Genomic DNA, 72,089 nt, shown 5'->3' with positions numbered 1-72,089 from the left:
AAGAAGAAACAATGGGCGACTAGATCAAGATAGAAGATTCCGGAGTACCAGTACAGCAGATTTTCTAGATTTTCTCGACCAGGGCGCGACCAGGAGACCATGAGGTGCGACTAAGTCTCCTAAACACTGAAGATTTCTAAAATGCTTCGAACATAGGCGTGACAAGGAGCCTTGGGCTTGTGATTTGGTCAGTATCATCATCTAAGCACCGAAATAAGCAAGTTTGAGACCCATGTGAACCCTACACGCTTTTGTGGACCCCATAAGGATTTGGACCCTTCCCTTTGACTTTTATTTAATGTGTAATATTGCAAGAAAACTTGCTTGCATGTGTTCCTTAGTAAGTTGTGTGTGTTAGTAATTTGTATTAGTCATTAATGTGTCTAGTAAGTTACTACATTTATTTCCCTTGTCTCCCATGCTTGTATGGGAAGTGTGAGTTTTTTATTACCTTGTCTCCTTTAATTTGTGCTAAGTCTTTATATTTTCCATTGTATGAACTGAAAAAGCAGCTAAGTATTGATATTGATATTGAAGGAATTTCCTTTTGTGAATCTTGTTAAGCTTTGTCTAGTCCTTGTGATTGAGTAGTGAGAGGCTATGCATTCTCTTCGGAGATCAGGTGGTGAGAGACCACTATACTATATAGTGATTCCATCCCTATCTCACTCTCATGGCCTCCCCTCCAGCACCCACATGGTCACTATTCCCCTACTCCATTGCTGTCTTTGTCTTACTAATTCAAAGCTTGTACGAACAGCTTAAGGTGTGGACAACCTTGTGTTGAAAAGCGTCACGTCATCTATCAGATCTCTCAGTAACTCACTGTTGGTTTGACTTTGAAAATAGAATAGTGTTCCCAAGAGGGAGGGGGTGAATTGGGTTAATTAAAAATTTATGTTCTTTTTAAAACTTTTTGTATTTTAATTATAACAGAAAGCTTGATTAAGTTAACCAAATAACAATCACAACCCAAACACTCAAAAAAGTACTTGAATGATAAATAATCCAATCAATCAAAAAAATTGAAATCAATTAATCAAACACTTGATGCTTTTGGTAACAGCCCTGTGGTTATATGCAAGCCCTATTTTGATTGTTTGTAATGCACTCTTTTAACCAAGATTTCTGCAAATTAATCAATGTACTCCCTTGTGGGTTTCCGAAAAAGATTAATTAACACTTACTTTCTAGAGTTAAGAGTCTTCTCTGAATTCTTACTTAAGCTCTGCAATCTGCAATTTTCATTCACAATATATAGTGCAGAAAATAAAAGTGTAGGGTAGAGAAAAGAAACCAAGATTTTACAAGGTTCGGCTTATCCTCAGCCTATGTTCTCGCCTTTGGCAAACCACCAAAGGATTTACTATGTCAATTCCTTTACCGGGAAAAACAACACCGTTTACAAAACGCTCCTTCGATAAGGCTAGAGCCCGCCTCTCCAAACGATATACCATCATTTGGTCCAATGATTCAGCACTCAAATCATCAATCAATATACTAGAGAGATTTGAAACAAGGTGTACAAGAATTGCTCCTAAAAGAGCTTATCAGTACAGTTCAAAACTATATACTTCAATGTAATTCAAAATATGAAATTCAAATTGAAGTTCTAAAAGTATTTCACCATATGATTCTTTCAATGGATGAAAGAATTAGTATTTGTAGCACAATATCAGTGAGTGAGAATTAGCAAAAACTTAGTAAGCTTCGTGCAAGTTGAGAGCAAGAGGGAGCCTTGAGAATTTGAGAGCAATTGAGAGAGATTTGAATGCTAAATTTTAATTATTGGTAGTTAAATCAATTGAACTTGGGTGTATTTATAGAGTTGGAAGCGTATCTAGCTTATTCCCCAAGTTAAGTTGGAGTAGGGTCCAAGTTTTAAATAAGTTTGAGCCCCAAGTAATTGAATTTTTCAAAATATATTAGTTATGTATTTTAAATTCCACCGCGTGGCAGTTGATTGTGAGGTTTCTGTTAGTCGCTTGTCAATGCATTACTCATATAAAATAAATAGGAAGTAGGGTGGCAGTCACCTGTCAACATGGGGTTAGACGTCTGTCACTGAATAACTCAGTTTTTAAAGACAAATAGAAGGGTGATAGTTGACTAACAAAACTCAGTTAGTCATCTCAAAATATATTGTCAATCGCTTGTCAAATCCTAGACAGTTGACTGACATGTTTCTGTCTGTACATTTTAAAATCTTTAATATGATAATAGACTATCCATCTAAAGTTAGTCGTCTTCGAAGTAAAAAATCTGGTTTCAAACTTAGTTTTGTTCTCTCTCTTTTTGCCTACTTGTTTCTTGGAATATCAATTTGTTTTCTTTTAAAATTATGTCCCAAGATTTAAAAATAAAGTCTCTAAGTCTTGTTTTTCCTAAGAGCTTCAAAAAGAAGATTCATACTTGAAATGTACTTGAAATACTTACAAGGCTTGTCCTAATGATTTATTTGACTCTTCTTTCCTTAGAGTTCTCTTTATTGCCGAGCTTCAATGTTCCTTGATCCTTGTGAGCTTTCAAGATATGTCATTTTAAGGTCCGAGCTTCATTTGATCCTTGATTTTTGACACGAGCTTTCATGATTGTCATTTAATCATTTGTAATCCACTTTGCCTCTATTAACTAAATATCACAACTTTGAAGCATATTAGATAGCCTTACTTTGTTATCATCAAATCAAAATTTATAAGCCTAGCTAGGCCAAAAATCTCCCCCTTTTTGATGATGACAAATAAGGAGTAAAGATAAGTAAACCTTTAAAAAAAAAAAAAAAACATCATGTCATATTACTTCATAATATATCACCATGTCAAACTCATATAAACATCATGTCAAAATCATACACCATGTCATACTCATATATCATAATATAATACTTTTGCTCATACACACATACTTCCCCTTTTGATATCAACAAAAATGAGTAATACAATCATAGGCGAAGCAAGTGTATCATACAAACATTAAAAAGATACAAAAACAAACACCCTAGAAAAGCTCAATCAAGCATCAGATGTTGTATCACTATCTTTAGCCACTGCTTTTCTTCTTCTTCTTCTTCTTCTTCTTCTTCTTCAGTAGAGCCTTCATCCAAATTTTCTTGTGAGGCTTCATCATTTTCTTTACTCTCTTTATCTGAATCAGTACCACTAGCAGGTGCTGAACTAATATCCATAGGTGCTGCACTAGTGACATTTTGCTCTAGTTTTTCAAGAAGTTGATCCAGTGAATAGTACTTAGCATCCATATTTGAGATTTTGTCTTGAATTTAAGTGAGGCTAGCCCTCATGTTAGAACTAAAATTGGAATAATGTTGATAAAAAGGAAGGAACCATGTAGGCATATCAGCTTCTTCAGGAGTTGGATTAGGTTCTTCTGGCTCCGTTTGTTCAGGCCTATTTCCTTTATACAACCATCCCTGAGTGTATTTCTTATAACCCATCCTTTTTAGAGTGGAGGAAGAAAATAGATGATAATGAGTTCATTTCACTAGCTTGGAAGGTGGAGTGAGGACTTCGGAAGTGAGCAAAGACTAAAGAGAGTATTCCACCATAGGGAAGTCCAATCCTAGGAAATTCTATCTTCATGACCATCCACTTGAGTATGAGGCTTGCTAAATCTAGTTTCTTGCCTTTGAGACTTGCTAAATCTAGTTTCTTGCCTTTGAGTACGCACCACATGATAAAACAATCTAAGAAGGAAATGTGATCATAGGATCCTACTCTAGGAAGAATATTGTAAGCAACAATTTTGTGAAGGATTTAAACTGGTAAGGTGAGCTACATATACAATAGAGGATTCCCAAAATAAATAGGTGGATTATTCATCACAAGAGGCAAAAATTCTTGTGGGGTAAATCTCAGCTCCGTTGTCAATTGTTTTTCAATAGGATTACACTCAAAATCACCACTTTTTTTATGGGGAGGATTTTTCCTAGCGATTGTGGAGTAAGGGTGATTTGTTGGTCTAAGAGATCGGTGGAAAAACCAATATCCTTCTTCACCAAGTTGGAATAATTTTTTTTGACCAAATCAGGATAATATCCCTTGGCTTGGTATTGGATAAACTTTTCCCATCCTATGTCTTTGAATAACACAAGAATTTCAGGGAAATCGGATTCAAAGAAGGAGACATCTAGTACCTTACCGAATATTGAATCGATGGTGGAGATGTGATTTCGGTACAAAGATTTGGCTTGAGTGGAGACCAACCATTTTTCTACTTCGTCATTGCCAGCTTGTTGTGAAGAAGATGCCTTGTCTTTGCACCCTGTTGTCTTAGTTCTTGCCATGTTAATGAATTGGAAACTGAAAACATTGGTGAGGAGGATTAGGGTTTGATAGAATGGAGTAGGAAAGAGTTTAGAGAAGTAAGATTTAGTGGAGAGATGGAGAGAAAATATTTTAGTGAGGTCTTGACGAGTGGATAGGTGTCTGAGATATAAAAGGATGTGTTTTTCACGTATAAGTTAGCTGAACCATCATGAGATAGTCGTCTATCTTCAAGGTGATAGGCGGCTATCAAATGAAATTCAAAATAGACAGTAACCTATCAGGCGCCTGCCTAGTATTTGGCAGTTGCCTGCCATGTAGGGAACTTGTATTTTCTTTTCTTTTCTCTGTTAGTTGACTTCACATATATGTAACATTCCCAATTCTTGTCTAATGAATACAAATCGATCTTCTGCGAGTGGTTTTTTGTAAATATATCAACTAATTGATCATTTGTACTAACAAAGTCAAGAATTATTTCTTCCTTATGAACATTATCTCTCAAGAAGTGATGTCGTATGTCAATATGTTTTGTTCTTGAGTGTGATACTGGATTTTTTTGAAATATTTATAGCACTTGTGTTGCCACACTTAATGGGAATTGCTTGATATTCAAGTTTGAATTCTTTTAATTGTTGCTTCATATGTAATGTTTGAGCACAACAAATCCTGGTTGCTACATATTTAGCCTTAGCAATTGACAAGGCCACGAAATTTTGTTTCTTTGAAAACCAAGATACTAATGACCATCCTAGGAAGTGGCAAGTTCCACTTGTACTTTTTCTATCGATTTTACACCCTGCATAATCTGCATCGGAATAGCTATTCATTTCATAATTTGTATCCTTATGATATCATAATCCAAGATCTATAGTTCCTATGAAGTATCTTAGTATTCTTTTAACAGCGATTTGATGAGATTCTTTGGGAGAGGATTGAAATCGTGCGCACATGCATACACTAAACATAATTTCCGATCTACTTGCTGTTAAATATAACAAGCTTCCTATTATGGCTCGATAATATTTTATATCTACAGGTTTTCCTTTTTCATCTTTGTCAAGGCTTATTGATGTACTCATGGGAGTTCCTATAGGTTTACTTCCTTCCCTATCAAATTTTTTTCAACATATCTTTTATATATTTAGATTGATTTATGAAGGTTCTATTATTAGCTTGCTTAATTTGCAGTCCTAGAAAGTTGTTTAATTCTCCCATCATGCTCATTTCAAATTCTTTTTGCATGCATTTTGTGAATTCTTCACATAGGTCTTCATTTGTAGAACCAAAGATGATATCATCAACATAAATTTGGATTATAAGAATGTCTTTGCTTCTTGACTTTAAGAATAAGGTACTGTCAATGTTTCCTCTTGAAAAATCATTATCTAGTAAAAATTTACTTAACCTATCATACCAAGCTCTATGAGCTTGTTTTAACCAGTACAAAGCTTTGGTTAATTTATATACATGATTAGGTTGCTTTATATCTTCAAATCCTGACGGTTGTTCTACGTATACTTCTTTATTTTTATGTCCATTCAAGAAAGCACTTTTAACATCCATTTGGTATAATTTGAATTCTTTGTGAGATGCATAGGCTAATAGCATTCTTATTGCTTCCATTCTAGCAACAGGGGCAAATGTTTCGTCATAGTCTATTTCTTCTTCTTGGTTATATCCTTTTGCCACAATTCTAGCTTTGTTTCTAACGACTATACCATTTTCATCCTTTTTATTTCTAAATACCCATTTAGTTTCGATAATTGAATGTTTTTCAGGTTTGGGTACTAATTGTCATACTTTACTTTTTTCAAATTGATTTAATTCCTCTTATATAGCTATCATCCATGAATCGTCTTTTAAAGCTTCATCCACATTCTTGGGTTTCTCTTGTGATAGGAATGCATAGTGATTACATAGATTTTTCAAAGATGACCTTGTAGTTATTGCTTTTGATGGTTCTCCTATTATTTGTTCTTTGGGATGGTTTCTTATGAATTTCCATTCCTTCGGTAATTCATAATTTTCTGTAGGAGTATCATTTGTAGTCTCTTCTATGATTTCTTGTTTATCTTCTTTTACTTCTTCAATGTCTAAATTTTCTAGTTTATGTAAGGTCTCATCATTCTCTTCAATTTGATTTTTCTTGGTGTAAGGATTAACTTCATCAAAAGTTACATGGATTGATTCAATAATAGTGAGTGTTCTTTTATTGTAGATTATATAAGTTTTGCTATTTGCTATATAACCTAGGAAGATGCCCTCATCCGACTTTGCGTCAAATTTTCCTAAGTTGTTTTTGTCATTAAGCACAAAGCACTTATATCCAATTACATGAAAGTAAGCTATATTGGGTCTTCTTTCTTTCCAAAATTCATATGGAGTTTTATTTAAACTTGATCTTATAGATACTCTATTTATTACATAACACACAGTGTTAACTGCTTCAGCCTAAAAGTATTTAGGTAAGTTATTTTCATTCAACATTGTCGTGGCCATTTTTTGTTGTGTTCTATTCTTTCTTTCAACAACTCCATTTTGTTGTGGATTTCTTGGAGCTAAAAAATTGTGACTTATTCCATTATCATTGTAGAATTTTTCTACATCTTTATTTTTGAATTCTTTTCCTTGATCACTTCTAATGTTTATAATGTTATATCCTTTTTCATTTTGAAGTCTTTTGCATAAATCTATTAACATTTTGCATGTTTCATCCTTTGAGGTTAAGAAGAGTACCCATATAAACCTAGAATAGTCATCAACGATGACGAAAGCATATTGCTTTCCTCCTAGACTTTGTGTTCTAGTTGGTCCAAACAAATCTAGGTGAATAAGTTCTAAGGGCCTGGTAGTGGAGATATGTTTCTTTTTCTTAAAGCTAGACTTAGTTTATCTTTAACAAACCTTGTATTAGGAAGTCCTTTAACTAAGTTCTTTTTGGCTAACCTTGACAATAAGTCCATATTAGCATGGCCTAGTCTTCTATGTCATAACCAACTAGCCTCGTTCATGGATACTAAGCATGTAATTTTTTGAGATTTTAGCTTTTCAAAGTTTATGCAATATACATTGCAAATCCTTTTAGCAGTGAAGAAAACATTGTGTTTTACTCTATTTTCAACAACACACTTATCTTGTTTGAAGGTTACATCAAATCCTATGTCACTTAGCTGGCTTATGCTTAAGAGACTATGTTTTAATCCTTCTATCAATAATACATTATCAATGGTAAGGAAGCGTTCATTACCTATCTTACCAATTCCAATTATTTTGTCCTTAGCATTGTCTCCAAAAGTGATGTATCCTCCATATTTTAGCATGAGTGAGGTGAATTTGGACCTATCTCCGGTCATGTGCCTGGAACGTTTGCTGTCCAAGTAACATTTGTCTTTTTTTGTGGTTGTCCTAAGGCAAACCTACAAGAAGGATTCAATGAGTTATTCTTTGGAATCCATACCTTTTTAGAACTTTTTGAGTCATCTTTATTTTCTTTGATTTTCCATATTTTCTTTACTCTTGCACCTTTCCTCATAGTATTTAGATTCTTTGGCAAAATATCCCATATAAAGACCTTTTTTTTTTTTAAGTCCATTATATCCAATTCCTTCCTTATCTAGCGTCATCTTTTGTTTACCAAGCAATTTTTCAAAGTTCTATTTTCCTTTGGTAAAATTGTATATGATTTTCTCTTTATCTTCTATTTTTTCTGTACGATACTTGATTTCTAAATCTATCTTACTTCATTCATTTGCTTGTATTTTGACTATTTCTTAAGATAAGTTATTTATTTTCTTCATTAGTTCATTAATGTGTGAATTTTTTTTTCCATTTCAACTGGTTTTAGTTTGTCAAGTTGATTTTTGAAAGCTTCATTTTTGTTCTTTTAGAGCAATGTTCCTTTTTGTGACTCTTACGAATCTTTTGTGTAAGGAAAAGAGTTCAGTTTGCATTTCTTTGTATGATGGCATGCTATCACTAGAATCATCACAAGAACTATCACTAGACTCATTTGACGAGTAGTAGGAATTCACCTCATCATCATACGCCATGAAGCATATGTTGGCCATTTCTTGATCACTTGCTTCGCTTTCCGATTCACTTGAGCTGGTGTCATCCGAAGTAGTTTTCATTGCCTTCTTTTTTTCTTTTTGGTGTCCTTTTTGAGCTGTGGACAATCGAGCTTAATGTGACCTACCTTTTTACAATTGTAACAACTAGGTGGTTCTTTCTTGTTTTCTTTTTTACTACCTTCTCATTTTTTAGATTTTGATCCTTTGTACTTTCTAGCAAATCTTTTGTTTTTCTTAAAGAATTTTCCAAACTTCTTAGTAATGAATGCTAGTTCTTCTTCATCTAGGTCACTTGTCTTTTCCTCTTCTTCACTTGAGTTTTCTTTGGCTACCTTGAGGGCTATTGCTTTTTTATTCTTGTCAATATTTCGTTCATTTATGGCCATATCATAAGTTAGAAGAGATCCTATAAGTTCATCTAGGGAAGTGTTTTTAAGGTTTCTTCCTTCCGTAATGGCTGTAGCTTTAGGTTCCCAAATGGGTGGCAACCCTCTAAGTATTTTACGGATCATCTCATATGTTGAATAAGTTTTTCATAAAGCATTGAGGGGGTTTATTATATGTGTGAACCTAGTAAACATATTAGTTATGGATTCATCGGGATTCATTTTGAAGGCCTCGTATTCGCTGGTTAGCATATCAATTTTATTATCTCTAACATTAACCGTTCCTTTATAGGTTACTTCTAACTTATCCCATATCTCTTTGGTTGTTTTGTAGGCCATGACTCTATTGAATTCATTAGCGTCTAGAGCACAATACAAAGCATTGATAGCATTTGAGTTTATTTGTAGCATTTTGTAATCTATGTCAGTTATGTCCCTTTTTCTCCTTCGGGATATGTTTACCATCTACTATTTTGAGAGGAATTAGTTCACCATCTGAGACAACCTCCTAAGCTTTCCAATCCATAGTTTGTAGGTAGATTTGAATACATTTTTTTTTTTTTAAAGGTATAGTTATGTCCATAGAATATTAGTGGTCGGGTTGAGGATTGGCCCTCTCCGAAGGGAGTTACTCCTATATGAACCATTTACGATCTTTATATAACTAATTTTTAAGATGTGTTATAACTAGGCTCTAATACCAATTGAAAATAGAATAGTGTTCCCAAGAGGGGGGAGGGGTGAATTGGGTTAATTAAAAATTTATGTTCTTTTTAAAACTTTTTGTATTTTAATTACGATAGCAAACTTAATTATGTTGACCAAACAACAATCACAACCCAAACACTCAACAAAGTACTTGAAATATAAACAATCCAATCAATCAACAAAACTAAAATCAATTGATCAAACACTTGATGCTTTTGGTAACAGCCTTGTGGTTATATGCAAGCCCCATTTTGATTGTTTGTAATGCACTCTCTTAACCAAGATTTCTACAAATTAATCAATGTACTCCCTTGTGGGTTTCCGCAAAAGATTAATTAACTTGTACTTTCTAGAGTTGAGAGTCTTCTATGAATTCTTACTTAAGCCCTGCAATTTGCAATTTTCATTCACAATATATAGTGCAGAAAATAAAGTGTAGGGTAGAGAGAACACACCAAGATTTTGCGAGGTTCGACTTATGCTCAGCCTACGTCCTCGCCTTTGGCAAACCACCAAAAGATTTACTATGTTAGTTCATTCACTGGGCGAAACAACACCATTTACAAAACGCTTCTTCAATTAGGCTAAAGCTTGCATCTCCAAATGATATACCCTTGTTCGCTCCAATGATTCAGCACTCGAACCATAAATCAATCCACTAAAGAGATTTGAAACAACGTGTACAATAAGTGCTCCTAAAAGAGCTGATTAGCACAGTTCAAAACTATATACTTCAATGTAATTCAAAATATGAAATTTATATTAAAGATCTAAAAGTATTTCATTGTATGATTATTTCAATGGATGAAAGAATTAGTATTTGTAGCATAATATCAGTGAGTGAGAATAGGCAAAAACTCAGTAAGCTTCATGCAAGTTAAGAGCAAGAGGGAGCCTTGAGAGTTTGAAAGCAATTGAGAGAGATTTGAATGCTAAATTTTAATTCTTGGTAGTTAAATCAGTTGAACTTGGGTGTATTTATAGAAGTGGAAGAGTATCTAGCTTGTTCCCCAAGTTAACTTGGAGTAGGGTCCAAGTTTTAAATAAGTTTGAGTCCCAAGTAATTAAATTTTTCAAAATATATCTGTTATGTATTTTAAATTCCGCCGTTTGGCTGTTTACTTTGAGGTTTCTGTTAGTCGCCTATCAATGCATTACTCATATAAAATACATAGGCAATAGAGTGGTAGTCGCCTATCAACATTGGGTCAGGAGCTTGTCACTGAATAACTCAATTTTTAAAGACAAACAGAAGGGTGACAGTTGACTAACAAAACTCAGTCAGTTGTCTCAAAATAGACTATCAGTCTCCTGTCAAGTTCTAAACAGTTGACTGACATGTTTCTGTCTGTACATTTTAAAATCTTTAATATGATAGTAGGGTGTCCATCTGGAGTCAGTTGTATGGCAAGTAAAAAATCTGGTTTCAAACCTAGTTTTGTTCTCTGTCTCTCTTTGCCTACTTGTTTGTTAGAATATCAATTTTTTTTCTTTTAAAAATATGTCCCAAGATTTAAAAATAAGGTCTCTGAGTCTTGTTTTTCCTAAGAGCTTGAAAAAGAAGATTCAAACTTGAAATGTACTTGAAGTACTTACAAGGCTTGTCCTAATGATTTATTTGACTCTTCTTTCCTTTGAGTTCTCTTTATTGTTGAACTTCAATGTTCCTTGATCCTTGTGAGCTTTCAAGATACGCCATTTTAAGGTCTAAGCTTCATTTGATCCTTGATTTTTGACATAAGCTTTCAGGATTGTCATTTAATCATCTGTAATCCACTTTGCCTCTATTAACTGAAATATCACAACTTTGAAGCATATTAGATAGTCCTACTTTGTTATCATCAAAATCAAGAGTCATAAGCCTAGCTAGGCCAACAGACTCCTTATTTAATATTCTTAAAGCCTTAGCTTCAAATTCTAAAATTTCATATTTGATAAGCCATTTGAATCCATAGACTTCAATATTGCCACTTGCTAATCTAAAATCAATTTTGGAATACTGTTGTGATAACAAAGAACTTTATTCTTGAAATATTGAAATAGCATCTTTCCTGTGTTTAAACTTGATTCCTTTATGAAAGAAAGTCTTAGGACTTATTTCATAATAGCACAATACACCCTTTCAAAAATCCTGTAACATGTGAAATATTGCATGATTTATGGTGTATATGATTGGATACTTGAATTCTTAATTTAAAGTATTTTGAGTGTATGTGCTTGTGAGGGTTGAACCGTAGGACTAGGTCAGCCAATCTCGTCCTACATCATCTTGGTATCAGAGCATATGTTAGTTTGGCAAACCCTCAAAGTCTACTACCCTTTGCCCAATTGGCCTCCCCAAAATTTTCCTTCCTTAGTCGAGAGTGTCTTGTCCTTGTGTTGTTATGTTTTGATGGCAACCTGAGTTGGAAATTGTTTTCATGGTCATAGGACTGATATGGACCCTGATATCTTTTTAGATGACCTTCAAGCCCAAGTTCAAGTCTTAACCGAAGACTTAATGAATGCCCTAGCCAGTAATGAGAGGTTGGAAGCTAATTTAGTTCCTAAACCACCTCCAGAAAATTCAGTACAACCCCTTGAGGTTGACAATGAACTTGCTTCCCACCACTCTAGGGAACCAAATAACCTTTCAAGAGAATGGACACCACCTCTAGAACGACCTCCTATTCATCCTCCACCAATACCAAATGTTCCTAGAAGATTCCAGTGTCATGACCCTTATGTTTTACATTAGAATAATAAGGATTATGATGGTGAGGAATTCCAACCAAGGAAACCATATCATAAGGAAAATCATGATCTAGAAATGGATGTAATGGAGAGAGAAAAAATTGAAGCCCCTACATATGATGGTCAAATGGATCCAAATTTTTTTCAAGATTGGTTAGCTGAAATGGATTCATACTTTGATTAGTATAAGATGCATGACCTACACCGAGTGAGGTTTGCAAAGATGAGACTAACTGGGCAAGCTACGCTTCATTGGGTAAATGTCAAAAGACAATAAGCTCACCTTATTCATAGACCCATAGAACATTGGGACTTGATGAAAGAAAGGCTGACAGAAAATTATGTCCCAATTTCTTATAGGAAATGTCTCATGAACTAGCTCTATAGCCTTAGACAAGGTAATATGAGTGTGACTGAGTATATGAGCAAGTTTGATGAACTTTCTATTAGAAGTGGGGTAGAAGAGAGCATTAGCCAACAAATTTCTTGTTTTAGGATTGGCTTGAAATCTAAATTGAGGAAAAAATTGTTTCCCCATCACATTGACTACCTTGAGCATGCCTTTAATTTGGCACATGACTATGAGCAGATGAGTAAAGCTCAAATGGGAAGAAAATTTGAAAATACTTCCAATGACACGTACCAAAGAAAGGCCACATCTTATGAGAAGACTAGACCTACCAACACGGGTCAGGTCACTTCAAGAGGGAGCAATCCCACTGTCCAGGAACCCTTGGACAAAGGAAAGGCAACCATGAATGGGTCTTTTAAACACATCTCAAGGAATGATGTGTGCTATAAGTGTAATAAAAAGGGTCACTTTGCTAAGCATTGCCATACTAGGGATCTAGCAATTGAAAGAGAGGATGAAGAGGAAGAGTCGGGAGAGGAACACACTTATATTCTTGAAGAAGTAGCAAGTGAGGATGAGTTGTGGTAGACTCGCAAAGGTTTGGCTCCTTAACTACCAAAAATAATATTTATAACCTAACTTATCCCAAGTTCAGTAGAATAGGGAGTGAGTTAGGTGTCGAACTTCATCGACTCAGTCCAATTATTTACCAGTTCCAGCCTAGTTTACTACGCTTTGTACAAAATGGAAAAGATAAGTTTTTTGGTGTTTCTATTAACTACTGAAAGCTAAGGTGTTATCCCAAGAGGGGCGTGAATTAGGTTTATAAAAATTCTTTTAAGTGTTATTACAAATTTTCAACCTTTTGTAAATCACACAAGAATGACTTAATTTTAAATCAACCACAATCCAAAGACAAACCAAATACCAATCACAAACCAAACAATGATCAATCAACCAATCACAATACTTAACCAAATTGTGAAAGTTTGCAGCACTTTCTTATTTCAGCATTTTTCTAAATTTCAGTTTGTAATCTTGTATTAATGATTTTTAAGAGCTTCTTTTAATCAAGATTTTTGCAAGCGGTTAATCAACGTACTCCCTTTAAGGTTTCTGCAAAATATTAGCCAACGTACATTCTTAGATTAAAAGGTCTTCTTAATCTCAGTTTTAGTAACCCTACACTTTGAAAACACAATTTGTATAGGCTAAAATTTAAATAGATATGGATAGGGAGAGTGAGACCAAGATTTTTTATGAGGTTTGGCTTATCCCCAATGTACATCCTTGCCTTAGGAAAGACCAACTAAGGATTCCACTAACTTGTTCCTTTCCGGGAGGAACAACCTGATTATAACCCTCCTTTAGGGCGGAGCCCCCTCTCCAAACTATACCCCACGCTTGGTTACAACGATCCAAATACCCGAACCGTCCAAGAAACAAGAAACAAGAAAATAATTTCTTTTATACAAAGAATGCTCTCAGATAAAGCTGGTTAGTACAATTGAAAGTGTTATATGCTTCAATAACAAATATCAAAAGAAATCTTGTTATCTTGTTTTAATGCTAACAAACAAATGAATTTTACTGTATTTGTGTGAGTAATGAAATTTCAGGGCTCATATATGAGAAATCAAGGTCAAAGTACTCACAATGATCAAATGACGCTTAAATGAGTCAAAGCATGGATTTAAAGATGATATATTAAACCTTGAAGATTATGAAGACATGAATGAGTTGTTGAAAGCCAAGGAATATTAAAGTCAAAAGGGTCAAAGAAAGTCAAAGTGAGAAAATTCAAAGAATATGGAAGCTTGAAGAAAAGATGGGCTCAATCCAAGGACAAAGTATGAAGACTCAAGAACTTAGAATGTTAATGTCTTAGAAGTCTCACGTAAGTGCTTTAATGTTTAAAATATCGTTTGAAATATTTTGAAACTCTTAGGTTAACTTCTTGGACCTAGATACCTTTTAACATACTTGGACATACTTGGAAAATATTTTTATAAGGTTAAAAATTATTTTAAAAAAGGTTAGAATCATTTTTGGAATGAAAAGCACCAAAAAGAGTTTTTCCAAATGTGGTGAGTTTTTATACATCCGCATTGAGGTTCCTTTTTCTCTATCAAAATCTCCTTATTTTAAAATGTATTCAACATGAAAGTTGTATTATTTTCTCTTATATTTCTTTTGACACAAAAAACACCTAATTTTGAGTTATACAGAAAAAATTTATAACCAAAACACTAAAGTGGGGTTACAGCTATCAGCCATTTGAACACTGTTCACGGGAGGAACTTCAGCTGTCTGAACAGCACACAGAACTACTTCAAACATCTGAACTTGTCACTTCAGACGTTTAAATATTTTCTTGGATAAAATCGAAATAGGCAGTAGCTTTTCAGACATCTGAACTTAACACTTCAGACATTTGAACGTGACACTTCAAACGTCTGAACCCTACTTCAGACATCTGACTCTGTGTCCAGTTCATTTTTTAAGGGGTTTCAGGAACTTCAAATGACTGAACACGATTCTTCAGACATCTGAACACTGTTCAACGGGCAAATTTTTAAAATCTAATATTTTTAAATATAGCCGTTTTGAGCTCCAAATTTTCTAACAACTTGGGAAACTCTCTAAGGAAACTTTTGCAACATGGAAATAAGTTTGAAAGCTTATAAGTACATGGTTTTGCAAATCAAAATACATCCAAGAATTGAAAAATATGCTTTAAGAAGCTGAAAGCACTCCTGTTCTTACAAGTTCTCTTGCTCACTCATTGCAAAACTCTTTTGTTAAGATATTCTGAAGTGCTAATCTTTCCTCCTCTGAATTCCTACTGCTTAATCCTCATCTGATAAGGATATTGGTGAATTCTACACTTGAGTTTCATTCTATTTCATATTGATATTTTACATTGAAGTGTATAGTGTTGAAATTGTACTAACTTGCTCTTTTTAGAGTGTTTCTTGTACACAGCTATTCTTTTTATTTTTCTTGTAGATTGACGATTCCAAGGATTGTTTAAATCGTTGGCTAAGCAAGGGGATATTGCTTAGAGAGGCGGGCTCTAGCCTAAAGGAGTGACCGAACGAGGGGACATTGTTTGGAGAGGCGGGCTCTAACCTAGTGAAGGAGTGTTTGAGCGTGGGGTATCACTTGTAAAGGTTTTGTTCCACCCGTCAATGGAACAGGTTTAGTGAATCCTTTGGTGGTTTGCCAAAGGCGAGGACGTAGGCTGGGTATAAGCCGAACCTCGTAAAAATCTCCGTCTCACTCTCTTTCCCTATTCTTTATTTTCAGTGCGTATTTAAATTGCGTAGATGGTTTAAATTTTAGAATCATATAAACTACGTGTATTTGAAAATCAAACAAACTTAAATTTTAATTTTGATTTGGGTTGCGGAAACCGAAAGGGAGTACGTTGGTTACACCATATCTTGCGGAAACCATACAAGAGTACGTTACTTGGTTAACATCCCAAAGATAAATTTACCAAGAGTTTATTTGAGTTCTAAATATTTGGAAAGAGTGATTGGATTTATCTATACAGGGCTTTACATCAGCAAGCATAAATTTTCATTCACTACAGGGCTTGGTTCAAATTTGGCTAATATCAACAAACAATCATTTTGAGTTTTTATGTTACATAAGTGTTGTGTATTGGCTTGGTTGTTTGCTTTCTAATTATAGTTGATTGGTTTGATTGAATGATTGGATGTTTGTATGGTTAAGAATTAAATAAAGAAACTAAGTTCTTAAGTGCTTAACAAATTAAACAAATTAGTTTAAGAATTCTACAAAGGAATTAAAAGAAAATTTTAAAAGCCAATTCACCCCCCTCTTGGGAAGCTATTCCTAATTTCAATTGGTATCAGAGCGGGGTTATAGCAACTCTTAACTAGAAGCTATAAAAAGATTGTAATGGCTAACTTAGGCGTAGCTCCCTTTGGAGAGGGACAATCTTCAACTAGGCCTCCTATCTTTTGTGGTTTGAACTACACGTTTTGGAAAAAGAGAATGCAAATCTATCTCCAAACGATGAATTGGAAAGTATGGGAAGTTGTTATAGATGGAGATCAAATTCCCACTAAGATAGTAGATGGAAAACAAATCCCAAAAGAGAAGAAAGATATGACCAATCAAGATTATAAAATGCTCCAAACAAATTCAAGTGTTATAAATGCTTTATATTGTGCCTTGGATGCTAATGAATTTAATCGAGTAATGGCTTGTAAATCTGCTAAGGAAATATGGGATAAGTTAGAAGTTACTTATGAAGGAACAACGGATGTTAGGGATAATAGGGTTGATATGCTCACAAACGAGTATGAAGCCTTTAAGATGAACCCGGATGAATCAATTACGAATATGTTTACTAGGTTCACTCACATAATTAATTCCCTAAATGCACTAGGAAAAACCCACACTACTTATGAAATGATAAGGAAAATTCTTAGAGGGCTACCAACTGTATGGGAACCAAAAGCCACTACCATAACCGAAGGAAGAAATTTGAAAAACACTTCCTTAGATGAGCTTATAGGTTCTCTTCTCACATATGAAATGGCAATGAATGAAAAGAGTGGAAAAACCAAAGCCCAAGAAAAAATAGTCTTTAAAGCCTTAGAAGAAAACTCAAGTAGTGAAATAGATGAAGATGAAGAAGCCTTCATATCTAAAAAGCTAGCAAGGATACTAAGAAGGAGAAACAAATTTAAAAGAAGAAATCAAAACTTCGAATCAGAAGAAGAAGCAGTTAGCAAAAAGAAATCAAGGAATACAACATCTAAATGCTATAATTGCAATAAAGTTGGACATTTAAAACCGGAATGTCCACTATTGAAGAAAGAGTCTAACAAGAAAAAACAAGAAGGTCATGAAAGCCACTACTTGGGATAGTACAAGTAGTTCGGAGAATGAAATAAGTGACCAAGAGGTTGCTTACATGTGCTTTATGGCATGTGATAACGAAGAAAGCTCCTCAACTAAATCTTCAAATAATTCTTGTAATGATGAATCAAGTGATGAGGGTATGTCATCTTATGATGAACTTCAAAATGATTTATTCAAAGTGCATAAGATGTTGATGAAAGCAAATAAACAAAACACCTCATTGAAGAATAAGAATGAAAGTCTAATGAAAGAGTTAGAATTCCTAAAGAATGCTGAAAGAGATAAAGACTCAAAACTCAAACAATTAGAACATAAGTATGAAACAACAATGAAAGAAATAGAATCCAAAAATCTTTCTAAAAAAGAAAACAACTTGAAAATTGAGAAACTAGAAAGAAAGAATGACCAAATGATAGAAGACCTTTGATCCTTATCCTCTACCGTATATGAGAAAGATATGTATATTTCTGAATTAAAGGATAGAATTAGAAAATTATCTCTAGAATTAGAGAAATCATTAAAGAAAGTTGATAGCAAGAAAGACATAGAGTTAAATGATCTCAAGAATCAAATCAAAGTTAAGGATAAAATTATTTACAACTTCACAAAAGGAAAGGAAAACCTTGATAAGATGATTGGATTACAAAGAATGTCTCTAAATAAAGAAGGCATTGGTTTCAATGGAATTGAAAATAAAAAGAAAAAGAAATCTTACATGGGATATTTCTTGAAAGAATCCAAAGACTATACTTGCACATTTTCTAATGCCTACACAAACACCATATGCTATCAATGCAAGAAGAATGGGCATATAATGTTTGAATGTTCGTTTAAGAGAAAAGGTGTTAAAACCAAACAAGTATGAAAAATAAAAGAAACCTCTCTTGAAAAATCCTCCGGACCCAAGAAAATATGGGTACCAAAAATGAAATAATGACTACACACATATATAAAATAGAAAATGACATTATTGGCCAAAATCATAGGATGACTTTTACAAGGCTTAACTTAAGAAAATATAAAGAAAATATCAAATCTGAGCTTATTATATAAGTGCCTTGATGTTACATGCTACATGCTTACTTACCTACATGTGATGTGTTGATATGCTATATACTACATATGTATTAATTAACTTTACTTGATTTATACTGAAAAGTAAGGTTCACTATGTTGAAAATTGAGAATGAGATTATTGAACTTAAGTAAATTTTTTATATAAGGATAATTCTTGAACATGCATGATTTTAAATGAATCACATGGATAAACATACAACTCTTTATCTATGAGCTATGAAAGATATAGTAGTTATATTGGTATCCATAAACTATACATTATGTAATATTAAGTTTTGGTATCTATAAAGTATTTTTGGTATCACATGTTAAAAATTTCAATAGATATCAAATCTAAAAGCTCACTTGGTACCACAAAGTCAAATTATTTATGAGCATAATTATGTCTATGAACATGATGTGACATTGATGATCTTAGCATGATATTGATATTTGATACATGATATGATTCAATATTTTACATGGCATGATAAAAGCCGAATTAATAACAAAACTGAATGTATTGAATTCAGGGGGAGTGTCATGAATCATTAATCAATTGATATCATGAATTAAATTCTAAATTTTAAATTGGCATCATAAAAACCATCAAATTAATATCAGCTGGTATCTTGAATAAATGTTGTAAGCTACACACTACACATGCTATATTGAAAAATAATAACTTGAGTGTGTACATATGTTTGGAATACATGGTTATTGATATGCTTAAAATGATTTGTATTTGAATTTAAATCATTTCTTTTCTTTTTGATTGATGTCAAAAGGAAGAGACGTTGTGAAGCAAAAATTGAGCATAATTGAAGCACGAACATTATATCTATTCAAAAGAAGTATTTAAGTATTTAATATTGATTGAAAAAGCTTGTAAAACCCAAAGAAAGTGATGAACATGATTGATGAAATTAATATTGATCTTATTAAGATGAAGCTTATTGAAAGGGGGAGATATTAAGTTGTGAAGCAAAAATTGAGCATAATTGAAGCATGAACATTATATCTATTCAAAAGAAGTATTTAAGTATTTAATATTGATTGAAAAAGCTTGTAAAACCAAAATAAATTGATGAGCATGATTGATGAAATTAATATTGATCTTATTAATATGAAGCTTATTGAAAGGGGGAGCCTTTTTAAGGCTTACTCACATTTTTGCTCCTTGTTTGCCACCATAAAAAAGGGGGAGATTATTGGTCTCACAAGACTTAAAATCTTGTTATCTTGTTTTGATGCTAACAAACAAGTGAAATTTAATATATTTGTGTAAGTAATGATATTTCAGGGCTCATATATGAGAAAGCAAGGTCAAAGTGCTCACAAGGATCAAATGAAGCTTAAATGAGTCAAAGCATGGATTTCAAAATGATATATTAAACCTTGAAGATTATGAGGACATGAATGAGTTGTTGAAAGCCAAGGAATATTAAAGTCAAAATGGCGAAAGAAAGGCAAAGTGAGAATGCTCAAAGAATATGGAAGTTTGAAGAAAAGATGGACTCAATCCAAGGACAAAGCATGAAGACTCAAGAACCTAGAATGTTAATGTCTTAGAAGTCTCATGTAAGTGCTTTAATGTTTAAAATATCGTTTGAAATATTTTGAAGCTCTTAAGTTAACTTCTTGGACCTAGATACCTTTTAACATACTTGGACATACTTGGAAAATATTTTTATAAGGTTAAAAATTATTTTAAAAAAGGTTAGAATCATTTTTGGAATGAAAAGCACCAAAAAGAGTTTTTCCAAATGCGATGAGTTTTATACATTCGCATTGAGGTTTCTTTTTCTCTATCAAAATATCCTTATTTTAAAATGTGTTCAACATACAAGTTGTATTATTTTCTCTTAGCTTTCGTTTGACACCAATAACAACTAATTTGGAATTATACAGAAAATGTTATAGCCAAAAAATTGAAGTGGGGTCACAGCTATTAGCCATCTGAACACTGTTCACGGGAGGAACTTTAGCTGTCTGAACAGCACATAGAACCACTTCAGACATCTAAACTCATCACTTCAGACGTCTGAAGATTTTCTAGGACAAAATCGAAACAGGCAGTAGCTGTTCAAACATCTAAACTTGACACTTCAGACATCTGAACCCTACTTCAGATGTCTGAACCCTACTTCAGATATCAGACCCTGTGTCCAGTTCATTTTTTAAGGGGTTGTAGGAACTTCAGATGATTGAACACGATTCTTCAGACATCTAAACACTATTCAACGGGAAAATTTTTAAATTCTAATATTTTAAAATATAGCCATTTTGAGCTCCAAATTTTCTAACAACTTGGGAAACTCTCTAAGGAAACTTTTGCAGCATGGAAACAAGTTTGAAAGCCTATAAATACATGGTTTTGCAAATCAAAATACATCCAAGAATTGAAAAATATGTTTTAAGAAGCTGAAAGCACTCTTGTTCTTACAAGTTCTCTTGCTCACTCATTGCAAAACTCTTTTGCTAACATGTTCTGAAGTGCTAATCGTTCCTCCTCTGAATTCCTACTGCTTAATCCTCATCTAATAAGGATATTGGTGAATTCTACACTTGAGCTTCATTCTATTTCATATTAATATTTTACATTGAAGTATATAGTTCTGAAATTGTACTAACTTGCTCTTTTTAGAGAGTGTTTCTTGTACACAGCTATTCTTTTTATTTTTCTTATAGATTGACGATTCCAAGGATTGTTTGGATCGTTGGCTAAGCAAGGGGATATTGCTTAGAGAGGCGGGCTCTAGCCTAAAGGAGTGACTGAACGAGGGGACGTCGTTTGGAGAGGCGGGCTCTAGCCTAGTGAAGGAGTGTTTTAGCGTGGGGTATCACTTGTAAAGGTTCCACCCGTCAACGGAACATGTTTAGTGAATCCTTTGGTGGTTTGCCAAAGGCGAGGACGTAGGCTGGGTATAAGCCGAACCTCATAAAAATCTCCGTCTCACTCTCTTTCCCTATTCTTTATTTTCAGTGCATATTTAAATTGCGTAGATGGTTTAAATTTTAGAATCATATAAACTACGTGTATTTGAAAATCAAACAAACTTAAATTTTAATTTTGATTTGGGTTGCGGAAACCGAAAGGGAGTACGTTGGTTACACCATATCTTGCGGAAACCATACAAGAGTACGTTACTTGGTTAACATCCCAAAGATAAATTTACCAAGAGTTTATTTGAGTTCTAAATATTTGGAAAAAGTGATTGGATTTATCTATACAGGGCTTTATATCAGCAAGCATAATTTTTCATTCACTACAGGGCTTGGTTCAAATTTGGCTAATATCAACAAACAATCATTTTGAGTTTTTATATTACGTAAGTGTTGTGTATTGGTTTGGTTGTTTGCTTTCTAATTATAGTTGATTGGTTTGATTGAATGATTGGATGTTTGTATGGTTAAGAATTAAATAAAGAAACTAAGTTCTTAAGTGCTTAACAAATTAAACAAATTAGTTTAAGAATTCTACAAAGGAATTAAAAGAAAATTTTTAAAAGCCAATTCACCCTCCCTCTTGGGAAGCTATTCCTAATTTCATCAGTATTTATATTGTAGAGCTCAGAGAAGAAAGATCGGCACTTGAAAATTTCAGTAATTCTCAGTTTGCAAGAGGGAGGAAGAAAGAGCTTTGAGAGAATAAGAGAGCTTTCATCTTTAAGAGCAAATTTTCAATTGCTTGGTGTGAGTTTGATTTATGAAAACAGGTATTTATAGGCTCATGAAGTTTAATTTGTGTTGCCCAAGTTTACTTGGAGTAATTTCCAAGTTTTTATAAAATTTGGGGCACAAAAAACTTAAATTTGAATTTTAAAACTTCTAAAAAATATACTCGTTAATAGTGTTCAGGCGCTTGAAGTCTCAGGGTTAGTCGCCTGAAGCTTTTTAAAACTGAAAATTTTGAACTAAAAACGGGGACAAAGGTGACAAGGGTCAATCGCCTGATGGTACAGTGCCTCTTCAGAATTTCATCAGGAAATTCTTCAGTTGCTTGAACTTATTCTTCAGTCGCTTGATGAAAATCTTCAGGCGCCTAAGCTTATACTTTAGTCACCTGAATAGACAAATTTTATATTTTTCAGGTTATTTTTCAAAAACACTTGGATCTCTTGCTTTGTTACTTTATAAAAACATTTTTCAGTGTTTTAAAACAAGGTTTCTAAGTCCAAGAGAAACCCTAATAAGCTTCAAAACATTTCTACATGATATTCACTATGAAATACTTACATAGATTCATCCTAAAGCCTCAAACATTCTAAACTTTGAAGTCTTCATATGAGTTTTTGCTTTGAGTCCTCTAAGATTTTGAGCTTGAGTCAACTTTAGGTTTCCAAATCATTTTGGTCCACTTGAGCTTCCTTTGGATCACTTTGAAGATAAGAGTGGTTTTATGGTCCTTGGTGATTTTGAACTTGCATTTCCTTTGGTATTTTGAACTTTTTTGATTTAAGCATTCCTGAAACATCATCACTTAATAGCACATGTTAAATCAACCTTTATTTGTTATCATCAAAATAAGATTCAAAAGTTATGTTAAGCCAATAATCTCCCCCTTTTTGATGATGAAAAATAAGGAGTAAAGATGAGAGAACCTTTGAAAAGGCTCCCCTTTACAATAAGCATGCTTTTAAAACAAATATGAAAAATGATGATTTCAAGTATGAGTATGTTCAAGAATAAGGCACATGTCATGTACATATTTGCATTATATTCTCGTTCTTCTTATGTTCTTATTTGTATTTGTGCTTTTACTCCCCTTTGCTATATGCCAAGATTTATATATTTTACATATTTATTGTATGCTCATTTTTCATAATTGCATTTTGTTGGCCTTACAAGGCTTAACATCCTGTTTTGATGCTAACAAACAAGTGAAACTTAATATATTTAGTTGAGTCATGATATTTCAAGACTCACAAGGATCAAGTATGAAAATGCATGCTTATACTTCAAAGAAGGATGATCATATAAAGCTTAAATGACATGGATTCAAAGAATAAAGCTTGAAGATCATGAGAGCATGGATATTAAGAGAACTTGATAAAAAGCTCAAAGTATTTTAAAGCTTGAAGACAAGTAGCAAGCCAAAGCATGAATACTTAAGTGTTTAAGAATGACAAATGGCTTAGAAGTCTTTATGTAAGTGCTTTAATGTTTAAATATCTTTTGAAATATTGTTGAAGCTCTTTACGGGATATTTATTGACTTAGTGACCTATTTTAAAACCTCGGAAAATGTTTTATGAAAGATCAAAGCAAGAGAGCAAAACTAATTTTGAAAAACTAAAAATGAAAAACAAAAAAAAAGACTGGTAAGCAAACTAACCAAATTACACTGGGTTTACTCAGCTGACTGACAAAAAACACGAGAATGAATAAACTGCCCAGCTGACTGACAAAATGAACTAACCTTACTCAGTCAATTGACACTTTTTTTTAACGTGGTTCAGTGAGTGGACTGAAAATTTTTTTAATTTAATTTCTGGGAGACAGAAAAGCCTCAGTCGTGTGTCCAGCCAACTGACCTTGTAAAAATTGCTTACACAGTTGTCTGTCCAGCTAACTGACTCAAGAATTTGAATTTTTAAACTCAACGGGAAATTTTCAAAAATCAATTTTTCAAATATGATTATAAAAACTTGGTGGATACTCTAAGTAACTTGGGGAACAAGGAAACTAATCCTAAAAATTCTATCAATACTACCTTAATCCCAAAAAATTAATAACCAAGCAATTACATAGCAAACTTGCATTCAATCTTTTAATCTCTCTCGAAGTTTTCTATTGCTTATACTCTTGCTGGGGGAAATCATTTGAATTGCTGCTAAAACATCAACCTACAGTTCTCGTACTGAGTTTTATCAATCATAAAAGAACCCTTGGTGATCTCTACAATTGAGTTTCAATTCTATTTCATATTGGTATTTAGATTATTGAAGTACATAGTGCAGAATTTATACTAATCTACTATGTTCTGAGAGTGTTCTTGTACGCAGCTACTCTTTTGTATTATTGTAGTATTTTTGACGATTCTAGGGTGTTTGGATTATTGTCTAAGCGAGGGGATATTGCTTAGAGAGGCGGGCTCTAGCCTATTGAAGGAGTGACCGAGTAAGGGGATATTACTTGGAGAGGTGGGCTCTAGCCTACTAAAGGAGTGTGTAAACGGTGTTATTCCACCCAGAAAAGGAATTGGTTTAGTGAATCCTTTGGTGGTTTTCCAAAGGCGAGGATGTAGGCTAGGTATAAGCTGAACCTCGTAAAAGTCGTGGTCTCACTCTCTCTTTTCCTTGCTCTTTATTTTTAGCACATATAAATTGTGTGGATGACTTAATTTCTTAATCATATATACTATGTAAATTTGGAAATTAAGTAAACTTAAGGTCTAATTTTGATTTGAGTTGCAGAAACTGAAAGGGAGTGCGTTGGTTAATCCATACTTTGCGGAAACCATAAGGGAGTACGTTAATTGGTTAGCACCCAAAGATAAATTAACTAAGAGTTTATTTGAATTTTGAATTTTGAATTTTAGGAAGAGTGTGGATGTTTTGTTGAAAATCATTTTGAAAAATAAAATTCATTACCACACGGCTTGAATCAAACTTTCATATTTATAGGGCTGCAAACAAATTAAAGCTGAATCTTATATCTTTGGATATTGTGGTTGATTGGAAAATTGATTGGCTTGGTTGATTGATTGGTTACTTGATTATAATTGTGTTGTGGTTGTGAATTGAATTTTGTCTTGTTTTAAATATTCATTGTGTATTTGATAAATCAACAAGAAGTTAAAGAATTTGTTAAAAGAATTAAAAGAGGTTAAGGATTCTTAAAAAAATAAAAGAAAATTTTTAAATCCAATTCACCCCCCTCTTGGGACTACACCTTAGTGTTTAATTGTATTCTCATATTTGCTCAAAATTTCTCCCCCTTTGACATCATTCAAAAAGAATTGAGGAGTAAAGGAAAAAAGAGTTGTAGCACATTAAAAGCATAGTCATTTTACACAAAAACATAAGGAGTGGAATTACAAGACAAATTTCAATTAAAAACAAAAACAAGGCAACATAAAACATAGCTAATACATAGAGAGTGCTTAATACATCACAAAATAACAAACTAAATCAGTTATTAGCATCATCATCTTCCTCTTCAACTTCTTCTTCATCTCCTTCCTCTACATCACCTTCATTTTTATCACCTTCCTCACCGCCTTCTTCTAATTCTTCATCATCACTCCAAGGAGCAAAACTTGTGTCCATGGGATCAACACTGCAGGATGAGCTAGCCTGATACTTCTCAATATGAGTGAGGGGCTGATCAAGTGAGGAACAAGTAGTGTGAAGTGAAGATACATCCTATCGAAGGGATTGAAGTCCTGATTTAATGTCTCTCTTGAAGGGGGAAAATTCACGATGAAAGGGAATGAACCTAGAAGGCGTATCAGCAGGAGGTCCTTGGTCTTGAGCTGGAGGAGGAGGAGGAGGTACAACTGCTGGGGCTCTTTGAGGTCTTTCTCCTTTTAAGAACCAACCCTGATCGTGCTTTTCATAGCCCATTTGTTTGAGGATTGTGGAGGTGAAGAGGTCATACCGGGCACGTTTTATGAATAACTCAGAAGGTGTGGTTATATCAAGCTGAGAAAAAATAAGATTTAACACGCCTCCATAAGGAAGAGTGACACGAGTGGCTTCCAACTTGGTCCACATCCATTTCAAGATAAGGCTATACAGATCAAGCTTCTTTCCCTTTAGTAAACACCATAAGATGAAGTAGTCGACGTAGGAAAGATGAAAATAAGAGCCGGCCTTAAGTAGGATGTTATTGGAGATGATTTTGTGAAGTATTCGGACCTGGAGGTTCAATTGCATATACATAGGTGGATGGCCAAAATATACGGGTTCGTTTACCATTATTAGAGGTAGAAACTCCTCGGGTGTGAAGCCTTGCTCTACAATCCAAGATTGAGCATAGGCGGGACATTCAAATTCACCCGGAGTGATATGCAAAATGGGAGCTAGGATTTGAGGAGTCAAAACTATTTTCTTGTCTCTAATCTCAGTGGTTAGAACATTCTCACCATGAATCATATTGGCATAAAAAATTTTGACAAGGTTGGGGTACATTCCTTTGGCTTGAAAAACAACAAAATTTTTCCAACCGATGTTCCAAAACATAGGCAGTATTTCAGTGAATTCAGAATTGAAAAAGGTGGTGTTGATCACCTTACCAAATATTGGGTCTGTAGAACGGAGAGTAGAACAATATTGGAGCTTAGATTGGGAAGTGACTAACCATTGCTCGATGTTATTATCGTCCCTAGCAGAAGAAGATCCTCGGTTTGTTGTGGTCTTAGTGTGATGCATTGTTGTATTTTTGGAAAATGGAACCCTAGAATCCGAGAGAAAGAGAGTAGGAGAAGGAGTTTGAGGTATTGATTTGAAGGGTTTTGAGCTTGACACTACAAAAAAGCTAGTTTTTAGTGACAGATTCAATTTCGTCCCTAATAGTGCCGTATAAGTAATAGTTACTAAAACCGTCACTAATACCCACTTTTAGTGACGAAATGAATCCATCACTTAAAACCGAAAAAATCACAGGAAAACATTTTCGCGCAGAAATTATCCTGATAAAATATTAGCGACGATTTCTGTAGTATTAGTGATGAATTAAATCCATCACTAAAATATATTCATTAGTGACGATTAAATAACCATCACTACTATCATTTTTTAAAAAAATAAAAATTTTAGTTTCAGACTATTAGTGACGAATTTGTATATTCATCATTATTGGCCTATTATTAGTGACAAATTTTGGAACCATCACTAATACTTTCCTTATTTTTTTAAAAAAATAAAAATTTTTGTTTCAGAGTATTAGTGACGAATATACAAATTCATCACTATTAGCCCCCTTATTAGTGATGGGTTTTGAGAACCGTCACTAATAATTCCCTTATTTTAAAAAATAAAAATAAAAATATTTTGTTTCAGACTATTAGTGACAAATTTGTATATTCGTCACTATTGGCCCCTTATTAGTGACAGATTTGAGAACCGTCATTAATACTTCCCTTATTTTCAAAAAAATAAAATTTTTTGTTATAGAGTAAGAGTGACAAATATACAAATTCGTTAATATTGGCCCCTTATTAGTGACGAATTTGAGAACCTTCACTAATACTTTCCTTATTTAAAAAAAATAAAAATTTATTAATCACTATTAGTTACGAATTTAAGATTCGTCACTAATAGTCTGACACTGAAAAACTGCACGCGGATTCCCCAATCTAATTGCTTTCCTTCAAAGCTTGAACATTTCCCTCCTTCTCTCAATCTTCCCCTATCTCTTCATCTCTCTCTCCATCTCTCAATCTCTCTCTCTCTCTCTCTCTCTCTCTCTCTCTCTCTCTCTCTCTCTCTCTCTCTCTCTCTCTCTCTCTCTCTCTCTCTCCTCTCCATCTCTCAATCTGTCCTTCTCTCTTTGTCTCTCCATCCCTTAATCTCTTCGATCTCTCTCTACCAGTCTCTCAATCTCTTCATCGCCACCGTTGACCCTCCGGGTCCATCGCCTTCGCCTAGGAGATCAACTGCCAAATCCAACCTTCAAGGTATGTTTCTAGGATTGCTCAGAATTTGTTTTTGTGTGTGTGTGTGTGTGTGTGTTTTTTTTTTTTAATAAATTTTTAAGTGCCTACACTAACTATATTGATTTCATTGCTTAAATAAATATTAGCCCAATGTTTGGTACTAGAATGAAATTAAAAAAAAAATTATATGATAAATATATACAATTATAAAGACGAATTTTATTTTATTCCATTCATGCATACCATAAGATATGATTAATGTAAGATTAGAGAGGCTAAAATATTTTTCCAGAATGAGATGTACGAAAGTTTGTTTTCTTTTTTAAGAAATAAAGAATATATATATATATATTGCTTTTATTTCTAATGATACAGTAATTGTATTTAAATTTTAATTTTTCTAATATATTAGCCATTTATATTTTAATCCTATAACAGAAATAAAAGACTTATGTTTTTTTTTTTAAAAAGAAAAAAAAAAATTCTCTTTCCTAGTTGAACACCTGTAATAAATGGCTAGAAAAGAAATATCAAATATAGAGGTATGATTTAGTTTAGAAGTAATAGTAAATAATTTTCATCAATATTATTTGGATTGGTGTAATCCCAAGAGAAGGGGGCGGGGGGGGGGGGGGGTTGAATTGGTATTTAAAAATTTTATCCCCTAGGTCAATCCACTAACATCAGTATTACATAAGCATAGGGTCAATCTATGCAATCAATAAATAAACATACGTGTGCAGTAATAGAAAAGTGCGGAAAGGTAGAAAGTACACTTGATTTGTTAACAAGGTTCGGCCAAATTGCCTACATCCCCGCCTTGGCTACACCAACAAAAGAATTCCACTATGGCTCACTTAAACGGATGGAGCGGCACCTAATACAACACGCCTTACCAAGGTGGCACGCCTAACTTTCCTAACTGGGTCTAAGCCAGCTCGAGATTATTCCATAAGCCTAGTATCCCTCTTCAGGCCCACACCTAGAATACAACAAATGATATAAAATTTTTGTGCACAGAAATATGCTTCTTCACAAGCAGATATGTACACCAATATAGTTCAAGCAATAATGCAAGCACGTATGATATGTAAATATGCTCAGTACTCTAATATGTGCTAAACACTCAAATAAGTATAGATAATAAATCTAGATCAAGCGTGTATACCGAAACAAGATTTGAAACACAATATTTGAATATCACAATATCAGATGAAGGTTTCAAATATGCTAGCAAGTTGATTCAAACAAACTCAGTAAGATGTTCTCAATATACTAAGCACAAGGAGTGTTTGAATGCAGACAATGCAAGAACCACAACCTTCTAAGTCTTCCCATACAAGATTTATCAAATAAAATCAGTGGAAGAATTTAATGCTATACTTTCAAAGAAAATCAATCAAAAAATATAGCTAATGAGAGTATAAGCTAGTGATATAAAGCATAAGAATTTTAGAAATACTTACAACACTTGAAAGATCAAGAAGAATGAAGTATATATGTGTTTGGGAGTAGTATAGGCTAAAAGTGGATTTTTGAATTTGAGAGAATTTTGGCCTTAATCAATTTGTTAATCCTTGCTAATTATTGCAAATGAACATGTATATATAGGCAAGGAGGAATTTTTGACCGTTGGGGACTCAATGGGAATAATTAGAAAAATTTAAAATATGTTTAGAAAAATTAACCCCATTTAACCCATTAAATTTTCAGTAAAAAATAATTTTACTCGAGAGATTCAGGTGGCTGAACTTCAGTTTGGTCGCCCAAATAGACTCAGCTAAAAAATCAAATTTTAAAGGTCCAGGTGCTCGAAAATAGGTTCGGTTGGCTGAACCAAAGTCAGTAGCATTCTATCCAAGTTTTGGGTACCCGAAGCTAAGTTCGGTTAACCAAACTGACCAATTCGGTCATCCGAGGTTATAATGAATGTGAAGGTTCGGGTGCTCGGGTAGATGAAAAGCGTTCTAACACTGGTTCGGGTGCCCGAAAAAGATACGTTCAAAAAGGTTCGGGTGCCCGAACAAAATTCAACAAGTTGACTTGTCCAGAGTTCGGTCGCTCGAAGCATTTTAAAAGCAATGGGTTCGATCGCCCAAACTCTCTCAAGATTTTCAATTTAAGTACATTTTTCCTGAATTGATTTACCTGATATAATAAGTGATGTTGGGGACTATATGCACTAAGTGTAGGTACCTAAAGTCAAGCTAGGGTCAATATGAGCATACCTACCTATCATGCATGATGCAAATTATTACAAGCTATATGAGTGTATAATCCATAATAAAATTATATCCCAAAATGAAGAAAGTAAAAAAGAATTACAAATACAACACAAACTTCTTCATTCATCGGCACAAACACCGCACACCATCATGATATGTCTTTTAGTTCGAGTACGAGCACAAAGTGAACCTGCATGCAAGCCTTAGTACAACCATCAGTAGCAAGAGTATTTCTCATGATCAAAACTTGGTGTGACCTATCAGGTCAACAATCTCCCCCTTTTTGATGATGACAAATACTTTATGCAAAAGTTGGTACAACCTAAAAAGGCTCCCCGTTACTTTATGCATAAAGACAATTTAAGTTCAAATTAAATGATTTATCAGTGGATAATTAAATTTAGATTTAGCAAAGTACCAGTTTTACCTTTTTTCCCCCTTTTGGAAACAACAAAAAGGGCTAAGCAATGAAGTAGAAAGGCAAAGGACATCATTTAGATACAAAAGGTATATTGGGAGGATTTCTAAAAAAATTTTGCAGCATGTCGTTGATTACACGCGTAAACTGCATAATTAAGGGTTTTAATTCAGGCATTAGGGCTTATATTGTTAATAAAATGCCTAATTACTCTCAATATTTTAACAAGGTATCCTATTTATAATATTTGGTTTTTATTGAGTAATTTATGAATTTTTGGAAATTTTTTATCGCAGGAAAATTTTAGGGAGCTAAAACTGACACCAGTTTGTAATTTATGCATAATTTTCACGTTCGAATTCCGATCAAGACGATTCAAAATCTTGGATAAAGATGAGAAGATTATATACAATTTCCATGTTTTGAGTTTTGAGAGAAATGGGCTCCATAAGTGTCAAAATGGGGCTTGTTTGCTAAGAAATAAAAAGAAGGAGAAAGAAGGAAAATAAAAAAAATACATATATTTGATATGACCCGACCATGCATCTGGGTCAAGTATCCTTGCTAGGTAGGGCATCCCCATCTCTCCCCCTCCATTTATTCTTTTTTTTTTTTTCTCTCTTTTGGAATAGGCCCCTGGGCTCTCTCTCCTTCTCTTTATTCTCCCTCTCCCTTGCTTTCTTTTTCTCCTTTTCTTATCTACCATAGTTGGCCCCCGAGCCCCCTCTTTCTCTTCTCTCTCTCTAACCTCTCGGCTCTCTTTCTCCCTTACTCCCTTCTCTCTTCTCCCTCTTCCCTCTTTCTCATTATCCTTCCCTACTCTCCCTTACTCTCTCCTTCTCTTTCCCTTGTCCACTGCTGCCTGCTATAGCTACTACGACTCTTCCAGCCACCTCGAGACAACCAGCCAGTCCCCATTTCCTCCTCCTTCTTGCCAATCGCTACTAGCCCATGAGAAGCCACGACCCTAGCCACTGCCCCTACTTGAGAGGCCACGCCTGTTGCTGCTTTAGCAAACCTGAAGCCGAGACTAACTACCACCTTGTTGCCAGAGCAAACCCGAAGCTGAAGCCAGCCTCCTGTTGGTTCTTATGCACCCGAGGACTCCCTCAAAGTCTCCTGCTGTTCCAGCTGTTCTCTCTCTCTCTCTCTCTCTCTCTCTCTCTCTCTCTCTCTCTCTCTCTCTCTCTCTCTCTCTTTATATCTCTTTATTCTTTCTTTTGAATAACATTAATTTAATTGTTATGGAAATTTCAATTAAAGTTCAAATTTTAATTCTATGCTGAGATTTTATTATTTTAGTCAATTTAATTTTTTTTTCTTTTTTATTTAGTATTATCATTAGATTTAATTTTATTTTGCTTGAATTATTTTCTGCTTGCTTTACATTCGATTTGGTTTCTTAAAGAAAAAAGGAAAGAATAATATACAAAAAAAAAGGAAAAAACATATTTTTTTAGATTTAAATCAGTTGCTTTCTTAAAAGTTCAAGTTTTGTTGAGTTCAATTTAGTTGAAATTTAGTTTTCTTAAAGTCCGAATTTTTTCTATCGTGTTTCGTATTATTTAGTTTTTAAAGTTTTAAGTTTTGTTCTAATTATTGATTGCGTAAAAAAAAAAAAAGTTGGTTCTTATTGAAGTTAGGTTTGACTGAGTTTTCTTTTATTGTTTGCTTAAGCTATTAGGAAGGTTATCGTCTTTAGGTTTTATTCTGAGGTTCAATGTGAGTTTTGATTGGCTTTTAAACATAAGTTTTCCGTTTCTTATTATTTGATTCAGCGCGTGTTAGGATTTTAGAGTTTAAATTGCATGCTCATTTAATTTGTCAAAAGAAATATCAAACAATCCAGAAAATCCAAATTTAAATTGAGTTAAGTAACTTTTTATTTTTGATTGGAGAAACGTAAAATTTGAGATTAAACCGCATCCCTAAGGAGACGATCTGACTTTTGGGCTGAATATTACACGACTGAACTCCTATACTTGGGATAGCTTCCGAGATGCTGATTTTTCAAGTGAGACAAATTTTTGGCACCATTGCTGGGGAATGTTGGTCTTAGTCTTAAATTAGTGTTTTTTCCATCATTTTAACTAGTCTCATGAAAAAGAAAAAGAAAAAAAGAAAAAAAAAAGAGAGAAAAAGAAAAAATTGAGTTTTGAAAAAAAAAAAAAACAAATTATTATGGCTGCACCTAGACCATGCACGCTTATGGATTTTTTGCAATTTCAATACACCATTACACCATCTTACACTGTTTTACCTAATGAAGAACTTGATTTCATGATATAGCGTGGGAGGAAGTCTATTGGCCTTACAAGGCTTAAAATCTTGTTATCTTGTTTTGATACTAACAAACAAGTAAAATTTAATGTATTTGTGTCAGTAATGATATTTCAGGGCTCATATATGAGAAAGCATGGATTTAAAGATCAAAGCATGAATTTAAAGAAGATATATGAAACCTTGAAAGAATATGAGGACATGAATGAGTTGTTGAAAGCCAAAGAATATTAACGTCCAAAGAGCCAAAGAAGAACAAAGTGAGGAAGCTCAAAGAATATGAAAGCTTGAAGAAAAGATGGACTCATTCCAAAGAAAAAGCATGAAGACTCAAGAACCTAAAATGAGAAAAGTCTTAGAAGTTTTCATGTAAGTACTTTAATGTTTAAAATATCGTTTTAAATATTTTGAAGCTCTTAGGTTAACTTATTGGACCTAAATACCTTTTAAAACATCTAGAAAATATTTTTATAAAGTCAAAAATTATTTTAAAAAGGTTAGAATCATTTTTGGAATGAAAAGCACAAAAAAAGAGTTCTTCCAAATGTTGTCAGTTTTTATACAGCCGTATTGAGGTGAATTCTTATATATCAAAATCTCATTATTTTAAAATGTATTCAACATGAAAGTTGTAGGATTTTATCTTATCTTTCTTTTGACACAAAGAACACCTAATTTGGAGTTATACAGAAAACGTTATGGCCAAAACATTGAAACGGGGTCACTGTTGTCAGACATCTGAACACTGTTCAACGGGCAAAGTTTTTAAATTCTAATATTTTAAAATATAGTATTTTGAGCTCCAAACTTTCTAAAATTTTGGGAAACTCTCTAAGGAAACTTTTGTAACATGGAAACAAGTTTGAAAGCCTATAAATACATGGTTTTGCAAATCAAATACATCCAAGAATTGAAAAATCTGCTTGTAAAGCTGAAAGCACTCTTGTTCTTTCAAAGCTCTCTTGCTCACTCATTGCAAATCTATTTTGCTGGGATATTGTGAAGTGCTAATCCTTCCTCCTTTGAATTCCTATTGCTAATCCTCTTCTAAGAAGGATATTGGTGAATTCTACACTTAAGCTTCATTGTATTTCATATTGATATTTTACATTCAAAGTATATAGTGCTGAAATCGTACTAACTTGCTCTTTGAGAGAGTATACTTGTACGCAGATTATATCTTGTTTCTTGTAGTTCTTTGACGATTCCAAGGGTTGTTTGGATCGTTGGCTAAGTAAGGAAATATTGCTTAGAAAGGCAGGCTCTAGCCTATGTAAGGAGTGACTGAATGAGAGGATATCGTTTGGAGAAGGCGGGTTCTAGCCTTAACAAAGGAGTGTTGTAAAGGTTTGTTCCACCCGTCAACGGAACATGTTTTAGTGAATCCTTTTATGGTTTGCCAAAGGCGAGGACGTAGGCTGTGTTGAAGCCGAACCTCGTAAAAATCTCCGTCTCACTCTCTCTTTCCTTATTCTTTATTTTCAGTTCATATACAACTGCGTGGATGATTTAAATATCTAAATTATACATACTATGCATATTTGGCAATCAAGTAAACTTAAAGTCCATTATTTGGGTTGCGGAAACCGAAAGGGAGTACGTTGGTTACATCATATCTTGCGGAAACCATACGGGAGTACGTTACTTGGTTAACACCCCAAAGATAAATTTACCAAGAGTTTATTTGAGTTCTAAATATTTGGAAAGAGTGATTTGATTCATCTATACAGGGCTTTACATTAGCAAGCATAAATTCTCATTCACTACAGGGCTTGGTTCAAATTTGGAAAATATAAACAAACAACCATCTTGAGTTGTTATATTACCAAAGTGTTGAATACTTTATATCTTGGTTTGGTTGTTTGTTGTTTAACTTGTGCTTGGCAAATAAATTGATTGTTTGGTTTGAAAATTGTGTTTAATTGATTGGTTGTTTAATTGTGGTATTGATTGGATAAAAGAACTAAGTTCTTAAGTGATTAAAGAATTAAACAAACAAGTCAAGAATTGGTTAAAAGAAATAAAGGAAGTTTAAGGTATCTTAAAAGGAATTGAAAGAAATTTTTAGAACCCAATTCACCCCCCCTCTTGGGAAGTTATTCCTAATTTCAAAGTTATTGCTACCTCAGTTCTACAGGACGGAATCTAAGTGCCCTTATCAGCACCTGTTAAAGTTCGAGTTGACTTGCAATATTTTTTTCTCTCGTATTAGAACTGATGAATTTATTAGACTGCGTTTATTTCTTGCCTTTTTGAAGGATAGAGCGCATATGTGGTTTAATTCCTTGAGACCTCACTCTATCTCTAATTGGGCTGATATGAAGCATGAATTTTTGCATAGGTTTTTTCCCTCACAGAAAACTCAATTTTTGTAGGAACAAATTATTCAGTTTATGTAGAAGGGTGATGAGGCTTTTCGGGCTTGCTGGGAGAGATTCAAGGATCTGCTAAGTACTTGTCCACATCACATGTTTGAATCACGGAGGTTGGTTAATTGTTTTTATATGGCTCTTACTCCTGATTGCAAGCACTTTATCCAGACCATGTGTAATGGAGAACTCTTCAGCAAGGAACTGGATCAGGCACTATCATTCTTTGATTACCTAGCTGAAAGTATCCCACAGTGGAATACACGATACTATCAAGCACCCATGATAGTACAACCTATCAGCACAATTAGTGGTGGACATACATATAAGCCAACATATTTTCCAGAAACCCTTCTGCCTTAGTATCAGCCACAACAGATATCTCAGAACTTTGTGCCATTAGGATTTCCTGATGATAGCATGGCGCATATGGCGAATAAGCTCCAGCAGTTCATGTAAATTCAAATCAATCAATATACTCAGGACATAAATGAATTGTGGGATACCGTTAATGCAATAAGCACGCAGTTGAATAACTTCAAAAAATAGGAATTTCCAATGGAACCTCAGCCTAGTCCTCAAGAATACTAGCAGAAGCAACAACAAATACATAATGTTTCTCTTGAGATAGGGGAGGTTGCCATTACTTCGAGAAGCGGGAAAAAAGTTTCCCAACCTGAGATGCCCATCACCAAAATAACTAGTTGTCCCAACACCTGAAGTTACGGCTGAAACAAATGAAGTCATAGAAAAACCAGAGGAAGCGGGCCTAGAAGTGAAGCAATCAGTTAATGAGGAGACTGATACTAATAAGGAGTACCAACCTGTGGTACCTTATCCTCAGGGCTTGGCAGCTGTGGAACCGACACTCCTGACTGGGATAACTGTTAAGGAGTCCAATGTTGAAGCAAATCCCTACAATGGTAAGATGATTAGTACACCCGATAAAGAGGGTGAGCAGAATGGTGAATGTTTAACTTTCAAGGAACCAGGTAAAATTTTTAATGCTAATGCTTTTGAAGAACTAAAGGTAACTATTCCAACAACTTTTCCTCAGAAACCAATTCATAAAGAAAATTTCCAAAAAAATATGCTGAATATAGACCCTTTCTTGTTAAAACAAGAAAGTCAATCTGCACATGTATTGTCTGGTATTTTGAAGAGTATTAATTCATTTGAAGCTGACTTTCGTGTAGGTATGAAGACTGATCCATTGTGGTGGCTCAAATTTGGAGACCTGCTAGTTCAATTTATAGACCTGCACCTACCAGACGAAATCCCTCTAGAGCCTTTATCAACCAATTGTGATGTTTTTCTTTCCCTTCTTTTCATTTTGTTTTACCTTATTATTTTATTTTTAATTAATTTTTAGGTACATTTTCTTGTAGTTCAGTATTTCTTTTGCATTACTTCTCCACTTAAGTACGCTTTACTTCTCCCGTGCACAGTTTTTCTATTTCCCATATGCTTTCACATTGAGGACAATGTTCCACTTTAGTTGGGGATTGCATGTGACACTGTGCACGTATACTTGATGGGTTTTATGTATTAATTTTAAAAAAAAACAAAAAATAAAAAAAGAAAAGAAAGACAGAGCATTAAGGAATTACACGATTATGCCAAGATGAACACTGACTTATACCCTTCACAAACTTGCGTATAACTTAAGAATTACATCGTCGAGTCATTTATGTGTAGTTTCTCTTTATATGACTTTGTAACTCCAAGAAGAATTGATTGGTAGTACACTCGTGTTAATCTGGTTGTATAATCTTATGTATTTACACGGCATCACGTGAGGCTTGATAGACCCATTTACGTGATTCATTGCACTTAGGGTTCCTTGTGAACACTGAGAGAACACCCGTGGCAACTATGACACCTTGTGAGATATCCTTGAGTTATTTATTGTCCTTTTGAGTGTTAACATCAAATCAAAGTTCATGAAACTCAACTCTCTTTTCTTCTGCGTGATTCTTTGTAAACTAGTCTCTATTTTTGATTTTCTAGCCTAGATGTGACATATAGTGGGGAGATTTGAAACCTAGGTCTTGTAGCCTACTCAATATGTGAAGGCTGAGCCACCCTTAAAAATAGACTTAGTTCATGGACCACTATTCGAGCTTAATTCCCATTGATGGTATGAAGACAATAAAAGAAGTGTAATGATTGTCCTAATTGATCAAGAAAAGGCAGAAAATGAAGAATGATCGGAAGAAAGAATAAGAAATAGAAGTGCACATGAAATGAAATGTCAATGTCTGCTCCACACAAGTACCACAAAAAGTCAAGAACATAACACATGTTCTCCACGTATGAAGATTCTTCAACCTTTTAATACCTCAGATGTATTCATGCCCAATTTGTAAATAAGTTGATCTAGGGTGGTCTCGGTTGGACAGGGCGAATAGGTGAGAAGATGCTAGGGTGAAGGACCCGACACCTCATAGATAGGCTAGATCCTTCTCAGACTAGTCCACTCCATATGCTTGGCATTTTTTCCTTTCAATATATGGAATGTTTGATCGCGACACTCCTCCTCACATATGATGAGTGAACCAGTTCCTTTTGAGTGTTCTTGAGGGTATACTAGTTAGGCCGAGTCAAAACAACCGTTCAGTAGGTGCCCACTGGTATCCTAGGTGTAACGAGTCACACACATCACACACTCCTCGAGATTTTATGTAATGACCCGAAAATTTAAATAATTAGAAAATATAATGAATAAAGTGGATTAAAGGAAAATAAGGGGAAGAAAGGAAGAATTTTTAAGAAAATAACAGGCCTCGTTGACGAATGTCCTGTATTCGTCTACGAGTGTCCTTCTAAGCTCGTCGACGAAGTTGGTTTCTCGTCAACGAAGGAATCCCGAGAGAGTAAATTGGAAACTATGAATTTTGTCGATGAAGGTATTTTCTCATCGACGAAATCTCTATAGCGCCTCAATGACGAATCGATGTGTCTCGTCGATGAAGCCCTACCTATAAATAGGTTGTTCTTCATTTTCCAGCGAGAATTTCTTGAACTCTCTCTCCTCTCTCTCTCTCTCTAAAATGAAGCTCTAGCCTTCTCTCTTTGATTTCGGGCCGATTTTGACTTGATTTGACAATCCGGAACCACCATGAGGTTTGTGAGATCATTCTCTTCAAGGTTGTAGGAACTGATTGTTGGGTTGTGAGATTTGGGAAACATCCCAAAATCAGGATAAGTGAATTATCTTGAGATTTTCTTAAGGAATATTGTTATTTGGAGCTTAGGAAGTAGTAAATAAGTATTTTTCTTAAGATTTGAGTTAATTGGAATTTATTTTAATTAAGTTAGGAATTTTGGATTTAGGGTCCAAGTGAACGCTGTGGGTATCAGTTCGGGGATCCTATAGGTATACTTTGAAAGTCAAGTAAGGGGGAAATTTATATATTAAATCAGGTTTTTCATGAATTAAAATGAATTATGTGTTATATATGTATATATGTATATATGTGGGTTTAAAATGCCAGCCATGAAATTTATGTTTTCTGAGCCTAGGATTGTTTATATAGCTATGTATATGTGAAAGTAAACGAATGAAAGTGGAAAGTATTTTCTAGGGAAGTAAGTAAGGAACGAAATGTATTTTCAGCATATAAATGTTAAATGTGGGTTGACCTATTTTATAGGAATGTTGACCTTATTGGTCACGCCCGGTTTTGATTATGACAAATACTCATTGTATCTAATGAGTGTTTGAGTCTTTGTGTAGGAATCAAGAATGTTAAAATAAAGATGTGCACAAAGTCAAGTAAAGCCCAAAGACCAAAGTTTTATTCCGTATTGTAATATATTAATTGGTCTGTAATAGTAAGTAGGTACTTGGTTTGTAATAAACTCACACACATCACATGTATGATTTACTACGTAAGCTCAAACAAACCATGAATAAGAAAGAACCTTAGAAAGACCTTAGGGTGTACCCTTCAGTTGACCTTCGGTCGACTGACACTAGACTTTTTCGGTGTCTCTATTTTGGACCCAAGTGACCCTAAGACACACATATGTACACATATGTTTGTTAGGCACTTGAATAGGGCTTGTTTGTTTCAAAACAGGATCGAAATGCACACATGATGCACTTTCGGTCAACTAGTCAAGCCAGAACATTTTGGCCTGGTCGACCGAAAACGGTCCGAGTCAACTGTTGACCAAGACCCTGGTCGATCGAGCCCTTACAGTTCATTTGATCCCGGTCGAACGAACCACCTGGGAGTCAACATTTTGATCTCCCGGTCGACCGACCACTTTTGTACTCCAACTACCTGGTCGACCGGAGAGTCCTCGGGAGAATTCCCAGCAGTATGGTCGACCGAACTAGCCAGTTCAAAATGGCCTGGTCGACCGAACCTCAAAAATTTGGAAAATCACCTTGCCCCAGTCAACCGACCACTCAGTTCAATATACCACTAGTCGACCGTACCACTTGAGTCCTGGTCGACCGAGACATTTCTGGTCGACCGGACCTTTCGGGTTGCCCTGATTTTTTACCACAGCTAATATTTTTTAAATAGGATTAAAATGCTTTAAACATCATTAAACTTTCTTAATAATACCTAATAGGTCTCCAACGGTCATATTTTCTCCCATGTCTATATATATGAGTTCATTTGAGAAAATTAATAGAGATTAGAAGATTGGATGAGGGTGAAATTCTCTGAAAAATATAAACCCAATACTACTCATTTTTTTACCAAAAATCACTTATACTTGCCTTCTATCATTGCCTACATCATTTGTAAGTGGATTGAGTGTGCTTGAATAGGTTTGCTCTCCTTGTTGTATTTGCTTGGCACGATTTTATTAGAGAGAGAAACCTAAGGATTCTTAGGGGACTTTGTTGATAAGTCTATCCTAAGAAGACCTTATTAGATCTTCTAAGCTTGCATCTTCATTGCAATATCTTGAGAAGATCGTTTCGTATTTTGTTTGCAAAAGCTTTTCAAAATCATCTTCAAATATCTAGTGTGCTTTATATTAATAAATAAATTTATAAAGATATTTGTTTATGAGATAGTGGTCTTTGTTGCAATATTCTTTCACTCACATATTATTTGCTGAATACAAAGATTACGCATTTTTGCAAACCGAGCTTATACTTCATTTAATACTCACATGCTTGAACTATCCTGCTGATTGAAATACTTGAGATTAGACATCTTTATGTGAACTTATTTATTGAACATATCTTGTGATACAAAGACTATTTGTTTGTCACTCTCACATACGCATTACACTAATAGAAAATACCTTTGAGAGTCGAACCATTTAGACTACATTGAGCTTACATATTGAATCATATTGTGGTATATGTTATTGCGCGCATCTAGGTACATATCTGCTTTACACAAAAGCACAATCACTGTACCATTTGATTGTATTACACTTTGGTTGTATTTCCAGGCACGGGCCTGAAGAGGGAGACTAGCCCTGGAATAGTCCCGGATTGGCTTAGACCCGATTAGGAAAACTAGGTGCGTCGTCTTGTTAAGGCGTGTAGGTTGAGGTCAACCCCGCTAATTGACCTGGTTAAGGTTGAGGTCAGCCATATGTTAATTTGACCTGGTTGTAAAAGGTGTCGCTCCACCCTTAAGTGAGCACTTAGTGAAATCCTTTGGCTTGCGAGCTAAAGGCGGGGACGTAGGCACAGTTGGCCGAACCCCGATAACATATCGTATGTTCATTTATGTTTCAGAACTTTATATTTACCGCACATGTATGTTATGGGTGAATGATGCGTATGACTTAATTTCCATATTATATTTATCTACGCATTTGGAAATTGATTAGACTGACCCTAGGTTGTGTACATACTGCTGTTTATCTGGTTTAACCTAGGCGATAAATTTTAAATTCCAATTCACCCCCCCTCTTGGGAATACCCCAATTCTAACAAGGAATATGTATGAAACTTTTGTCAAACTGTGTGGCATGAGATTCTGTGTAAATATATGTTAGATATGCGAGATGCAGGTTAAGTAAGTAAAGTTTTATGAATAAAATATGATATGGACAACGTTGTTTGTGTATGTTAAATGCAACCATGTAAATGTAAGACAGCTAAAAGACAACCATGTTAGTAGATTCTAGCGCATTTCTTTGTGGAAACTAACTATAGTAGACTCTAGCACATTTCTATGTGGAAACTAACAAATGATGGCTAAAGACCAGCTGTAGTACGAAGGAATGAAATGAAAATGTTATGCAATGAAATGACAATGTAATGACAATGAAATGAAATGACAAATGTGAATGATACAAATGGGAAAGAGTCACTCAAAGTGAAACGAAATGCAAAGTTAAGCCATGAACATGAATAAATGTGTATGAATGTATAATGACAGAAAGGAATGATGTATTATGATATTAGAAGTATGTATGTACGTAGAACATGTTACGATTGAACAGAGCGTACTCTTCGCCTGAGGGCTTGTTGAGAAAGGCGAGTGCACTAGTAGCTTCAGATGTGGCAGTAACTGCATAACGTACTAGGGCAGAGGGAACCTACTTGTATGGGCGGGTAGATTTCCCTATCCTTAGGGTCTTTGCCGGTAAGCTATTGTTGAACTGTGTGAGTACGAGATTAATCTAACACTTGAGGGCTTATTGAGTAAGGTAAGTGCGCCCTGATATGCTTTAGTTGTGATCTCAAGGTTGCCTAAGTATCAGAGCAGAGGGGTGCTACTTGTATGGGCAGGTAATCACCCCTATCTTTAGGTAATCTCATGGGTTAAATATTTGCATGTGTTTGATTAGGTTCAGAGAATGATTTCAAAATTGTGTTAATGATTTGCAAATGTATTAAAATGATGTTTATATACCTCATATTAGCCACACATTGTTTTAATATATATGTTTCTTCCCTTAATGAGATGTGTCTCACCCGAATATAAATGTTTTTTTTTTCAGGATATCCTCGAGGTTGGGCTTAGGAGTTTGAGAGTATTTTTAGCATTTTTGAAGACTATATAAGAAACAGGGTATATGTTGATACTATTTTGGAGATGTAAATATTTATGTTTTATGTTTTATGTCGTTATGTTTTAAGTCTGTTGAGAAAGTATGGTTGCGAAAATACTGAAATGTTCTAGATATGTATGTATTTATGAAAATGCAGGTGATGGTTGGATTTTATGGATTTCTAGTTAGGATATAGTAAACTCTGGTATTATGATATTACGGTATTATGGTGTATGTTGTATGAAGATTATGTTTATGTTTTCCGCTACGTATGCTATGAATTATGGAATATTAGGATTTTATCAGGTATAATGCGCTGGACTTGGGTTTAAGGGTTCGGGCTGTTACATTTTACCTGTTTATACTTAAACTTATATGACTGCTGTTAGCTTTACCGTGATCCCAAGAGGGGGGGTGAATTGGTATTTTAAAATTTTATCTCCTAGGTATTCCTCCTAGCAGCAATATGTTCACAATCCTAGGGTCAATCTAGTGCAAGCAATGTAAAAGTACCCGAAATTTAGTAAAGCAATCTAAACAACCATACAAGCACCAGAAAGCAGTAAAGAGCAAATGACATGCAGATATGTTATCGAGGTTCGGCCAACTGCCTACGTCCCTGCCTTGGCTAACTAGCACAAGGATTATCACAATAACTTGCTCACTTAAATGGGTGGAGCGGCACCTATACAAACCAGGTCAAATTACCACAGGGCTGACCTCAACCTTTACACCAATCCTTACCGGGCTGGATTACCGCCCCCTCAGGCCACGCCTGGATTCTCTCAGATATACAATCAAAGGTACAATACAAGAGTGGTTTCACGTAAAGCAGATTTGTACCACCAATGCGCACAAATACAAACACCACAGATGATTTAATAATGTAAGCTCAATGTGGTCTAAGCAAATTAACTCTCAAAAATGTTTTCTATCAATGTAGTGAGTACGTGAGAGTGTTAATAAAAATCTGTGTATCTTAGAGTGTTCAATCAAACGCCTTCACACAGAGTATTAAACAAGCCTCAATAATATTACTCAATAGAATGTGTCAATCATATAGATGTGTATATGCTTAGATGGCAAAATAAATAATCTTTGTTTTTGGCAAATGATATATATACTTGTATAAATAATACCACAAAGATTAATATATCACACACACGAATATCTTTTCACAAATATATCAATATGAACACCACAAGATATTCGAATATGTTTGAAAGTATTTTTGCAATCCCCAAACAAAAACGAACTTCCTAAGATATTGCAATGAGAATGCAATACTTGGGATGTCACCACAAGTCTTTCTTAGGGTAGGCTTATTGGCAAAGCCTCCTAAGAAAGCTTAGGTTATGCTCTCAAAAGATCGATTCAATTATGCAACAATATGGAGAGCAAACCTCTAGATAACAATACTCAATACACTTACAAATAATATGGATGGATGAAGAAGGTAGGCTTGAGTTGTTTTTCAAAGATGTAAGCAATGAGGAGTAAGATAGAATAATTTTTGCTTGAGAGAGGATTTCTTAATCTTTTTGTTAATCGCTACTTAATCCACCAAATGAAGGAGTATATATAGACATACTAAAAATTTTGACCGTTGGGGACTTATTAGGGATTTTTGGAAAAGATTAATGACACTTAAGATAATTTAACCCCGTTAAAAAATTATTAACTGTGGTAAAAAATGGGAGCAACCCGAGAGGTCCGGTCGACCAGAAATGGTTCGGTCGACCAGGACTCAAGTAGCTCGGTCGACCAGGGAAATTTTGAACTGAGTGGCTCGGTCGACCGGGGAGGGCGATTTGCTAAATTCCTGAGGTTCGGTCGACCGGAGCCTTTTTGAACTACAGGGTTCGATCGACCAAGCCGTTGGGAATTCTCCCAAGACCCTTCGGTCGACCAGGTAGTTGGAGTACAAAAGTGCTTGGTCGACCGGGCCAATTTGAACTGAGTTGGCCGGTCGACCGAAAGTGCACCAAGTGTGCATTTCGGTCCCGAATTGACCCAAAAAAGTCTATTTCAAGTGCCTAATAAACATATGTGCATATGTGTGTGTCCTAAGGTCACTTGGGGTCCAATTTGGAAACACCAAAAAATTCCGGTTTCGGTCGACCGAAGGTTCACCCTAAGGTCTTTCTATGGTTCGGTTTGAGCTTACAAATTAAATCATGCATGTGATGTGTGTGTGAGCTTATTACAAACCGAAGAACCCTAATTACTATTACAGACAAATTTCACTGAAAATGATTACAATTAAGAGAAGGAAATTGTCTTCAAGCTTTGAGCTTTCACGTGCCACTGAAGATATGCTAATATAAACCTACACATGAACTAGATATTTATTAAATAGAATTGTATTTGTCATTATCAAAACCAGGGTGTGACCTATAAGGTCAACAACTGCATTAACTCTGAATTGTACCGCTGGTTAACTTCATGTGAGTATATTGTTCTTAATTGCTATATAAACGATGAGACTTACATGAGTGACGTGCTTCGAAGTTGTGTGCATTGAATATGAACGAGCTTGTGTGAAATTCAGTTATATTCTTGTTTGTGAAACGATATGGTTGTGTTGCATGGGCATTAATTTCATGTTTGCTGGAGTTAGTAATTGTGGATACCGCCCTAAAATTCATTCACGTAATTTGCTAGAGACTAACGAAACATTAGTTGGGGGGGGTGTGATTACGCGCTTAAACTGCATAATTAGGCATTTTAATTCGGACATTAGGGCTTATATTTTTAACTATATGCCTATTTACTCTCAATATTTTAACAAGACATCTTATTTATAATATTTGGGTTTTATTGAGTAATTTATGAATTTTTTGGCATTTTTTATCCGAAGAAAATTTTTGGGAGCTAAAACCGGCATCAGTTCATTATTCACGTATAATTTTCCCGTCCGAGTTCCTATAGAGATGATTCGAAATCTTGGAGAAATATGAGAAAATTACCTACAATTTATGTGTTTTGAGTTTTGAGAGGAATAGGCTCCAGAAGAGTCAAAATGGGGCTGGTTCACTGAGAAATAAAAAGAAGGAGAAAGAAGGAAAAGAAAAAAAAAATACATATATTTGATATGACCCGGCCATGCAGTTGGGTCGGGTATCCTCACTAGGTAGGGCATCCCCACCTCTCCCCTTCTATTTATTCTTTTTTTTTCTCTCTTTTGGAACACGCCCTCGAGCTCTCTCTCTTTCTCTTTCCTCTCCCTCTCCCTTACTTTATTTTTCTCCTTTTCTTATTTTCCATAGCCAGCCCCCGAGCCCCCTTCTTCTATTCTCTCTCTCTAACCTCTCGGTTCTTTTTCTCCCTTAATCCCTTCTCTCTTCTCCCTCTTCCCTCCTTCTCATTATCCTTCCCTACTCTCCTTTACTCTCTCCTTCTCTTTCCTTTGTCCACCGTTGCCTGCTGTAGCTGCCGCGACTCTTCTAGCCACCCCAAGACAACCAACCAGTCACCAATTCCTCCTCCTTCTTCCCAACCGCTGCCAGCCCATAAGAAGCCATGGCCCTAGCCACTGCTCTACTGCTGCCCCTACCTGAGAGGCCACGGATGCTGCTGCTCTAGAAAACTCGAAGCTGAGACTAACCACCACCTTGCTGCCAGAGCAAACCCAAAGCTGAAGCCAACCTCCTACTGGTTCTGCTGCACCCGAGGACTCCCTTAAAGTCTCCTACTGTTCCAGCTTTTCTTTCTCTCTCTCTCTCCCTCCCCCTCTCTCTATATCTTTTTATTCTTTCTTTTGAATAACATTAATTTAATTGTTATGGAAACTTCAATTAAAGTTCAAATTTTAATTCTATGCTGAGATTTTATTATTTTAGTCAATTTAATTTTTTTTCTTTTTTATTTAGTATTATCATTAGATTTAATTTTATTTTTCTTGAATTATTTTCTGCTCGCTTTACATTCGGTATGGTTTCTTGAAGAAAAAGAAAGGAAAAGAATAGGATAAAATACAAAAAAAAAAAAAAAAAACATATTTTTTTTATATTTATATCACTTGCTTTCTTAAAAATTCAACTTTTGTTGAGTTCTATTTAGTTTAAATTTAGTTTTCTTAAAGTCTGAATTTTTTCTATCGTGTTCCGTATTATTAGTTTTTAAAGTTTTAATTTTTGTTCTAATTCTTGATTACTTAAAAAAAAAATAGATTGGTTCTTGTTGAAGTTAGGTTTGACTAAGTTTTCTTTTGTTGTATGCTTAAGCTATTAGGAAGGTTATCGTCTTTAGGTTTTATTCCGAGGTTCAATGTGAGTTTTGATTGGCTTTTAAACATAGGTTTTCTATTTCTTGTCATTTAATTTAGTGCGTGTTAGGGTTTTAGAGTTTAAATTGCATGCTCATTTAATTTGTCAAAAGAAATCTCAAACAATCCAGAAAACCTAAATCTGAACTGAGTTCAGTAACTTTTTATTTTTGATTGGAGAAACGTAAAATTTGATATTAAACCGCATTCTCTGAGGAGACGATCTAGCCTTTGGGCTAAATATTACACGACAGAACTCCTATACTTGCAATAGCTTCCCGGCTGCTCATTTTTCGAGTGAGTCAGCTGTTTGAAAGTAGACCATTCCCAGTCGTAACTTTGTATCTAAGTGACTTGATTTGAGTTTCAATCAACAATATATAGCACATTTCAATCAATTAACTCAAATAGTACATAAATCAAAGCAGAAAAATAGAAATATAACTATCCACATGCACGAGATATGATAGTTGAGCATTGCAAACTATAAACAAATTCACAAAGTATAGGGCAATCAAACACACAAACAATATAACTAGTCATTCATATTTAAAATGACATAACAAACATTATTAGACTAGAACTATCCACAAATCATAGCAATTTAAATCATATCATAAGTCCCGTAAAAGATTTGATTTGAAAACATATGAGATATGATAATATGTAGAAGGTTTGAGCATAAAACAGTCTAACTAGTTCATATGCATTTTCATGTGTATTTATCGAACCAGTTATGCAATTAAAAAATATATATATGTATAATGATGATAAGGCAAGAGATAAAACGTTTAGTTTTGAAATTTGATCTTGCCAAAAAGTATATGTAAATAGATATATATGTATATATGTAAATATATATCCCCCTTGATATTTGCAAAAAGTACTGGAGGTGCTTGTTGAAAAAGAAACTTTAATTTTAAAACAAGCAAGCAACATTTTTCTAGTTTGTCAATTAAGCACATACAAGAATATAACCAGAAAAATCAACCATAAAGATCCTAAAGATATTAGGCAATTCAAAACAAGGATCATACGGCTACACAACTAACTGTGGTAAAACAACATATTTCAACTTAAAAATTTTCAACATAACCATTTTATTCAAGCATATGCCACATTTGATTCAACCACATATCTAAGCTAAAAAGTTTGTGAGCATAATATGATAGGCATTTAATTTTAGATGTTCCCCCCTATCAATTTGAATTCTAGCTTAGATACAGTAAGCTACTTACACTAAATGGAGAATTATTTCATTATGCCTAGTAGTATAAGCCATCAATCCAAGTCTTAAACATCAACTATACTGAGTATTTCTCAATTACATTTGTCACTTGATTAGTATAGTTGTCCTTATAGACCATAGATGCATCATAGAGTATATATATTAAGGCATGCGATGTTCATGACCCAAAAACACTCCATGTCAAATCATAAGCTTTTAAGCACTGGATATAATCTTCAGGGTTTTCTGAAGAGCCTCAATATTCAAGAATGTGAATTAATGCATGTGAGTCCTTTATGATCTTTCCATAGGGATAGAGCTTAGCTCTTCTAAGTATGTCATGATTATGCAAGGATGAAAGTGTGATATTTCTATTTAAGTTTTCACTTATCCTTTCAAAAACATTTTAACATTTTTATTATCATAATCATCTTTGTCCAAATTTTTATTTTGGGAAAAATCTACCGAAATTTCGATAGCATTCCATCTGTAAATTGGACGTTTTCCTATAACAATTGTACTTGACAATGGGTTGTTTTCAACATATAAATCATATAAAGCAAGTAAAAACCTAATGTCCACAACTAGCATGCAAAGTATATCACTGCATCCGCCATACAGGAGGCTTTCAACACAAGCATGCTTTCCAGTAATTCAATCAACAACTCATAAAAGAAATCAACTATCCAATAGATGATATGAACAATAACTAACAATGGATAGTTATGAGATTAGTGCAGAGTTGTTCTTAGAGGAGCATACAGACATATAAGCATAGATAAAAATTGAGCGCATTATAATGAATAGAGATATAAAAGATGAATGCTCCCCCTCAATTATGCACTCGACTCATTTGATGTTTTTTTCTTATTTTTCAAATCATTTAGCCAAGTGATCTGGATTTTTAATGATATATGTTTGGCTTTGAGTTATTAGGCTTAATAGACCAAAAAGTCACAATAAATATTTCTTTGAGTGAGCAAAGCCTATATTTGCCTCTTTGCTTATAATTTACAATACGTGAAAGGCCTAAGTTTAAATGATTTTTCTTTCTTATCGTTCATGCATAGGTTTCTCAGTTATTGCATTTTCATATATTTTGTAACCAATAGCAATCATACTAGCCATTTAACTTAATTCGTGAAGCTGAAGCTCTAATGGATTTGATTTATTATTTGAGAGCTGATGAAAGGAATTTTGGATTAATACTCTTGAAAGATTAAAATTTATGATATGTTCAAAGAGTATTCATTATGAGTGGACATGATTCAAGATATTTGCATGGAAGTGGATATGTACAAACAATTTAGATAAAGAGAAACCAGAAGAGTATGAATTTTGGAACATTGCTTTTTGGTGATTAGAAAGTATCCGTATGATCATACAGAGGAGCAAGGATACAAACCAAAGAATGGGTGAAACCTTATCGAATATGATCGTGGTTTGGTAAGAATTTCCTATGGAGGATATGGTGAACCAAAATTAGAAGATTTCTATATTTTAAGCACGAAAGGGAATATTTTGGTTAATTAGTGAAACTAGAATCCCTTAGTGGTTGCCTCTAATTTTGATTATGGAAGGATATCTTTGAGTACGCACTAGTTAGAATAGGGACTAATAATCATTAGTGCTTAAGCCTAGAGTAATGACTAAGCTATGGTTAAGGCTTTTATATTAAAAAAAAAAAATGTTTAGGTTTAAATAATATATATAGAGAGAGATTCCCTAAAGCTCAAATATGTGCAATGGACAAGATATGCTTAACTTACGATTTGTATATTCAAGTATGAATTAAGCATTTGAGAATAATATGCTAGGCACAATTGCCTTGTCCATTTGGAAGTGGATTTTTATTCAAGCAGCCAATAATTTCATTTTTCAACCAATGCATATATGTATTAAGTTCAGATTGGTTCTATACTTGGATTTGCAGATTGGCTTGATTTTTCAAAATACTTAGTTTATAAATTTTAAATAGTGGACATATACAAAGATTTTACATTTTCAGCCCGAACCACTTCCTAAGCCTTTAGTCAATACTACCCCCTAATGCTAATCCTAAATGCTGTGGAAGAATTATGTGATCATGTAATTCCTATTTGAGTAAATTCTTCCTTGAATTTTAAGGGATTTGTTTTCTTAATAACACATACCATTTTTCTATCTTTTATTCTTGATGGGTTAGGAGTCGATGATTCTTTGACTTTCCATACTCTTTTGGGTCTCACACCTTTTCTTTTAAACGAGCAATCAAATTTTATGTGCCCCTTCTTTTTATATAAGACATGTGTGGTGTGAGTGTATGGACTGGAGGAGGTACTAGCATAATGTTTCAATTCTTTTATAAAGTTCCCTATGTATAGGTTCTTCATTTTCTTATTTTTAATTCCATTAAAACCTATACCTTCGTTATCTAAGGTCATCTTTTGTGAATCTAACAACTTATTAAACTTGTCCTTGCTTCTAGTGAGCGTGTAGATGATCTTAGATTGGTCTTCTATATTCTTCTCTAGCTCTTTCATTTTGAAATTGTCAAGACCCTTGCAAACATCTTGAAGTTTAATGAATTCCTTAATCATATTGTTGCTTTTTGTTCAAGTTCCACAATTAGATGGTCTTTATTGCTATCATTAGAAATTTTAGACTTCAAGACAATCAATTCTTTTTCTAATGATTCATTCTTGCTTACTAATCTTTTGATTTTCATGTCATTTTCTCTTTCAGCAAGAACTTTAGATTCACATTCTTTCATGCATGCTTCATACTTGTTCACTAAAATAGAATATTTCTTATTAGATTTAACAAGTAACTTATGATTTCTAACATATTCAATTTGCAATTCTTCATAAATTGGCATGCTTTCATCATCAATTCTATCATATCATTCAAATCAACACATGAATCATCTCCAGATTTATCTACTAAAGTAGAAGGAATTGAGATAACCTCATTATCAGTTAAGGCAACAAAGCACTGGTTACTTCCCTTAAGATCAGTAGAGCTTGAGTCACATGGAGAGATCACCTTGTTTTGCATGGGTGCACCATATCTCCTCTCAAGTTCATCCCAGATCTCCTTAGCGTTGCTACATGCCATAACCTCACATAAAATATTAGAATCTAAAGCATGTAGTAAGATATTCATGGCATCAAAATTAACTTGCACTTAGTTCCTATCATGATCATTCAATTCATACTCAGATTTAGGAACACTAGTACAATCAATGGATTTAACAGGAAAAATATCACCCTGATTAATGACATTCAAAAATTTCCAGTTTAAAGCTTTCACATACACAGTCATTCTGAATTTCCATATAGCATAGTTATTACCACAGAATACTGGTGGATGTGTGACCAATCTTCCCTCACATGAAGGGGATGCACTAAAACGAGCCATTATGACCTTTTACTAAATTATGTTTAAGTCTAAGTTACGAGGCTCTGATACCAATTGTTAGGACTGGTGCAATCCCAAGAGCGGGAGGGGAGTGAATTAGTATTTATAAAATTTATCCCCTAGGTCAATCCACAAACATCAGTATTACACAAGCCTAGGGTCAATCTATGCAATCAATAAATAAACATATACGTGTAGTAATAGAAAAGTGCAGAAAGGTAAATAGTACACGCGACATGTTAACGAGGTTCGGCCAAATTGCTTACGTCCCCGCCTTGGCTACACTAGCACAAGGATTCCACAACTACTCACTTAAACGGGTGGAGCGGCACCTAATACAATACGCCTTACCAAGGTGGCACACCTAACCTTCCTAATCGGGTCTAAGTTAGTTCAAAACTATTCCACAGGCTAGTCTCCCTCTTCAAGCCCACGCCTGGAATACAACAAATGATATGAAATTTTTGTACACGGAAATATGCTCCTTCACAAGAAGATATGTACACTAGCATAGCTCAAGTAATAATGCAAGCACGTATGATATGTAAATATGCTTAGTGCTCTAATGTGTTCTAAACACTCAAATAAGTATAGATATTCAATCTATGAAACACAATATTTGAATATCACAATATCAAATCAAGGTTTCAAATATGCTAGCAAGTTGATTCAAACAAGCTCAGCAAGATGTTCTTAATATACTAAGCACAAGGAGTGTTTGAATGCAGACTTTAAAAATGATTTTTGCACACAAAAATATAGGCTTAGGTAACTTGCAATGACAATGCAAGAACCACAACCTTCTAAGTCTTCCCATACAAGATTTATCAAATAAAATTGATGGAAGAACTTAATGCTATAAAATCAATCAAACAATATAGCTAATAAGAGTATGAGCTAGTAGGATAAAGCACAAGCACTTTAGAAGTACTCACAACACTTGAAAGATCAAGAAGAATGAAATATATATGTGTTTGTGAGTAGTATAGGCTAAAAGAAGATTTTCGAATTTAAGAAAATTTTGGCCTTAATCGATTTGCTAATCCTTGCTAATTATTGCAAATGAACATGTATATATAGGGAAGGAGGAATTTTTGACTATTTGGGACTCAATAGGAATAATTAGAAAAGTTTAAAATAGTTTTAGAAAAATTAACCCCATTTAATTTTTAGTAAAAATTAATTTTACCCAAGACATTCGGGTGGCTAAACTTCGGTTCGGTCGCCCAAATAGACTCAGCTAAAAAATCAATATTTTTAAGGTTCGGGTACCCAAAAACAGGGTCGGTTGTCTGAACCAAAGTTGGTGGCATTCTGTCTGAGGTTCGGGTGCCTGAAGCTAAGTTCGGTTAACTGAACTGGCCAATTCGGTTGCCCGAGGTCATAATGAACACGAAGGTTCGAGTGTCCAGGTAATTGAAAAGTGTTCTGACACTGGTTCAAGTGCCCAAGGAAGATACGTTCAAAAAGGTTTGGGTGCCTGAACAAAAGTCAACAAGTTGACTTGTCCAGGGCTCGGTCACCAGGAGCGTTTTAAACGTAATGGGTTTGGTCGCCCGAACTCACTCAAGATTTTCAATTTAAGTACATTTTTTCCTGAATTGATTTCCCTGATATAATAAGTGATGTTGGGGACTATAAGCACTAAGTGTAGGTACCTAAAGTCCAACTAGGGTCAATATGAGCATACCTACCTATCATGCATGATGCAAATTATTACAAGCCATATGGGTATACAGTCCATAATAAAATTACATCCCAAAATGAAGAAAGTGAAAAAGAATTACAAATACAACACAAACTTCTTCATTGATCGGCATGAACACCGCACGCCATCATGATATGTCTTTTAGTTCGAGTATGCGCATAAGGTGAACCTAAATGTAAGCCTTAGTACAACCATCAGTACTAGGAGTATTTTTCATGATCAAAACTGGGTGTGACCTATTAGGTGAACAAATATTGAAACTTTTATATTATTGGTCTTAAATTCAAAACATGAGAGATGTGAGATGGAGTTGTATGACCTGAATTCGATATGGTTAATTTCTATGGTTAGAATTTAGAACTTACAATATATATTTATTGTGTTTCTGGGATGATTTTTCTATTTTTCCTTTTCAATAGAAGTCAATATACCAAGAAATTTATTAAAGGGAAGGGAAACAAATAGAAGGAAATTATTATTATTTTTATTGTATTTGCTCACCATAATTAAGAATGTTATGTCAAATGAACATTCTATTTGTATTTGCCCACCATAATTTGGAACAAAATGTTATTTAAATATAATTAAAAATTTTGAAATAGCGTTCAAATATAACTTAAAATTAAAGAAAAATCTAGTTTAATTATGAGTAAAACAAATTTTTCAGTCCTTTAATTTACTAAATATTTTATTTTATTTCATACTTTTCTAAAAGACCAACAACGAAAATATTTCTTCATATTTTCCCTCTTGTCATACAAATTCGCCAAATAAGTTTTCATTTCATTTCACTCTTAAACTTCTTGTTATTGTTGTTGTTTTATGCTTAGGGAAACTAGGAGCATATGATCATCAATACTTCACTTGACAAATTAAGTTTTTTATGTTTATTGATTGTAAAGTAGATCCAAAAGCTTGGTACTTTATGGTTTGTTTGGGGAAGTCACCTAGGGAGACTTGATTTGCTAATTTTGTTAATGATGAACTTTTCTGTATTTTTTTTTTTTTAAAATACAAGATATTTTCAACCCATTGTGAGCAGCAAGATTTAAATGGCTAGAAGTATTTTGCTTAATGGAAGGGGCTATTTTATCATCCTATCGCATTACAGGTTATTGAGCTCCTGTTAGCCTCTAGACAGTTAAGTTCTTGAAGGCTACTTTAGGGATGAAATGTTATGGTTAAACTTGTTGCATAAAACATAGAGATCACATGTTTTTAGTTTCTTGTTAGAGGATGCAAAATAGAAATTGAATTTCACCTGTCTCTAGTGTAAAAATTAAAAATAAAAAGCATATTTTTACCTGTTGCATGTTGTCAAATTAAGAATGTTGCTACAATTTTAAAGGATAAGGCAAAAATGACATGGGGAAGAGAAATTACTACGTCATGCGCGCCTACCATGTCTTGTTTTAGAGTATGAATCAAATCCTATCTGCAAGAGAGTTTGATGTGGTTGCAATGCTACATAGGAGTAGTTGGAGTGGTGAGGCCACTTCACTAAAGTCGCTACAAATTATAATACACATTTACCCTATGTTTGGGAGCTTTTATTTCAGTCATTTTGCATTTGTGGATTTGGACAAACTAATTTTATCCAACTAGATACAAATACAAAATGAAAGTTCAAAATTTATGCTTTGAAACACAATCTTAAAAAAGTTGTCAAATAATTGTAAATTTAAAATAAACCAATTAAAGACATTGTAGCCTCCAACTTGAGAAGTTGTCCATGTGCGTGGGATAGGAAACCATAGGAAAATTGAGCTGTGGGCAACCATGAGTGCTAAATGTAGTCCTCCATTAATTTCACTAGCAATGCATTGTCTACAGTTCTTCTATCAAGTCTAAGCAATTATTACAGGATCATTTCTTTTAAAAAAATTGTAACTATGCCTCTTAAATCACATGATCAATGATGCATTTTCAAAATTTTGGCATTATCCTCTTTTTTTTGGACATTTCATTTATGATTCAAACTTACAAAAATTTAAATGCAGCTACTATTATTAAGTCTTGTGTTAATAATTACGGGATTATTTTTTTTAAAATATTAATTATGTGTGTCTTAAATCTCATGGTCAATTTTTAGGTACCAACTTATCAAAGTTTTGGCTCTATATAAGCTTAAAAATTTAAAGTCTTACAAATTTGCTTCATTAGAAGCAAATTAAGGAGAAAAATAGAAAAAATAATTTGTTTGTGAAAAAAAATTACCTTTTAGCTTTTACATTTTTAATTTTGAAACTCTAAAAAACTAAAAGTTGATTTTTAGAAACTAAAAAACCTATACCAAAAGTTATACCAACCATAATCTTTTAAAAAGGACAAGACAAATGAGGGGCATCAAACTCACCCTAAACAACTTAAATGTTTACCTTATTATTTATGAATATATATATATATATTAAAATGAAGCGCTCACTTAAGCCATCCCTAATGATTTTATTTGGTTTAGTAAATAAGTTTTGAAATTAAATTTATGTTGAACTTTTTTAATAAGTAGGTGTGAATATTTTTCTCACAATGTTATTGTTAAGTATTGCCCTATGAAAAAAAAATTTTGAACTTAAATCATAGGGTTTCCTCTTTACTGGCCAATGCCTCCGCGAACGAATCCTTAGGCAGTCTCAAAGCGGTAGAGGGTTCAGGACCCACCAAGGTGGGAGTCTTCTTCCAGGGGTCGAGCTGTATTGAGTGAGAACGAAAGGATTTCGGATGAGACGAGAGCACCAAGGGTGACTCTTGAGGATGTGCAGTTGCCCACGGCATGTTCTAATGCGCCACCCATTAGAGAGTAGTCCTCGAATGTTACCCCAAGTCTTAACAGAGGACATGCCTGCTCATCCAGTGCTGTTTCATACGATTAGGCCGACCATGCCGTATGATTACGATAATCCACCTTCGACAGACATTCCTGACCATTTGTTGCCTCGGCCCCTCAGGCCACGCCCATAGAGGTAACCACCACCCTCCCTTCTTAGTCCCAAATTGCGTTGTCTTCTGAAGGAAATGGCACGGGACCGAGATGCCGCTAGGGCAATATTCTCATCTTGTTGCTCGTGCATTTTCAATTCTGATTCTGACTCTAATTAGGATAGACTAGATGCTTGGGATCTTTTAATACGCTTTCCCTTTTGCTTATGTACTATGCTAATGCACCCTTTGCTTTTATTTTATTTATTTTTCTTTTATTTGTTTTTAATTGTATTCTTTTTATCAAGCTTTTGAATGGCTGTACGCATGCTTCGATGTGTCTATCTACATTGTATTGCCTCTTAAATTAATGAAAATACATGGAGCTTTTGTTTTCTACCTGTATTTTGTGTTTCACAATATCATTATGTTTGTCTAGCTATTTTTGGAATTTATGTGGATGTTACTTACATAGATAAGGTAGGTAGATAAGTGTTCATTTTTTTTATCCTTCTTGTGCATTCATTTGAGATTTTGCACGGTTAGAAAATCTTTGGAACAACAATGTATAAAATACAGTGAAAGACCAAGAACTATATGTCATATGAAGTAAATTGCCAAATTAATTACTGTCATATCTTGTGTTCATTGAAACTTAAACCCTTTTAAGAATGGTTACTATACATTCATGCCTCATCATACATGTGAGACAAATCTTGACTAATAATCAATTGAACATGTTAATTTTTTGTTTCACTTACGATTAGTAATGTTTGTATTTTAACCATTCTTGGATTGTTCATTGTGGACAGTTTAGGAAGTTGTATTTATGTTGTTGTCATTGTTCACGCTTTGTTAATTGTCATTATATATTTCGAGTGCGTCTCTACTTGTGTTCTTTGGGTGCATAGTGGGGTGTCGTGACAATTTGTTAGTGATGGAAAACTAGCAACATGTTCACTTCCCCCCATCTCGTGTACTTGGAGAGCTATGAGAAGATGCTGCCGAAATTTTTAATGACTACGACGAAGGAATTTGAGTGATTGATCGCAACGTAAATGCAACATTCCTAAATGGGATAGGATCCGTACCCTTTAGACAGAAGGTAGTTGATTATAGGATTCACGATGCATGAGTCATAAACATTATGAGAATGTAATCAATACCATTTACTTGAACATGTTATAGGGTAATTAACGAACATGGATAAGAATTGGATGAACGCTCGAGGTAGGTTTTTACCAGAATACGTGAAAGGGGTATATGATTTCATAGAGTTCACGCATTGTCGTGTAGACAAAGCTAGTAGAATAAGGCGTCCTTGCAATAAATGCCAAAACATAACATTCAAACACATTGATATGACCCATTCACATTTATTAGACTTTGGAATGGAGAAAAAGTACACAAGATGGGTGTTCCACGATGAAGATTACGTAGTTCAGAGCGATGATGATAACAATGAAGATAAGGGGGCAAATATAGTAGGTGGTGATACATGTTCAAAAGGGTTAATTGAAATGTTAGGTGACTTGCAAAGGGGGATTGCAGTGGACATGGGTGATGTCAGTGTGTCGCGTACTGGTAATGAATCTACTTCATCAAGTACCATACCTTACGATCTTAGTACGTTGAATCGACTCGGTAAACTGTTTGCCAATCTTGTGAGGGATGCACGGGTGCCCCTATATCCAAATTGTAAAAAGTTCTCAAAATTAGAGTTTCTGATAAAGTTGCTTCATTCAAGGACAATACATGGGTTATCTCAGAGTGCATTCAACATGCATTTAAGCCTCATTAAGGTGGTACTGCCTAATGGTGAAACACTTCCAAAGTCTTTTTATGAGGCGAAGACATACGTGTGTGAATTGGGTCTCAGTTACACTCTAATATATGCATGTAGGTATGATTGTGCACTCTTTTATGGTGAACTTGAAAATGCGAATGAGTGCCTAGAATGTGGTGAACCGAGGTATACAACTAATCAAAAGCAGAGTAAAAAGATCCCCCAAAATGTTTTGCGATATTGTCTATTAATCCCGCGAATGCAACGATTGTACACGTGCAAAAAGAAGGCTGCTAATATGAGATGGCATCAAGAGAAACGTATTTAAGATGGAAACACCCTTAGCCATCCAGCGGACTCCAAAGCTTGGGCCAATTTTGATCAAATGCATCCGTGGTTTACTAGTGATCCTTGCAACATCATAATTGGCATTGCTTCAGATGGGTTCAATCCTTTCAGTAACATAAACAACCCATATAGCATGTGGCTAGTTATGATGATGTCATACAATATGTTGCCATGGTGATGTATGAAAGAACCCATCATTTATATGTCGCTGCTTATTACAAGACCGAGGGAACCTGGTAATGATATTGATGTATACCTACGTCCGTTAATTGATGAGTAGATAGAACTATGGGAAAAAGGAGTGAAGACATTTGATGTGGAAACCAGGACAACCTTTCGGATGCATGCTGCAGTGTTGTGGACAATTAATGATTTCCTTACTTACGACAACCTGTCGGGTTGGAGCACAAAAGGTTACCTCGCATGTCCAGTGAGGCTGCATTCCAAGAAGATGAGTCATTTGTCAGTGCACCAGTGCAATTTTCTTTCATTATTGTTGAAGAAGGAGCCGATCCTATACCATTGAATAGGGTTTGTGCCACGGAAGAACATGTAGGGACTACTAATATTACAATTGAACCTTCTGTAGACGTTCACTTCATCGACGATGAGGAAACTGATGGGGAAGATGAAACAGGGGTCGAGTACTCTAGTGAAGAGGAAAACACTTTAGAAAGTGAGAATGATATTGATATTGAGGACGTAAAGGGGGTAAGCATGTTATGTTTGTCACTATGTATTTGACATGTGTAAATAACTAAAAATATATTTATTATGCATGCATCTAATATGCGTACTTCTTATATTTACTTGTCTAATATTTTGCAGACATAGCACTAGGAGGTTGACGTGGCCGACTTCCTTTTAGGCACTCAACTACATCGCATGAGGATGATCTGACATCCTTGAGACCGGTGAAGCTCGTTGGTATTGATGCGGTAGCGCCATTGTCTAAGCTATCGGAACCTCGACCAAAAGTGGATACCTCAGCTAGGGATGACACGCAGGGTGAGTTGCCCACTATGATCAGTAGCTTTGGTAAGGTTTTCTTTTATTTATTTTGATGTAATCTATTGATTTTTATTCACGTGTATGATTAAAATATGGTTCTTAATTTAACTCTTCTTTTAGCATCAACATCCACGGCCAGGTCAAGCCATGGTGTCGCGAAGAACACAGCGCTAAAGAAGCACCTGCAGAGGATGGGGCAGTGCATCAGGATTGACATTCCTCCAGGCTTCACTGCCCCGCGTGACGATTGGTGTCAAGCGTGGATGCGAGAGCTCGACATTATATGCCGACAGTATGCTCCAATCACCACCTTCAGCTGGTCACAGGTGACTGAGGCGCAGCACATGGTTCTTTACATGCACATTTTGGTAAGTAATCTCAAACCTTTTTTCTTTTTTATTTTTAATATACTATCCAAACAAATTTCTAACATTCTAAATGTATTACCTATGCAGGAGGAGTTTGATATGGACATTCTCCGCACGGACCACGTGAAGAGGGTGGTAGACATCCAACTTTGCAATAAATTTGAGACCTATTGTGTGAAAATGCGCGAACATTTTGGTGCTATGGGAGATGAAGCAGAAATCCACCCTTACGATAAGATATCTCAAGAGTAGTGGGAGGTGGTATGTTGCCATTTCCGCTACCCACACTATTAGGTGAATTATAATATCTACTTTAAGCTTTGCTGTGGCTAATAAGAAGTCTTGACATCTTTTTTGCAGGCTATATGTGTAAAAAATGTTGTGAACCGCAACAAACTCCCTATGATGCATTGCCGTGGGTCGAGGTTATTCGTAAATCATCAATAGGTAATTGCTATATATAACACTATCTAATGATTACCTGAATTAATATTAATGATGTTTTATATGATAATGTAGTGTGATCTTACGACTGGGGCCGAGGAGCCGCTGCCAGATCTTTATCAGAGATCGCACCAATGGCGATCGGGGGAGTGGTGCGACGGTGCGCAGAGCAAACATGTAAGTCAAATTAAATATGTAATTTATAATTTGATTCAAAACATCAAATTTGTATTCTCATTTCTTCTTGTTTATTATTTTCATGACTAAAAATAGGTGCGGATGGTCGAGCTAAGAGATGCACCTGTTAAAAAGAGGAGCCATCAAATGACGGATTACCAGATAACCACTCAGGTGCTTTGGGAATGAGTGAAGGGCTGGGTGAAAGTGCTTGGAAGTGGATACATCAACCCGATAGCATCGTCTTTGATGGGTGCGGCGGCTCGTGTTGAGGCAAAATAAGCGCGTCGAGAGGCTGATGCTCGGGCGAACGAGATGGATCAGTGGGTGCAAATGATGGAGCTGGAGAACCAGGAGTTGAGACACATAGTTTCTAATGTCACATTGGAGAACCAGAGTTTGAAAGAAAAGGTGTCCACCTTTGAAGCCACGTTCGCAACTATGATGAACAGGCAAGTGCAGTTTGAAGAAATGATGCGCCAATCTTGATCAGATGATGCAAGTGGCTTCTCTCATTAGAAGGTATGCCATTGTTCTATTCTTGTGCATTGAAAATTCAGCATCTATACCTCATAAAGTAGGAATTTTTAGATAATTTGGAAAATGTGGATGTTTGAACTAATAGGTAAATCTGTCTAGAAGCATGTTTGAACTGATAGGTAAAAAATGTTTATTTCATGATATATATATCATATTCTTGCTGCATATTAATTTCAAAATTAACTTAATTTGGTATGCATGTTGCTATATATATTCTCCTGCACATTAATTAGGCATCTCACTATACATAAATATATTCATCATCACATAAAGATTTGGAATCACACTACACATAATTTATTTGTATAATGTATGTGTGCATATATATATATATATATACATTTGTAGAAGCGGCCTTGAACTTTTAACTCTTTTAAAACAAGGAGCTTCAAACTTATACATTAAATACATGGGTATGCTAGTATGCATGTCCTTGCAAATTAATATTAGAAAATTAAAAAAAAAAAAAAACTTCATTTCAAATATGTTGTGTATTTTTTAATAAATTTTGTTGGTTTTCAAAACAAAGATGAAAATTATTTTATGTTTTTTGAGTAAATGAAGAAATGAATAATAGGCAAAAGTTATATCCTTTATTAGATGTTAATATTTATATCATTTGTTATATTTTTAGTACTTCATCAGATGTAATAAATGAGTCCATTGTAAACTTACTATTAGACACATCATTAGATGCATTTTCTCATTATATGTGCAAGTCTTATGAGCAATAATAAATTGTGTTTTAACGTTTTCCTAGTAATATTTTCTTGATGGATGGTATTATGTTATATGAATTGTATATTGAACTACCTGAATACATGCTTGTGTTGAATGTCAACTGCATAGCTGATGCAGTACATTGTGAATTGCATGCTAGTAGTGGATTTAGGTTCTTGCATGCTCAAACTCACTGGTATCTGCAAGATGCGTATTATTGTGATTTGTTTTCTTGAATCTATTAAGTTTTAGTGTAAGAATTTTTTGGGAAATGTCCAATTTACAGACGGCATGCTGCCGAAATTTCTTTAAAGTTTTTCCAAAATAAAACCATGTACAAAGAAACGTAAGCATGATCAGTTAAAACTTAAAGTCATTCTAACTTGCGCCTCTCACGTGTTGATATTTGTAAGAAAAGAGGTGATCTTAGGCTTATCATTGAAAATCTAAAACACTTGGCTAAGAGCAATAATGTATAGAATACAGTGAAAGGTCAATAACTAAATGCCATATAAATGAAAGCTACTTATGAACATTAAAATCCATTAGAAAATCACAAATCGAAACCTCCTATATATTGAAAAATTTTATAGTCAAACTCAAGTTAGCAAGTTAAATCCTAAGGACCAAAGACAAGCTCGAAAATCTCCAACAAAGCGAAAACAATCTTAAAACCTTCTAAAAATCATCAGCAGAGTGTACATGAGAAGCAGACTTCATTTCTGCCAAGCAAAAAGCCTTCCACAGTACCACAAGCCTCACGCCTAATTAGCACTCTAATTAAGACATTTACCACCAAATTGAACAAAAAAAAATGAAATAACAGACTGCTATGAAGAAAATGGAAGATGTAAGCCAGGATTCCACCATTATAATCGAATAGAAGAAACACAAACCATAATCCATTTCCTCAATCTGTAACCAAAGCTTTTTATGTCCATAACTGAATCCAAGAAACCCCAACTCAATATATCACAAGCCTTCTCACAATCTAAGTAATGACTTCATGCACAATAATGCTTGAGAAGCAACCTTCTGGACAAAATTAGAAAACCTTAGTTGAATTGCTTTTTAACGTTTTCCTCGTAATATTTTCTTGATGGATGGTATTATGTTATTTGAATTGTATATTGAACTACTAGAATACATGCTTATGTTGAACGCCAACTGCATGGCTGATGCAGTACATTGTGAATTGTATGCTGGTACTGGATTTAGGTTGTTGCATGCTTGAAATGTTTTATTTTATGAAAACAACCACGTTTCATGTAAAGATTTTATAGGAAAATTTCTAATTTACAGACGGCATACTGCTGAAATTTCGTTAAAATTGTTCAAAAAAAAACCATGCATAAAGATAATTATGATAAAATGAATGTTAAAATATTTTTGAAAGGATGAGTGAAAGTTAAATGAAAACTCATTTCATTAAATCCTAAATTTGCATCTATTAACATACATGCCATATTATTTGCTTTTAACTTTGGATAAGCATTATCATTTGTCCACCACCAAGGATACTTTGTTTTGAAAACGAGTTAAAGTGTTTACATGCGTGGTTTGATGCATGCAACTATATATATTCAAACGTACGCCATTCACATTCATTTCAGTTATTCGTTTAGGGTTGAAAATTATTGTACGACACACTCTCTATATTTTCTTCCTGATTATACTGAATGCCAGCTCTCCATTCTATTCCCCATTTTTCTACTTTTTTTTTTTTATGATTCTTAATTTATAGGGTTCGCAACAATCATAACATCAGCACGATGCCATGCATGCACTATAGTCGTCGGATGTAACTTTTGATTATTTTTTTGTAATTTTTTTTATTATTTGAACAAATGGAATTTCTATATTTTAATTTTAATTTGTATAATGTATTTGTATTTGAATTTTGAATTTTTTAAATTTTTTTATTGTTTGAAAAAATGTTATTTTATTTATTTTAATTGAATTTGTATTTGAATTTGAAATTTTGAATAATTTGTGAATTTTGTAGTAATTATGGTTTCAGGTTGTGTATGCGAAAAATGTAATTACAGATTTTTACAAGAATTGATGTTTCAAAAAAATTATTATTATTATTATTTTTAATTTCTTAATTATTAGTGAAGGATTCAAATTCGTCACTAATAGCAAGGTATTAGTGACGAACTTGAGCTAAGCCGATGTAGAATTTATAGTGACGGTATTAGGGTTTTAGTAACGGTTATAATCCATCACTAATACTCTATTGTTAGTGACGAATTTAAAATTTGTCACTAATGGTTAGTATAACGGTAGATATAGCATCTAATTTAAAACTATCACTAATACTTATAAATTCGTCACTAATACTATTAGTGATGAATTTATAAGTATTAGTGACAGATTTGATCCTTCACTAATACCCTAATTTTTTGTAGTGTGAGTCAACTTTAGGTTTCCAAATCATTTTGGTCCACTTGAGCTTCCGTTCACTTTAAAGATAAGTGTGGCTTTATGGTCCTTGGTGATTTTGAACTTGCATTTCCTTTGGTATTTTGAACTTTTGTCATTTTAGCATTCCTAAAACATCATCATTTAACAACACACGTTAAATCAACCTTTATTTGTTATCATCAAAATGAAATTCGAAAGCCATGTTAGGCTAACAACTGCAAAAGGAAGTACATTATATTAACACTACTCTTATAAAGCCGATCTCAAGTCATGAATCCAGCTTAGGCTGTTGTTCACTATAGCTATATCCGGTCAGATATCTGTACTAAGTTAGACGGTTAAGTGAACTGTTAGCCCAAGAGTGTGTCTAGAGTGGGGGTGAATAGACACTATTGGAATAACAAGGCTTACAACTCTTATTTTGATGATAACAAAGTAAGGAAATTTGATATGCTTCAAAGTTGTGATGTTTTAGGAAAAATAGATCTTGGAAGCTTAAATTCATGAAAACTTAGCATACATCAAATGATCACATGGAAGGGTTCAAAAGCTTACATCAACTCAAGTAATCAAAAATGAAAACTCGGCATACATCAAATGATCACATGGAAGGGTTCAAAAGCTTACATCAACTTAGAGTGATCAAGAATGAAAGCTCAAAGGGAGATGAGGTTCAGGACTCAAAGCATACAAATTCATATATAAAGATTTCAAGGAATGAAAAGTTGAAAGAGTCTATAGGACATATTATGTAAGTACTTCAAGAATACATTGATATAAAATTCATTGAAGCTCATTAGATATAAGAGACCTGGAGACCTAAACTTTTAATCTTGGAAAATATTTTTTAAGTAAACAAAACAAAATACCAAGATTTGAGAAGCAAAAAGAGTTTTTGAAAAGAAATCTTAAAAATAACATTTTGAACTAGACAGAAGCCTAACTTAACACACTCAGTAGGCTGACATATTTAATGATTTTTAAGATGGACAGACAGAAGGTCATCAAGCGACTAACCAGACCTTGACAAAAGCCTCATGAGGTAATAAACTGAGAAGCCTGACTGTGTTTTGTCAGGCGATTGCCACCCTACTAACTTTCAAATTAAATTGAGATTTAAAGTGGTAGGCGCCTAACCTAAAATGACAGGCTGCTGCCACGCGGTAAAATTGAAATTTTTATAATGGGAAAGTTTTTAAAATTTGATTGCTTGGAGCTTAAACTTATTTAAAACTTGGGCACTACTCCAAGTAAACCTAGGGATCAAGTTAAATGCCTTTCAAGTCTATAAATAGCCTCAAGATCATTGATTTTATTCACCAAGAATCAATTTCAGCTCTCAAACTCTCTAAATTGCTCTCATCTTTCAAAGGCTCTCTTGCTAACATATTACTTACGAATTCTATTGAGAATTGCTGACTCCCAATCACTGATTTTGTGCTTCAAGTTTGAATCTCTCATTCGTTGAAAGAATTAACCAGTTATTAAAGCTTTAATAACTTAAACAATAAAAAAAATGGAAACTTTAATAAGATTAACCCTAAACTAAATCGAACTTCAACAAACAAGATTTAAAATCTAAAGAGAATTACTAATTTAACTTCTAAAGTTTTTTTTCTTTTTTTATTTTATCTTTTTTTTTAGAATCAAACCGGACCTTAATTAATTAACTAAATAACTCGAACAATAATTAAATCTAATGCTAAGTTTACTTAAGAGAAAAAATAAATAAATAATAAACTTGAATAATAATAATACCCCAAACAAGATTCGAAGTTTACAACTTTAATGAATCCTCAATATAAAAAAACTAACAAGATTCATTTAAATATAAATTAGCGGAAAGAGGAGAAAGAGAGAGAGAGAGAGAGAGAGAGAGAGAGAGAGAGAGAGAGAGAGAGAGAGAGAGAGAGAGCAAGTCGGCAGAGTAGAGTAAAGACAACAAGGGGCAGTGGGCTTGTCGAGTCTTCAATCAACAGTAGGTATAGTAGCACAGCAAGAGAAACATTTGGCCATGGAACAGCATGGCCTCTCGAGTGTGGCTACACGTGGGGTGGTGGTCTGGAACAGTAGTGGTGGCTTGTAGGAATAGTGGGTGGCCGGACTAGAGCTGGTAGCTGGGTTTCTCTGGTGAGGGAGATCCAATAGGCAGTCGTGAGCGGAGAGTAGCAGCAGTAGTGATGGAGTTGGAAGAAGAAGAAGAAGAAGAAGACAACAGTAGGGAGTGGTTAGAGTAGAGTTGGTAGCTAGGTGCTCACGACATGGGAAAGTAGAATGGGAAGGAAGAAAAAAGGAAATAGGGAAGGAGAAGAGGGAGCTGCATAGACAAGGAAGAGAGAAGGAGGAAAAGGGTGCAGGCTGCGAGTGGTCGAGAGAATGGAAGAGACAAGGAGCAAGAAGAGAAAGGGAGGGGAAGGGAAGGACGAGAGAAGAGCCTTGCGGGCTTCCTGATAAAGAAAAAAATAAATTTATAGGGAGAGGGGTGAAGCAGAAACGACCTGCTAATAAAATAAAATTTTTTTCTCCCTGTTTTAATATCCAACAGTAACTTAAACAGTGGAAGTCCAACCATATAAAATAAGTCCAAATATAATACAATACCTGTAACGCCCTAAACCCTTAATCCCGAGTCCGGCGCGTTATACCTGATAAAATCCTGATAATCCATAATTCATGATATACGCAGCAGAAAACATAAATATAATCTCCATATAACTTAATACTAGAGTTTACTAATTCTAACTAAAATCCATAATAAATCATCCATCACTTACATTTCCTTAAATCTACATAACTCCCAAAACATTTTAGTATTTTCACAATCATTCCTTACTCAATAGCCTTAAAACATAAAGACATAAAACTTAAATATTTACATTCTCCAAAATTAACATAGAAATATACCCTTTTCTTTTCCTAGTTCCCAATAATGCTATAAAAACCATGAGCATTCAAAGCTCGATCTCAAAGAAATACTAAAAAAGATAAATTCATATTTGGGTGAGACACATCTCAATAAGGGAAGAAACAATATATTAAACACAGCGTGTGGCTAACATGAGGTATATAGATATCATTTTAAATACATTTGCAAATCATTATCATAACATTAAAACGATTTTTTGACCCTAAACAATCACATGCAGAGATTTACCCACGAGATTACCCAAGAATAAGGGTGATTACCCGCCCATACAAGTAGCACCCCTTTGCTCTGATACTTAGGTAACCCTAAGGTCATAATTAAAACATACCAGAGCACTCACCTTACTCAGTAAACCCTCAAGTGTAAGGTTAATCTCGTACTCACACAGTTCAATAATAGTTTACCGGCAAAGGCCCCAAGGATAGGGAAATCTACCCGCCAATATAAGTAGGTTCCCCCTGCCCTGGTACGTTATGCGGCTACTGCCACATCTGTAACTACTAGTGCACTCGCCTTACTCAGCAAGCCCTTAGGCAAAAGGTACGCCTCGCCCAATCATAATATGTTCTATGCACATACATATTTCTAATATCATAATACACCATTCTTTCTATCATTATTCAATCATTCACATCCTTTCATGTTCATAGCTTAACATTTCATTGTGTTTCACTTTAAGTGACTCTTTCCTATTTGTATCATTCACGTTTCACATTTCATTTCATTGCATTGTTATTCCATTTTCATTTCATTTCATAACATTTTCATTTCATTCCTTCATACTACAGCTGCTCTTTAACCATAGTTTGTTAGTCCACATCGAAATGCGCTAGAATCTACTATAGTTAGTCCATATAGAAATGCGTTAGAATATGCTAACATGACTGTCTTTCAGCTGTCTTACGTTTACATGGTTGCATTTAACATACCAAGGCAACATTGTCCATATCATATTTTATTCTCAATACTTTACTTATTTAGCCCACATCTCGTACATTTAACATATATTTGCACAGAATCTCATATCACATAGTTTAGCAGTAAAATTCATACATTGCCTATAAAATAAGCCAACTAACATTTGACGTTTATATACTGAGAATACCTTTCATTCCTTACATAATTACCCTGAAAATATTTGTCCACTTTCATCCATTTATTTTCGCATATACATATCTAATAAACAACCCTAAACTCGAAAAAAAAAAACAATTTAAACAGTTGACATTTTACCCATACCGAAACATATCACGTACATATAACATAATTTATTTTTCAATTAAATTCATAAAATTTTTTATTTAATATATATTTTTTCCTTTACCTGAATTCTCGAACTACACCGACAGGAATCCTACACAGATGCCCGCGGTGCTCACTCGGACCCTGATTCAAAACCCTAGTTCCATGTAAATTATTCCTAAATAAAATACTATTTAAATATTTTCTAGGGCCATAATTTTCAAATTAACAGTTATACCCATAAATTTAACTAATTTTCCAAATTTTCCAAATCCCACTCTCGCTTTGGAGTGGGGCCGAGAAAACCCCAATTGGAAGTTTACCTACGTCAAAATGTTGATAATCGCAATTAGGATCACGTGGTGGTACCCGATCGTCGATTTAACCGCATATTTAAAGAGAAATTGGAAAACTGAAAAAAAAAATTACCTTTCCCCAGGAGCAGTGCTTAATTCGTTCCCATGACAAATTTACTCCAATAGAATTGTCGGCAGCGAAACCAGGAATTTAACGGCACCTTCCGTTTCCCGATCCACTGCAAATCCGCCGAGAAATTGAGAGAGAGAGAGAGAGAGAGAGAGAGAGAGATGGAGACAGAGCGAGCTAAGGCTCGTAGAAGAAATTTCAAGGGGGGGGTGGCCACCTCTGTGTTCTTAAAAAAAAAATTGACTTCTTCTTCTTCTTCACTTACTTTATATATATATTTCTCATTTTCCAATTTGTTTTTTTTAAATCCATATATATATATATATATATATTTCTCATTTTTCAATTTGTTTTTTTTTTTAAATCTAATGTAAAAATGTTTAATTTAATAACTAATTATTTAATTATTTAATTTATCTTAATTTAATTTAATTTCTTTAACTTTATTTTTTTAAAACTTTTTCTTCTTTTTCCCACTTCATTCCTTTATTTATTTATTTATTTGTTATTTTATCTATTTTTTTTATTATTTCAATCGTTTTAATTTTTAGGCCTTTACATTATCCCCTCCTTAAGAAATTTCGTCCTTGAAATTTGTTACCCAGTCTTTCATTTCCATAATTCTACGATTTACTATATCCAACACCATAATCTCAACAACACAATTATATACTTTAAATCCAATACACATCCAAGTTCTCCATATAAGGACTAATCTTACGACTAAGAAACATTATCGTCGATGGATTTACCGTGATTTTCTGAAACTATTAACTGAATAAGAAAATCATAGAAGTCCGTCAAGGGATTTCTGCCTCCAAGCTATAAGACAAAATCCTATACTTCCCTACTCCATACCTACTTCTTAACAACTAACCTGACTTATCCATCTAGCATCCTAATCCTAGCTTTTTCCTATACTCTAGTATAAATCATCTCTAATCTAATACTCTAACATTTCTATATCCAGGCGATGTGAAAATAGTCACACTTCTAGCTGGACATTGCTCTAATACCATCTGCAATGCCCTAAATCCTTAATCTCGAGTCTGACGCATCATACCTGGTAAAATCCTAATAATCCATAATTCATGATATACGCAGCGAAAAACATAAATATAATCTCCATATAACATAATACCAGAGTATTCTAATTCTAACTAAAATCCATAATAAATCATCCATCACCTCCATTTCCTTAAATCTACTCCAAAACATTTCAATATTTTCACAATCATTCCTTACTCAATAGCCTTAAAACATAAAGACATAAAACTTAAATATTTACATTCTCCAAAATTAACATAGAAATATACCTTTTTCTTTTCCTAGTTCCCAATAATGCTATAAAAACCTTGAGCTCTCAAAGCTCGATCTCGAAGAAATCTAGAAAAAGATGAATTCATATTCGGATGAGACACATCTCAGTAAAAGAAGAAATATTATATTAAACACAGCATGTGACTAACATGAGGTATATAGATATCATCTTAAATACATTTGCAAATCATTATCATAACATTAAAACCATTTTTTGAACCTAAACAATCACATGCAGAGATTTACCCACGAGATTACCCAAGGATAGGGGTGATTTCTCACCCATACAAGTAGCACCCCTCTGCTCTGATACTTAGGTAACCATAAGGTCACAATTAAAACATACCAGAGCACTCACCTTACTCAGTAAGCCCTCAAGGGTAAGATTAATCTCATACTCACATAGTTCAACAATAGTTTACTGACAAAGGCCCCAAGGGTAGGGAAATCTACCCGCCCATACAAGTAGGTTCCCTCTGCCCTAGTACGTTATGCGGCTACTGCCTCATCTGTAGCTATTAGTGCACTCCCCTTACTCAGCAAGCCCTTAGGCGAAAGGTACGCCTCGCCTAATCATAACATGTTCTACGTACATACATATTTCTAATATCATAATACATCATTCTTTCTATCATTATTCAATCATTCACATCCTTTCATGTTCATAACTTAACATTTCATTGTGTTTCACTTTAAGTGACTCTTTCCCATTTGTATCATTCACGTGTCACATTTCATTTCATTGAATTGTCATTCCATTATCATTTCATTTCATAACATTTTCATTTCATTCTTCGTATTACAGCTGCTCTTTAGCCATCATTTGTTAGTCCACATAGAAATGCGTTAGAATCTGCTACAATTAGTCCACATAGAAATGCGCTAGAATCTTCTAACATGGTTGTCTTTCAGCTGTCTTACGTTTACATGGTTGCATTTAACATACACAGGCAGTATTGTCCATATCATATTTTATTCTCAATACTTTACTTAATTAGCCTGCATCTCGTACATTTAACATATATTTTCACAGAATCTCACACCACACAGTTTAGCAGTAAAATTTATACATTGCTTGTAAAATAATCCAACCAACATTTAACGTTTATATGCTGAAAATACCTTTCATTCCTTTCATAATTACCCTAAAAATATTTTTCCTCTTTCATCTGTTCATTTTCACATATACATATCTAATAAATAGTCCTAAACTAAAAAAAATACAATTTAAACAGTTGACATTTTACCCATACTAAAACATATATACGTACATATAACACAATTTATTTTTCCATTAAATTCATAAAAATTCTGATTTAATATATATTTTCTCCCTTACCTGAATTCTCGAACTACACTGACAGGAATCCCACACAGATGCCCGCGGCGCTCACCTGGACCCTGATTCAAAATCCTAGTTCCGTGTAAATTATTACTAAATAAAATATTATCTAAATATTTTCTAGGGCCATAATTTTCAAATTAACAGTTATACCCATAAATTTAACTAATTTGCCAAATTTCTCAAATCTCACTCTCGCTTTGGAGTGGGGCCTAGAAGACCCCAATTGGAAGTTTACCTACGTCAAAATGACGACAATCACAATCAGGACCACGTGGTGGTACCCGATCGTCGATCTAACAGCGTATTTAAAGAGAAATTAGAAAAATGGGGAAAAATTACCTTTCCCTAGGAGCAGTGCCTAAGCCGTTCCCACGACAAATCTGCTCCAATAGAAACGTCGGTAGGGAAACCAGGAATGTAACGGCATGTTTCGTTTCCCAATTCGCTGCAAATCCACCGAGAAATTGAGAGAGAGAGAGAGAGAGAGAGAGAGAGAGAGAGAGAGAGAGAGAGAGAGAGAGACGGAGCGAGCTAAGGCTCATAGAAGAAATTTCAAGGGGGGGGGGGGGTTTGGTTGCCTTTGTGTTCTTAGAAAAAAATTGACTTCTTTTTCTTATTATTCATTTACATTATATATATATATATATATATATATATATATATATATATATATATTTCTCTTATTTCAATTAGTTTTTACTTTTACATCCAATATAAAAATGTTTAATTTAATAACTAATTATTTAATTTATCTTAATTTAATTTAATTTCTTTAATTTTAATTTTTTTTAATCTTTTCTTATTTTTTCCACGCCATTCCTTATTTATTTATTTATTTATTTGTTATTTTATCTATTTTTTTTATTCTTTTAATCATTTTTATTTTTTGGGTCTTTACATTCTCCCCTCCTTAAGAAATTTCGTCCTTACCCAATCTTTCATTTCCATAATTCTACGATTTACTATATCCCACACCATAATCTCAACAACACAATTATATACTTTAAATCCAATACATATCCAAGTTCTCCATATAAGGACCAATCTTACGACTAAGAAACACCGCCGTCGATGGATTTACCGTGGTTTTATGAAACTGTCGACTGAATCAGAAAATCA

Source organism: Malania oleifera, chromosome 4 (genome assembly GCF_029873635.1).
Source record: "Malania oleifera isolate guangnan ecotype guangnan chromosome 4, ASM2987363v1, whole genome shotgun sequence".
Lineage (NCBI taxonomy): Eukaryota > Viridiplantae > Streptophyta > Magnoliopsida > Santalales > Ximeniaceae > Malania > Malania oleifera.
The sequence above is the reverse complement of the archived record's forward strand: the minus strand, read 5'-3'. Positions refer to the sequence as shown.